General features: G+C 41.2%; 1 protein-coding gene, 2 long non-coding RNA genes and 1 other non-coding gene across 5 annotated transcripts; 3 read left to right on the top strand and 1 right to left on the bottom strand.

Moving 5' to 3' along the window:
• The first annotated feature begins 35,671 nt into the window (after positions 1-35,671).
• LOC127666897 (putative cuticle collagen 80) lies at positions 35,672-49,143 on the top strand. 2 transcript variants are annotated; one of them, XM_052159894.1, is made up of 2 exons: positions 35,672-35,834; positions 48,740-49,143. In XM_052159894.1, exons 1-2 carry the CDS (start codon positions 35,678-35,680, stop codon positions 49,141-49,143), a joined length of 561 nt encoding a protein of 186 aa, XP_052015854.1. In that variant the 5' UTR covers positions 35,672-35,677. The 2 variants fall into 2 exon arrangements, with proteins under 2 accessions (XP_052015854.1, XP_052015853.1); XM_052159893.1 differs by lacking the exon at positions 35,672-35,834 and adding an exon at positions 41,515-41,746.
• Positions 38,157-38,295, top strand: LOC127667130 (small nucleolar RNA SNORA43). The gene has a single exon (XR_007973790.1). It is a non-coding gene; the product is annotated as a small nucleolar RNA SNORA43 (small nucleolar RNA).
• A 201-nt stretch (positions 49,144-49,344) lies between the features above and the next one.
• Positions 49,345-57,312, bottom strand: LOC127666900 (uncharacterized). The gene is made up of 3 exons (XR_007973738.1): positions 55,972-57,312; positions 52,720-54,760; positions 49,345-49,429 (listed from the first exon to the last, which is right to left on the bottom strand). It is a non-coding gene; the product is annotated as an uncharacterized LOC127666900 (long non-coding RNA).
• On the top strand, positions 53,232-69,017 carry LOC127666901 (uncharacterized). The gene is made up of 3 exons (XR_007973739.1): positions 53,232-53,330; positions 63,141-63,268; positions 67,311-69,017. It is a non-coding gene; the product is annotated as an uncharacterized LOC127666901 (long non-coding RNA).
• Positions 69,018-72,089: the final 3,072 nt, after the last annotated feature.

Raw genomic sequence — 72,089 nt, 5'->3', positions numbered from 1 at the left:
TTATTTAAACCGACATACATAAACCGGTGTATTTAAACCAGCGTATTTAAACCGGTTTATTTAAACAGGCTCATTTAAATCGGTTTATTTAAACCGCTGTATTTAAACCGCTGTATTTAAACCGATTTTCATAAACCCGTGTATTTTACGCGATTTTGAAAGAAGGTTTACTTCCTGCCCCCTAGCTGCTCTCTTGGTCTTTGCAAACCCTGGAGCAGCCAGTGTGGGCAGAGCTCCGCCCCCCACCTAGGTGGCTATAAAAGGGGGAGCCCAGTTGCTGAGGCAGGCTCTGCCTCACTGTACCCAGATTGGAAAGCAAGCTCTGTTGTACTGAACTTCCTAAGACTGAAAAACCGACAATAATAAGATATAACAGCTACAGACTGACTGAGGTCGGCTCTGCCTCATTGTACTCAAACTGCTGAACGATTTATTTTGTAAGAATAGAAACCTGTGACCAAGAAAATCTACAATAAGATATTATTACAGCTGCAGGCAGGCCTCTGCTGGCTGTAACTCATTATACTCAAACTGCTGAATGATTTACCTTTGTAAGAATAAAAATCTGTTACCGAGAAACTCTACCACAAGATATTATACCTGCAGTATTGCCGTGGACGGCTCTGCCTCACTGTACCCAAACTAAGAATTAAAAATCTGTTACCAAGAGACTCTACAATCAGATATTAAAGGAGCAGACTGCCCGCTGTCGGCTATACCTCCTTATACCAAAGTGCTGAACAATTTATCTTTGAAGATTCAAAAACTGTTCCCGAGAAACTATAAAATACTACATTACAGCTGCAGACTGGCAGAGGTCAGCTCTGCCTCATTTTACCCAAACTGCTTTGCAACTGACCTTTGTAAGAATGGAAAACTGTCTTCCAGAGACCTCAAGAGACAATGAGATGGGACGCCCGAACTCCTCCATAAATGCTCCTATTGGGACCCCTGTTAGTAGCATGGAGCCAAATATCTGGTGTGTGAGGGCACAGGAGGCTTTTGATGCCTGGGAGAAAGGAGCAGCTGCAGAGCCCCAGCCTAGTGGGGTGGTGACCTGGGGATGGCTGCAGCCTTGGTCAATGCCCTGCTTACTGCCCTTGGGACAGTTGTCCTCAGGTGAACACTGCATTTCCCAGGAGGAAGCGCTCCCCAGGGTGGCTGAGGGCTCTGTGGGCTCTCCCTGGCAGAGGGATTCTAACAGAGTGCAGTGTGAGCCTGGCAGCTGGGCACCTGCCTTCTGTGCTGGGAGCCAGAAGTCAGAGGCTGTGGGTGGAGAGGAGGAACCCCCGGGAGCACCTGGCCAGCCTGTGCTGCAGCAGCCCCCCTGCACCTGGGATCCCAAGCAGGGTACCCCACAACAGGAAGCCCAGACTTCTGACCCAGGCCAGAGTGGTCAGCCCGCAGGCCCTGGGTGGTGGAGAGGATGCCCCCTTTTATCTGCTCTCCTGGAATGGATTCATTGCCCAGTCCTCTTCCCACCTGCCTGCTGCCCTGCACACTTTGGCACCAGGGAGCCTTAGACAGCAGAGTGCTCCCTGGGGTCCCTGCCCCCTGCAAATCATGCCTGCTTTGCTCAATGCCTTCAATTTCCAAATAAAAACGCAATGACCACTGCATTCCTTTCCTGGCCAAGGTGTCCTTAATTTTATGCCTGAAAACAGTATTTACCAAAGAGAGCCTGGTGGGCTGTGAGGGTGCTGACCTGTGAGGGTGCTGACCTGTGAGGGTGCAGGAGGAGGGTGGCTACTCCAACTCTGCCAGGGTCAGGAAAGTAGGGCCACCCAGTCAGCTCTCTAGGTACACATATCTACACATTGAATTGAAATGCAAATGCATTTTAGTCACCTTTCCATGCTGTGAAGTGACAGGTTGGCCAAAGCAAGTGAGCTGTTTAGGGTTCCTATCCTGAGGAAAACCCATGGGCAGAGGCCACTCTGGGAGGAAGGGGCTGAGTTGACTCTCAATTCCCTATACTGTCCTCCCTGAAGGAAGGCAGGGCAGGGACTCTTACCTCATTATACCCAGACTGCTGAACAAGTTACCTCTGTAAGAATAAATATCTGTTACTGATACACCCTACAGTGAGCTAAAGAAGAGGGTGAAATGAGGAGCAATAAAGACATGGAAAAAAAATCATGAAACAAGACGAAATGAAATACAACATCCACTGATCAAAAACTATGTAATGTGCAATTATAAACATTTTCTGAGAAACTTGAAGATTTACAATGAAAATATTTCTGATAAAATTGAAGAAATATATGAGAAAAAATGTTAAAATTAAAGATTATCATGCAAATTATACAGATAAAATGACAGGCATAAAGATAATTCTGCATTGATTGAAGGTGGAATTGTAAACATGTTCAGATCAAATTGGAGATTTACATGGAAAATATTTCTGGTAAAATTTAAGAAATATATAGAAAAACACATTAACATTGACTATTTCATGGAAAATTTTACATATAAAATGGTAGGTATAAGAGCTGTTTCTAAATTAACTGAAGGTGGGATTGTAAACATTTCTGATAAGATCAAAGTTTTACATTGAAAACATTTTCGATGAAATTGAGGAAATATCGAGAAAGACATTAAGATGAAGATTAACATGAAAAAGAAAGCAGCAGACTTTTATACCTACCATTATTGTATCTGTATAACATTTTCCAGGATAATCTTCAATTCTAACATTTAAAATTTTAAAAATATTTCTATTTCATATTTCAATTAACTTAGCAATGTTTTACATGTCTACCACTTTACTGTAGAATTTTCCACGAAAATTGTCAATTTTAACATGTTTTTCTTTGTATCTCTCCTATTTTATCTGAAACATTTTCCATGCATATCTTTAATTTCATCATAAAGTGTTGTTACTTCCATTATCAATAAGAAAATAAAAAAATAAACAAAAACAATGTAATGCATGTAACTAAGTGAAATGAAAGAAAAATAAGGAGGAGATAAGATGAAGTGAGAGGTAGGAAAGTAAGACTGAAAGGACATGAAATGATAAAATATGACACTGATGGAACATAATTTACTGCCATTTAATCTAACAATTCAATACATTGGATTTAATGTAATTGTAATGAATGCAATGTAACTCAATGCCACACAATCAAACATAATGAAATGTAAAGAAAGAAGTATAAAAAAATGTTGAAAAGGCTAAAGAAATGATTGAGTGATATAAGAAAATGGAAGTAAATTGTTTTCACACTGGTTTATTTAAATCGGTATATTTAAACCGGTGTATTTAAACCGGTTTATTTAAACCTGTGTATTTAAACCAGCGTATTTAAACCGGTTTATTTAAACAGGCTCATTTAAACCGGTTTATTTAAACCGCTGTATTTAAACCGCTGTATTTAAACCGATTTTCATAAACCCGTGTATTTTACGCGATTTTGAAAGAAGGTTTACTTCCTGCCCCCTAGCTGCCTGCTTGGTCTTTGCAAGCCCTGGAGCAGCCAGTGTGGGCGGAGCTCCGCCCCCCACCTAGGTGGCTATAAAAGGGGGAGCCCAGTTGCTGAGGCAGGCTCTGCCTCACTGTACCCAGATTGGAAAGCAAGCTCTGTTGTACTGAACTTCCTAAGACTGAAAAACCGACAATAATAAGATATAACAGCTACAGACTGACTGAGGTCGGCTCTGCCTCATTGTACCCAAACTGCTGAACGATTTCTTTTGTAAGAATAGAAACCTGTGACCAAGAAAATCTACAATAAGATATTATTACAGCTGCAGGCAGGCCTCTGCTGGCTGTAACTCATTATACTCAAACTGCTGAATGATTTACCTTTGTAAGAATAAAAATCTGTTACCGAGAAACTCTACCAGAAGATATTATACCTGCAGTATTGCCGTGGACGGCTCTGCCTCACTGTACCCAAACTAAGAATTAAAAATCTGTTACCAAGAGACTCTACAATCAGATATTAAAGGAGCAGACTGCCCGCTGTCGGCTATACCTCCTTATACCAAAGTGCTGAACAATTTATCTTTGAAGATTCAAAAACTGTTCCCGAGAAACTATAAAATACTACATTACAGCTGCAGACTGGCAGAGGTCGGCTCTGCCTCATTTTACCCAAACTGCTTTGCAACTGACCTTTGTAAGAATGGAAAACTGTCTTCCAGAGACCTCAAGAGACAATGAGATGGGACGCCCGAACTCCTCCATAAATGCTCCTATTGGGACCCCTGTTAGTAGCATGGAGCCAAATATCTGGTGTGTGAGGGCACAGGAGGCTTTTGATGCCTGGGAGAAAGGAGCAGCTGCAGAGCCCCAGCCTAGTGGGGTGGTGACCTGGGGATGGCTGCAGCCTTGGTCAATGCCCTGCTTACTGCCCTTGGGACAGTTGCCCTCAGGTGAACACTGCATTTCCCAGGAGGAAGCGCTCCCCAGGGTGGCTGAGGGCTCTGTGGGCTCTCCCTGGCAGAGGGATTCTAATAGAGTGCAGTGTGAGCCTGGCAGCTGGGCACCTGCCTTCTGTGCTGGGAGCCAGAAGTCAGAGGCTGTGGGTGGAGAGGAGGAACCCCCGGGAGCACCTGGCCAGCCTGTGCTGCAGCAGCCCCCCTGCACCTGGGATCCCAAGGAGGGTACCCCACAACAGGAAGCCCAGACTTCTGACCCAGGCCAGAGTGGTCAGCCCGCAGGCCCTGGGTGGTGGAGAGGATGCCCCCTTTTATCTGCTCTCCTGGAATGGATTCATTGCCCAGTCCTCTTCCCACCTGCCTGCTGCCCTGCACACTTTGGCACCAGGGAGCCTTAGACAGCAGAGTGCTCCCTGGGGTCCCTGCCCCCTGCAAATCATGCCTGCTTTGCTCAATGCCTTCAATTTCCAAATAAAAACGCAATGACCACTGCATTCCTTTCCTGGCCAAGGTGTCCTTAATTTTATGCCTGAAAACAGTATTTACCAAAGAGAGCCTGGTGGGCTGTGAGGGTGCTGACCTGTGAGGGTGCTGACCTGTGAGGGTGCAGGAGGAGGGTGGCTACTCCAACTCTGCCAGGGTCAGGAAAGTAGGGCCACCCAGTCAGCTCTCTAGGTACACATATCTACACATTGAATTGAAATGCAAATGCATTTTAGTCACCTTTCCATGCTGTGAAGTGACAGGTTGGCCAAAGCAAGTGAGCTGTTTAGGGTTCCTATCCTGATGAAAACCCATGGGCAGAGGCCACTCTGTGAGGAAGGGGGTGAGTTGACTCTCAATTACCAATACTGTCCTCCCTGAAGGAAGGCAGGGCAGGGACTCTTACCTCATTAAACCCAGACTGTTGAACAATTTACCTCTGTAAGAATAAATATCTGTTACTGATACACCCTACAGTGAGCTAAAGAAGAGGGTGAAATGAGGAGCAATAAAGACAGGGAATAAAATCATGAAACAAGACGAAATGAAATACAACATCCACTGATCAAAAACTATGTAATGTGCAATTATAAACATTTTCTGAGAAACTTGAAGATTTGCAATGAAAATATTTCTGATAAAATTGAAGAAATATATGAGAAAACATGTTAAAATTAAAGATTATCATGCAAATTATACAGACAAAATGACAGGCATAAAGATAATTCTGCATTGATTGAAGGTGGAATTGTAAACATGTTCAGATAAAATTGGACATTTACATGGAAAATATTTCTGGTAAAATTTAAGAAATATATAGAAAAACACGTTAACATTGACTATTTCATGGAAAATTTTACATATAAAATGGTAGGTATAAGAGCTGTTTCTAAATAAACTGAAGGTGGGATTATAAACATTTCTGATAAGATCAAAGTTTTACATTGAAAACATTTTCGATGAAATTGAGGAAATATCTAGAAAGACATTAAGATGAAGATTATCATGAAAAAGAAAGCAGCCGACTTTTATACCTACCATTACTGTATCTGTATAACATTTTCCATGATAATCTTCAATTCTAACATATTTAAAATTTTAAAAATATTTCTACTTCATATTCCAATTAGTTTAGCAATGTTTTACATGTCTACCACTTTACTGTTGAATTTTCCATGAAAATTGTCAATTTTAACGTGTTTTTCTTTGTATCTCTTCTATTTTATCTGAAACATTTTCCATGCATATCTTTAATTTCATCATAAAGTGTTGTTACTTACATTTTCAATAAAAAATAAAAAAATAAACAAAAATTATGTAATGCATGTAATTAAGTGAAATGAAAGAAAAATAAGGAGGAGATAGTATGAAGTGAGAGATAGGATAATAAGACTGAAAAGACATGAAATGATAAAATATGACACTGATGGAACATAATTTACTGCCATTTAATCTAATAATTCAATACAATGGATTTAATAAAATTGTAATGAATGCAATGTAACTCAATGCCACACAATCAAATATACTGAAATGTAAAGAAAGAAGTGTAAAAAAAAATGTTGAAAAGGCTAAAGAAATGGTTGAGTGATATAAGAAAATGGAAGTAAATTTTTTTCACACCGGTTTATTTAAATTGGTATATTTAAACCGGTGTATTTAAACCGGTTTTTATAAACCTGTGTATTTAAACCTGTGTATTTAACCCGGTTTATTTAAACCGGTGCATTTAAACTGATTTATTTAAACCGGTGTATCTAAACCGGTTTATTTAAACCCGGGTATTTAAACCGGTTTATTTAAACCGCTGTATTTAAACCGGTTTATTTAAACCGGTGTATTTAAACCGATTTATTTAAACCGGTGTATTTAAACCTGTGTATTTAAACTGGTTTATTTAAACCGCTGTATTTAAACCGGTTTATTTAAACCTGTGTATTTAAACCTGAGTATTTAAACCGGTTTATTTAAACCTGTGTATTTAACCTGAGTATTTAAACCGATTTATTTAAACCGGTGTATTTAAACCGATTTATTTAAACCGGTGTATTTAAACCGGTTTAATTTAACCTGTGTATTTAAATCGGTTTATTTAAACCGACATACATAAACCGGTGTATTTAAACCAGCGTATTTAAACCGGTTTATTTAAACAGGCTCATTTAAATCGGTTTATTTAAACCGCTGTATTTAAACCGCTGTATTTAAACCGATTTTCATAAACCCGTGTATTTTACGCGATTTTGAAAGAAGGTTTACTTCCTGCCCCCTAGCTGCCTGCTTGGTCTTTGCAAGCCCTGGAGCAGCCAGTGTGGGCAGAGCTCCGCCCCCCACCTAGGTGGCTATAAAAGGGGGAGCCCAGTTGCTGAGGCAGGCTCTGCCTCACTGTACCCAGATTGGAAAGCAAGCTCTGTTGTACTGAACTTCCTAAGACTGAAAAACCGACAATAATAAGATATAACAGCTACAGACTGACTGAGGTCGGCTCTGCCTCATTGTACCCAAACTGCTGAACGATTTCTTTTGTAAGAATAGAAACCTGTGACCAAGAAAATCTACAATAAGATATTATTACAGCTGCAGGCAGGCCTCTGCTGGCTGTAACTCATTATACTCAAACTGCTGAATGATTTACCTTTGTAAGAATAAAAATCTGTTACCGAGAAACTCTACCAGAAGATATTATACCTGCAGTATTGCCGTGGACGGCTCTGCCTCACTGTACCCAAACTAAGAATTAAAAATCTGTTACCAAGAGACTCTACAATCAGATATTAAAGGAGCAGACTGCCCGCTGTCGGCTATACCTCCTTATACCAAAGTGCTGAACAATTTATCTTTGAAGATTCAAAAACTGTTCCCGAGAAACTATAAAATACTACATTACAGCTGCAGACTGGGAGAGGTCGGCTCTGCCTCATTTTACCCAAACTGCTTTGCAACTGACCTTTGTAAGAATGGAAAACTGTCTTCCAGAGACCTCAAGAGACAATGAGATGGGACGCCCGAACTCCTCCATAAATGCTCCTATTGGGACCCCTGTTAGTAGCATGGAGCCAAATATCTGGTGTGTGAGGGCACAGGAGGCTTTTGATGCCTGGGAGAGAGGAGCAGCTGCAGAGCCCCAGCCTAGTGGGGTGGTGACCTGGGGATGGCTGTAGCCTTGGTCAATGCCCTGCTTACTGCCCTTGGGACAGTTGTCCTCAGGTGAACACTGCATTTCCCAGGAGGAAGCGCTCCCCAGGGTGGCTGAGGGCTCTGTGGGCTCTCCCTGGCAGAGGGATTCTAACAGAGTGCAGTGTGAGCCTGGCAGCTGGGCACCTGCCTTCTGTGCTGGGAGCCAGAAGTCAGAGGCTGTGGGTGGAGAGGAGGAACCCCCGGGAGCACCTGGCCAGCCTGTGCTGCAGCAGCCCCCCTGCACCTGGGATCCCAAGCAGGGCACCCCACAACAGGAAGCCCAGACTTCTGACCCAGGCCAGAGTGGTTAGCCCGCAGGCCCTGGGTGGTGGAGAGGATGCCCCCTTTTATCTGCTCTCCTGGAATGGATTCATTGCCCAGTCCTCTTCCCACCTGCCTGCTGCCCTGCACACTTTGGCACCAGGGAGCCTTAGACAGCAGAGTGCTCCCTGGGGTCCCTGCCCCCTGCAAATCATGCCTGCTTTGCTCAATGCCTTCAATTTCCAAATAAAAACGCAATGACCACTGCATTCCTTTCCTGGCCAAGGTGTCCTTAATTTTATGCCTGAAAACAGTATTTACCAAAGAGAGCCTGCTGGGCTGTGAGGGTGCTGAGCTGTGAGGGTGCTGACCTGTGAGGGTGCAGGAGGAGGGTGGCTACTCCAACTCTGCCAGGGTCAGGAAAGTAGGGCCACCCAGTCAGCTCTCTAGGTACACATATCTACACATTGAATTGAAATGCAAATGCGTTTTAGTCACCTTTCCATGCTGTGAAGTGACAGGTTGGCCAAAGCAAGTGAGCTGTTTAGGGTTCCTATCCTGATGAAAACCCATGGGCAGAGGCCACTCTGGGAGGAAGGGGCTGAGTTGACTCTCAATTCCCAATACTGTCCTCCCTGAAGGAAGCAGGGCAGGGACTCTTACCTCATTATACCCAGACTGCTGAACAAGGTACCTCTGTAAGAATAAATATCTGTTACTGATACACCCTACAGTGAGCTAAAGAAGAGGGTGAAATGAGGAGCAATAAAGACATGGAAAAAAAATCATGAAACAAGACGAAATGAAATACAACATCCACTGATCAAAAACTATGTAATGTGCAATTATAAACATTTTCTGAGAAACTTGAAGATTTACAATGAAAATATTTCTGATAAAATTGAAGAAATATATGAGAAAACATGTTAAAATTAAAGATTATCATGCAAATTATACAGATAAAATGACAGGCATAAAGATAATTCTGCATTGATTGAAGGTGGAATTGTAAACATGTTCAGATCAAATTGGAGATTTACATGGAAAATATTTCTGGTAAAATTTAAGAAATATATAGAAAAACGGTTAACATTGACTATTTCATGGAAAATTTTACATATAAAATGGTAGGTATAAGAGCTGTTTCTAAATTAACTGAAGGTGGGATTGTAAACATTTCTGATAAGATCAAAGTTTTACATTGAAAACATTTTCGATGAAATGAGGAAATATCTAGAAAGACATTAAGATGAAGATTAACATGAAAAAGAAAGCAGCAGACTTTTATACCTACCATTATTGTATCTGTATAACATTTTCCAGGATAATCTTCAATTCTAACATTTAAAATTTTTAAAATATTTCTATTTCATATTTCAATTAACTTAGCAATGTTTTACATGTCTACCACTTTACTGTAGAATTTTCCACGAAAATTGTCAATTTTAACATGTTTTTCTTTGTATCTCTTCTATTTTATCTGAAATATTTTCCATGCATATCTTTAATTTCATCATAAAGTGTTGTTACTTCCATTATCAATAAGAAAATAAAAAAATAAACAAAAACAATGTAATGCATGTAACTAAGTGAAATGAAAGAAAAATAAGGAGGAGATAAGATGAAGTGAGAGGTAGGAAAGTAAGACTGAAAGGACATGAAATGATAAAATATGACACTGATGGAACATAATTTACTGCCATTTAATCTAACAATTCAATACATTGGATTTAATAAAATTGTAATGAATGCAATGTAACTCAATGCCACACAATCAAACATAATGAAATGTAAAGAAAGAAGTATAAAAAAATGTTGAAAAGGCTAAAGAAATGATTGAGTGATATAAGAAAATGGAAGTAAATTGTTTTCACACTGGTTTATTTAAATCAGTATATTTAAACCGGTGTATTTAAACCGGTTTATTTAAACCTGTGTATTTAAACCAGCGTATTTAAACCGGTTTATTTAAACAGGCTCATTTAAATCGGTTAATTTAAACCGCTGTATTTAAACCGCTGTATTTAAACCGATTTTCATAAACCCGTGTATTTTACGCGATTTTGAAAGAAGGTTTACTTCCTGCCCCCTAGCTGCCTGCTTGGTCTTTGCAAGCCCCGGAGCAGCCAGTGTGGGCAGAGCTCCGCCCCCCACCTAGGTGGCTATAAAAGGGGGAGCCCAGTTGCTGAGGCAGGCTCTGCCTCACTGTACCCAGATTGGAAAGCAAGCTCTGTTGTACTGAACTTCCTAAGACTGAAAAACCGACAATAATAAGATATAACAGCTACAGACTGACTGAGGTCGGCTCTGCCTCATTGTACCCAAACTGCTGAACGATTTATTTTGTAAGAATAGAAACCTGTGACCAAGAAAATCTACAATAAGATATTATTACAGCTGCAGGCAGGCCTCTGCTGGCTGTAACTCATTATACTCAAACTGCTGAATGATTTACCTTTGTAAGAATAAAAATCTGTTACCGAGAAACTCTACCAGAAGATATTATACCTGCAGTATTGCCGTGGACGGCTCTGCCTCACTGTACCCAAACTAAGAATTAAAAATCTGTTACCAAGAGACTCTACAATCAGATATTAAAGGAGCAGACTGCCCGCTGTCGGCTATACCTCCTTATACCAAAGTGCTGAACAATTTATCTTTGAAGATTCAAAAACTGTTCCCGAGAAACTATAAAATACTACATTACAGCTGCAGACTGGCAGAGGTCGGCTCTGCCTCATTTTACCCAAACTGCTTTGCAACTGACTTTTGTAAGAATGGAAAACTGTCTTCCAGAGACCTCAAGAGACAATGAGATGGGACGCCCGAACTCCTCCATAAATGCTCCTATTGGGACCCCTGTTAGTAGCATGGAGCCAAATATCTGGTGTGTGAGGGCACAGGAGGCTTTTGATGCCTGGGAGAAAGGAGCAGCTGCAGAGCCCCAGCCTAGTGGGGTGGTGACCTGGGGATGGCTGCAGCCTTGGTCAATGCCCTGCTTACTGCCCTTGGGACAGTTGTCCTCAGGTGAACACTGCATTTCCCAGGAGGAAGCGCTCCCCAGGGTGGCTGAGGGCTCTGTGGGCTCTCCCTGGCAGAGGGATTCTAACAGAGTGCAGTGTGAGCCTGGCGGCTGGGCACCTGCCTTCTGTGCTGGGAGCCAGAAGTCAGAGGCTGTGGGTGGAGAGGAGGAACCCCCAGGAGCACCTGGCCAGCCTGTGCTGCAGCAGCCCCCCTGCACCTGGGATCCCAAGGAGGGCACCCCACAACAGGAAGCCCAGACTTCTGACCCAGGCCAGAGTGGTCAGCCCGCTGGCCCCGGGTGGTGGAGAGGATGCCCCCTTTTATCTGCTCTCCTGGAATGGATTCATTGCCCAGTCCTCTTCCCACCTGCCTGCTGCCCTGCACACTTTGGCACCAGGGAGCCTTAGACAGCAGAGTGCTCCCTGGGGTCCCTGCCCCCTGCAAATCATGCCTGCTTTGCTCAATGCCTTCAATTTCAAAATAAAAACGCAATGACCACTGCATTCCTTTCCTGGCCAAGGTGTCCTTAATTTTATGCCTGAAAACAGTATTTACCAAAGAGAGCCTGCTGGGCTGTGAGGGTGCTGAGCTGTGAGGGTGCTGACCTGTGAGGGTGCAGGAGGAGGGTGGCTACTCCAACTCTGCCAGGGTCAGGAAAGTAGGGCCACCCAGTCAGCTCTCTAGGTACACATATCTACACATTGAATTGAAATGCAAATGCATTTTAGTCACCTTTCCATGCTGTGAAGTGACAGGTTGGCCAAAGCAAGTGAGCTGTTTAGGGTTCCTATCCTGATGAAAACCCATGGGCAGAGGCAACTCTGTGAGGAAGGGGCTGAGTTGACTCTCAATTACCAATACTGTCCTCCCTGAAGGAAGGCAGGGCAGGGACTCTTACCTCATTAAACCCAGACTGTTGAACAATTTACCTCTGTAAGAATAAATATCTGTTACTGATACACCCTACAGTGAGCTAAAGAAGAGGGTGAAATGAGGAGCAATAAAGACAGGGAATAAAATCATGAAACAAGACGAAATGAAATACAACATCCACTGATCAAAAACTATGTAATGTGCAATTATAAACATTTTCTGAGAAACTTGAAGATTTGCAATGAAAATATTTCTGATAAAATTGAAGAAATATATGAGAAAAAATGTTAAAATTAAAGATTATCATGCAAATTATACAGATAAAATGACAGGCATAAAGATAATTCTGCATTGATTGAAGGTGGAATCGTAAACATGTTCAGATAAAATTGGACATTTACATGGAAAATATTTCTGGTAAAATTTAAGAAATATATAGAAAACCACGTTAACATTGACTATTTCATGGAAAATTTTACATATAAAATGGTAGGTATAAGAGCTGTTTCTAAATAAACTGAAGGTGGGATTATAAACATTTCTGATAAGATCAAAGTTTTACGTTGAAAACATTTTCGATAAAATTGAGGAAATATCTAGAAAGACATTAAGATGAAGATTAACATGAAAAAGAAAGCAGCCGACTTTTATACCTACCATTACTGTATCTGTATAACATTTTCCATGATAATCTTCAATTCTAACATATTTAAAATTTTAAAAATATTTCTACTTCATATTCCAATTAGTTTAGCAATGTTTTACATGTCTACCACTTTACTGTTGAATTTTCCATGAAAATTGTCAATTTTAACGTGTTTTTCTTTGTATCTCTTCTATTTTATCTGAAACATTTTCCATGCATATCTTTAATTTCATCATAAAGTGTTGTTACTTACATTTTCAATAAAAAATAAAAAAATAAACAAAAATTATGTAATGCATGTAATTAAGTGAAATGAAAGAAAAATAAGGAGGAGATAGTATGAAGTGAGAGATGGGATAATAAGACTGAAAGGACATGAAATGATAAAATATGACACTGATGGAACATAATTTACTGCCATTTAATCTAATAATTCAATACAATGGATTTAATAAAATTGTAATGAATGCAATGTAACTCAATGCCACACAATTAAATATACTGAAATGTAAAGAAAGAAATGTAAAAAAAATGTTGAAAAGGCTAAAGAAATGGTTGAGTGATATAAGAAAATGGAAGTAAATTTTTTTCACACCGGTTTATTTAAATTGGTATATTTAAACCGGTGTATTTAAACCGGTTTTTATAAACCTGTGTATTTAAACCTGTGTATTTAACCCGGTTTATTTAAACCGGTGTATTTAAACTGATTTATTTAAACCGGTGTATCTAAACCGGTTTATTTAAACCCGGGTATTTAAACCGGTTTATTTAAACCGCTGTATTTAAACCGGTTTATTTAAACCGGTGTAGTTAAACCGATTTATTTAAACCGGTGTATTTAAACCTGTGTATTTAAACTGGTTTATTTAAATCGCTGTATTTAAACCGGTTTATTTAAACCTGTGTATTTAAACCTGAGTATTTAAACAGGTTTATTTAAACCTGTGTATTTAACCTGAGTATTTAAACCGATTTATTTAAACCGGTGTATTTAAACCGATTTATTTAAACCGGTGTATTTAAACCGGTTTAATTTAACCTGTGTATTTAAATCGGTTTATTTAAACCGACATACATAAACCGGTGTATTTAAACCAGCGTATTTAAACCGGTTTATTTAAACAGGCTCATTTAAATCGGTTTATTTAAACCGCTGTATTTAAACCGCTGTATTTAAACCGATTTTCATAAACCCGTGTATTTTACGCGATTTTGAAAGAAGGTTTACTTCCTGCCCCCTAGCTGCCTGCTTGGTCTTTGCAAGCCCTGGAGCAGCCAGTGTGGGCAGAGCTCCGCCCCCCACCTAGGTGGCTATAAAAGGGGGAGCCCAGTTGCTGAGGCAGGCTCTGCCTCACTGTACCCAGATTGGAAAGCAAGCTCTGTTGTACTGAACTTCCTAAGACTGAAAAACCGACAATAATAAGATATAACAGCTACAGACTGACTGAGGTCGGCTCTGCCTCATTGTACTCAAACTGCTGAACGATTTATTTTGTAAGAATAGAAACCTGTGACCGAGAAAATCTACAATAAGATATTACAGCTACTTGCAGGCCTCTGCTGGCTGTAACTCATTATACTCAAACTGCTGAATGACTTACCTTTGTAAGAATAAAAATCTGTTACCGAGAAACTCTACCATAAGATATTATACCTGCAGTATTGCTGTGGACTGCTCTGCCTCACTGTACCCAAACTAAGAATTAAAAATCTGTTACCAAGAGACTCTCCAATAAGATATTACAGCAGCAGACTGTCCGCTGTCGGCTATACCTCGTTATACCAAAGTGCTGAACAATTTACCTTTTGAAAGATTCAAAAACTGTTCCCGAGAAACTATAAAATACTACATTACAGCTGCAGACTGGCAGTGGTCTGCTCTGACTCATTTTACCCAAACTGCTTTGCAACTGACCTTTGTAAGAATGGAAAACTGTCTTCCAGAGACCTCAAGAGACAATGAGATGGGACGCCCGAACTCCTCCATAAATGCTCCTATTGGGACCCCTGTTAGTAGCATGGAGCCAAATATCTGGTGTGTGAGGGCTCAGGAGGCTTTTGATGCCTGGGAGAGAGGAGCAGCTGCAGAGCCCCAGCCTAGTGGGGTGGTGACCTGGGGATGCTGCAGCCTTGGTCAATGCCCTGCTTACTGCCCTTGGGACAGTTGTCCTCAGGTGAACACTGCATTTCCCAGGAGGAAGCGCTCCCCAGGGTGGCTGAGTGCTCTGTGGGCTCTCCCTGGCAGAGGGATTCTAGCACAGGGCAGTGTGAGCCTGGCAGCTGGGCGCCTGCCTTCTGTGCTGGGAGCCAGAAACCAGAGGCTGTGGGTGGAGAGGAGGAACCCCCAGGAGCACTTGGCCAGCCTGTGCTGCAGCAGCCCCCTTGCACCTGGGATCCCAAGCAGGGCGCCCCACAACAGGAAGCCCAGACTACTGACCCAGGACAGAGTGGTCAGCCCGCTGGCCCCGGGTGGTGGAGAGGATGCCCCCTTTTATCTGCTCTCCTGGAATGGATTCATTGCCCAGTCCTCTTCCCACCTGCCTGCTGCCCTGCACACTTTGGCACCAGGGAGCCTTAGACAGCAGAGTGCTCCCTCGGATCCCTGCCCCCTGCAAATCATGCCTGCTTTGCTCAATGCCTTCAATTTCCAAATAAAAACGCAATGACCACTGCATTCCTTTCCTGGCCAAGGTGTCCTTAATTTTATGCCTGAAAACAGTATTTACCAAAGAGAGCCTGGTGGGCTGTGAGGGTGCTGACCTGTGAGGGTGCAGGAGGAGGGTGGCTACTCCAACTCTGCCAGGGTCAGGAAAGTAGGGCCACCCAGTCAGCTCTCTAGGTACACATATCTACACATTGAATTGAAATGGAAATGCATTTTAGTCACCTTTCCATGCTGTGAAGTGACAGGTTGGCCAATGCAAGTGAGCTGTTTAGGGTTCCTGTCCTGAGGAAAACCCATGGGCAGAGGCTACTCTGGGAGGAAGGGGCTGAGTTGACTCTCAATTCCCCATACTGTCCTCCCTGAAGGAAGGCAGGGCAGGGACTCTTACCTCATTATACCCAGACTGCTGAACAATTTACCTCTGTAAGAATAAATATCTGTTACTGATACACCCTACAGTGAGCTAAAGAAGAGGGTGAAATGAGGAGCAATAAAGACATGGAAAAAAAAATCATGAAACCAGACGAAATGAAATACAACATCCACTGATCAAAAACTATGTAATGTGCAATTATAAACATTTTCTGAGAAACTTAAAGATTTGCAATGAAAATATTTCTGATAAAATTGAAGAAATATATGAGAAAACATGTTAAAATTAAAGATTATCATGCAAATTATACAGATAAAATGACAGGCATAAAGATAATTCTGCATTGATTGAAGGTGGAATTGTAAACATGTTCAGATAAAATTGGAGATTTACATGGAAAATATTTCTGGTAAAATTTAAGAAATATAGAGAAAACCACGTTAACATTGACTATTTCATGGAAAATTTTACATATAAATTGGTAGGTATAAGAGCTGTTTCTAAATTAACTGAAGGTGGGATTATAAACATTTCTGATAAGATCAAAGTTTTACGTTGAAAACATTTTCGATAAAATTGAGGAAATATCTAGAAAGACATTAAGATGAAGATTATCGTGAAAAAGAAAGCAGTCGACTTTTATACCTACCATTACTGTATCTGTATAACATTTTCCATGATAATCTTCAATTCTAACATATTTAAAATTTTAAAAATATTTCTACTTCATATTCCAATTAGTTTAGCAATGTTTTACATGTCTACCACTTTACTGTAGAATTTTCCATGAAAATTATCAATTTAACATGTTTTTCTTTGTATCTCTTCTATTTTATCTGAAACATTTTCCATGCATATCTTTAATTTCATCATAAAGTGTTGTTACTTCCATTATCAATAAGAAAATAAAAAAATAAACAAAAACAATGTAATGCATGTAACTAAGTGAAATGAAAGAAAAATAAGGAGGAGATAAGATGAAGTGAGAGGTAGGAAAGTAAGACTGAAAGGACATGAAATGATAAAATATGACACTGATGGAACATAATTTACTGCCATTTAATCTAACAATTCAATACATTGGATTTAATAAAATTGTAATGAATGCAATGTAACTCAATGCCACACAATCAAACATAATGAAATGTAAAGAAAGAAGTATAAAAAAATGTTGAAAAGGCTAAAGAAATGATTGAGTGATATAAGAAAATGGAAGTAAATTGTTTTCACACTGGTTTATTTAAATCGGTATATTTAAACCGGTGTATTTAAACCGGTTTATTTAAACCTGTGTATTTAAACCAGCGTATTTAAACCGGTTTATTTAAACAGGCTCATTTAAACCGGTTTATTTAAACCGCTGTATTTAAACCGCTGTATTTAAACCGCTGTATTTAAACCGATTTTCATAAACCCGTGTATTTTACGCGATTTTGAAAGAAGGTTTACTTCCTGCCCCCTAGCTGCCTGCTTGGTCTTTGCAAGCCCCGGAGCAGCCAGTGTGGGCAGAGCTCCGCCCCCCACCTAGGTGGCTATAAAAGGGGGAGCCCAGTTGCTGAGGCAGGCTCTGCCTCACTGTACCCAGATTGGAAAGCAAGCTCTGTTGTACTGAACTTCCTAAGACTGAAAAACCGACAATAATAAGATATAACAGCTACAGACTGACTGAGGTCGGCTCTGCCTCATTGTACCCAAACTGCTGAACGATTTCTTTTGTAAGAATAGAAACCTGTGACCAAGAAAATCTACAATAAGATATTATTACAGCTGCAGGCAGGCCTCTGCTGGCTGTAACTCATTATACTCAAACTGCTGAATGATTTACCTTTGTAAGAATAAAAATCTGTTACCGAGAAACTCTACCAGAAGATATTATACCTGCAGTATTGCCGTGGACGGCTCTGCCTCACTGTACCCAAACTAAGAATTAAAAATCTGTTACCAAGAGACTCTACAATCAGATATTAAAGGAGCAGACTGCCCGCTGTCGGCTATACCTCCTTATACCAAAGTGCTGAACAATTTATCTTTGAAGATTCAAAAACTGTTCCCGAGAAACTATAAAATACTACATTACAGCTGCAGACTGGCAGAGGTCGGCTCTGCCTCATTTTACCCAAACTGCTTTGCAACTGACTTTTGTAAGAATGGAAAACTGTCTTCCAGAGACCTCAAGAGACAATGAGATGGGACGCCCGAACTCCTCCATAAATGCTCCTATTGGGACCCCTGTTAGTAGCATGGAGCCAAATATCTGGTGTGTGAGGGCACAGGAGGCTTTTGATGCCTGGGAGAAAGGAGCAGCTGCAGAGCCCCAGCCTAGTGGGGTGGTGACCTGGGGATGGCTGCAGCCTTGGTCAATGCCCTGCTTACTGCCCTTGGGACAGTTGTCCTCAGGTGAACACTGCATTTCCCAGGAGGAAGCGCTCCCCAGGGTGGCTGAGGGCTCTGTGGGCTCTCCCTGGCAGAGGGATTCTAACAGAGTGCAGTGTGAGCCTGGCGGCTGGGCACCTGCCTTCTGTGCTGGGAGCCAGAAGTCAGAGGCTGTGGGTGGAGAGGAGGAACCCCCGGGAGCACCTGGCCAGCCTGTGCTGCAGCAGCCCCCCTGCACCTGGGATCCCAAGGAGGGCACCCCACAACAGGAAGCCCAGACTTCTGACCCAGGCCAGAGTGGTCAGCCCGCTGGCCCCGGGTGGTGGAGAGGATGCCCCCTTTTCTCTGCTCTCCTGGAATGGATTCATTGCCCAGTCCTCTTCCCACCTGCCTGCTGCCCTGCACACTTTGGCACCAGGGAGCCTTAGACAGCAGAGTGCTCCCTGGGATCCCTGCCCCCTGCAAATCATGCCTGCTTTGCTCAATGCCTTCAATTTCCAAATAAAAACGCAATGACCACTGCATTCCTTTCCTGGCCAAGGTGTCCTTAATTTTATGCCTGAAAACAGTATTTACCAAAGAGAGCCTGGTGGGCTGTGAGGGTGCTGACCTGTGAGGGTGCAGGAGGAGGGTGGCTACTCCAACTCTGCCAGGGTCAGGAAAGTAGGGCCACCCAGTCAGCTCTCTAGGTACACATATCTACACATTGAATTGAAATGCAAATGCATTTTAGTCACCTTTCCATGCTGTGAAGTGACAGGTTGGCCAAACCAAGTGAGCTGTTTAGGGTTCCTATCCTGATGAAAACCCATGGGCAGAGGCAACTCTGTGAGGAAGGGGCTGAGTTGACTCTCAATTACCAATACTGTCCTCCCTGAAGGAAGGCAGGGCAGGGACTCTTACCTCATTAAACCCAGACTGTTGAACAATTTACCTCTGTAAGAATAAATATCTGTTACTGATACACCCTACAGTGAGCTAAAGAAGAGGGTGAAATGAGGAGCAATAAAGACAGGGAATAAAATCATGAAACAAGACGAAATGAAATACAACATCCACTGATCAAAAACTATGTAATGTGCAATATTAAACATTTTCTGAGAAACTTGAAGATTTGCAATGAAAATATTTCTGATAAAATTGAAGAAATATATGAGAAAAAATGTTAAAATTAAAGATTATCATGCAAATTATACAGATAAAATGACAGGCATAAAGATAATTCTGCATTGATTGAAGGTGGAATCGTAAACATGTTCAGATAAAATTGGACATTTACATGGAAAATATTTCTGGTAAAATTTAAGAAATATATAGAAAACCACGTTAACATTGACTATTTCATGGAAAATTTTACATATAAAATGGTAGGTATAAGAGCTGTTTCTAAATTAACTGAAGGTGGGATTATAAACATTTCTGATAAGATCAAAGTTTTACGTTGAAAACATTTTCGATAAAATTGAGGAAATATCTAGAAAGACATTAAGATGAAGATTATCGTGAAAAAGAAAGCAGCCGACTTTTATACCTACCATTACTGTATCTGTATAACATTTTCCATGATAATCTTCAATTCTAACATATTTAAAATTTTAAAAATATTTCTACTTCATATTCCAATTAGTTTAGCAATGTTTTACATGTCTACCACTTTACTGTTGAATTTTCCATGAAAATTGTCAATTTTAACGTGTTTTTCTTTGTATCTCTTCTATTTTATCTGAAAAATTTTCCATGCATATCTTTAATTTCATCATAAAGTGTTGTTACTTACATTTTCAATAAAAAATAAAAAAATAAACAAAAATTATGTAATGCATGTAATTAAGTGAAATGAAAGAAAAATAAGGAGGAGATAGTATGAAGTGAGAGATAGGATAATAAGACTGAAAGGACATGAAATGATAAAATATGACACTGATGGAACATAATTTACTGCCATTTAATCTAATAATTCAATACAATGGATTTAATAAAATTGTAATGAATGCAATGTAACTCAATGCCACACAATCAAATATACTGAAATGTAAAGAAAGAAGTGTAAAAAAAATGTTGAAAAGGCTAAAGAAATGGTTGAGTGATATAAGAAAATGGAAGTAAATTTTTTTCACACCGGTTTATTTAAATTGGTATATTTAAACCGGTGTATTTAAACCGGTTTTTATAAACCTGTGTATTTAAACCTGTGTATTTAACCCGGTTTATTTAAACCGGTGTATTTAAACTGATTTATTTAAACCGGTGTATCTAAACCGGTTTATTTAAACCCGGGTATTTAAACCGGTTTATTTAAACCGCTGTATTTAAACCGGTTTATTTAAACCGGTGTATTTAAACCGATTTATTTAAACCGGTGTATTTAAACCTGTGTATTTAAACTGGTTTATTTAAACCGCTGTATTTAAACCGGTTTATTTAAATCTGTGTATTAAACCTGAGTATTTAAACCGGTTTATTTAAACCTGTGTATTTAACCTGAGTATTTAAACCGATTTATTTAAACCGGTGTATTTAAACCGATTTATTTAAACCGGTGTATTTAAACCGGTTTAATTTAACCTGTGTATTTAAATCGGTTTATTTAAACCGACATACATAAACCGGTGTATTTAAACCAGCGTATTTAAACCGGTTTATTTAAACAGGCTCATTTAAATCGGTTTATTTAAACCGCTGTATTTAAACCGCTGTATTTAAACCGATTTTCATAAACCCGTGTATTTTACGCGATTTTGAAAGAAGGTTTACTTCCTGCCCCCTAGCTGCTCTCTTGGTCTTTGCAAACCCTGGAGCAGCCAGTGTGGGCAGAGCTCCGCCCCCCACCTAGGTGGCTATAAAAGGGGGAGCCCAGTTGCTGAGGCAGGCTCTGCCTCACTGTACCCAGATTGGAAAGCAAGCTCTGTTGTACTGAACTTCCTAAGACTGAAAAACCGACAATAATAAGATATAACAGCTACAGACTGACTGAGGTCGGCTCTGCCTCATTGTACTCAAACTGCTGAACGATTTATTTTGTAAGAATAGAAACCTGTGACCAAGAAAATCTACAATAAGATATTATTACAGCTGCAGGCAGGCCTCTGCTGGCTGTAACTCATTATACTCAAACTGCTGAATGATTTACCTTTGTAAGAATAAAAATCTGTTACCGAGAAACTCTACCACAAGATATTATACCTGCAGTATTGCCGTGGACGGCTCTGCCTCACTGTACCCAAACTAAGAATTAAAAATCTGTTACCAAGAGACTCTACAATCAGATATTAAAGGAGCAGACTGCCCGCTGTCGGCTATACCTCCTTATACCAAAGTGCTGAACAATTTATCTTTGAAGATTCAAAAACTGTTCCCGAGAAACTATAAAATACTACATTACAGCTGCAGACTGGCAGAGGTCAGCTCTGCCTCATTTTACCCAAACTGCTTTGCAACTGACCTTTGTAAGAATGGAAAACTGTCTTCCAGAGACCTCAAGAGACAATGAGATGGGACGCACGAACTCCTCCATAAATGCTCCTATTGGGACCCCTGTTAGTAGCATGGAGCCAAATATCTGGTGTGTGAGGGCACAGGAGGCTTTTGATGCCTGGGAGAAAGGAGCAGCTGCAGAGCCCCAGCCTAGTGGGGTGGTGACCTGGGGATGGCTGCAGCCTTGGTCAATGCCCTGCTTACTGCCCTTGGGACAGTTGTCCTCAGGTGAACACTGCATTTCCCAGGAGGAAGCGCTCCCCAGGGTGGCTGAGGGCTCTGTGGGCTCTCCCTGGCAGAGGGATTCTAACAGAGTGCAGTGTGAGCCTGGCAGCTGGGCACCTGCCTTCTGTGCTGGGAGCCAGAAGTCAGAGGCTGTGGGTGGAGAGGAGGAACCCCCGGGAGCACCTGGCCAGCCTGTGCTGCAGCAGCCCCCCTGCACCTGGGATCCCAAGCAGGGTACCCCACAACAGGAAGCCCAGACTTCTGACCCAGGCCAGAGTGGTCAGCCCGCAGGCCCTGGGTGGTGGAGAGGATGCCCCCTTTTATCTGCTCTCCTGGAATGGATTCATTGCCCAGTCCTCTTCCCACCTGCCTGCTGCCCTGCACACTTTGGCACCAGGGAGCCTTAGACAGCAGAGTGCTCCCTGGGGTCCCTGCCCCCTGCAAATCATGCCTGCTTTGCTCAATGCCTTCAATTTCCAAATAAAAACGCAATGACCACTGCATTCCTTTCCTGGCCAAGGTGTCCTTAATTTTATGCCTGAAAACAGTATTTACCAAAGAGAGCCTGGTGGGCTGTGAGGGTGCTGACCTGTGAGGGTGCTGACCTGTGAGGGTGCAGGAGGAGGGTGGCTACTCCAACTCTGCCAGGGTCAGGAAAGTAGGGCCACCCAGTCAGCTCTCTAGGTACACATATCTACACATTGAATTGAAATGCAAATGCATTTTAGTCACCTTTCCATGCTGTGAAGTGACAGGTTGGCCAAAGCAAGTGAGCTGTTTAGGGTTCCTATCCTGAGGAAAACCCATGGGCAGAGGCCACTCTGGGAGGAAGGGGCTGAGTTGACTCTCAATTCCCTATACTGTCCTCCCTGAAGGAAGGCAGGGCAGGGACTCTTACCTCATTATACCCAGACTGCTGAACAAGTTACCTCTGTAAGAATAAATATCTGTTACTGATACACCCTACAGTGAGCTAAAGAAGAGGGTGAAATGAGGAGCAATAAAGACATGGAAAAAAAATCATGAAACAAGACGAAATGAAATACAACATCCACTGATCAAAAACTATGTAATGTGCAATTATAAACATTTTCTGAGAAACTTGAAGATTTACAATGAAAATATTTCTGATAAAATTGAAGAAATATATGAGAAAAAATGTTAAAATTAAAGATTATCATGCAAATTATACAGATAAAATGACAGGCATAAAGATAATTCTGCATTGATTGAAGGTGGAATTGTAAACATGTTCAGATCAAATTGGAGATTTACATGGAAAATATTTCTGGTAAAATTTAAGAAATATATAGAAAAACACATTAACATTGACTATTTCATGGAAAATTTTACATATAAAATGGTAGGTATAAGAGCTGTTTCTAAATTAACTGAAGGTGGGATTGTAAACATTTCTGATAAGATCAAAGTTTTACATTGAAAACATTTTCGATGAAATTGAGGAAATATCGAGAAAGACATTAAGATGAAGATTAACATGAAAAAGAAAGCAGCAGACTTTTATACCTACCATTATTGTATCTGTATAACATTTTCCAGGATAATCTTCAATTCTAACATTTAAAATTTTAAAAATATTTCTATTTCATATTTCAATTAACTTAGCAATGTTTTACATGTCTACCACTTTACTGTAGAATTTTCCACGAAAATTGTCAATTTTAACATGTTTTTCTTTGTATCTCTCCTATTTTATCTGAAACATTTTCCATGCATATCTTTAATTTCATCATAAAGTGTTGTTACTTCCATTATCAATAAGAAAATAAAAAAATAAACAAAAACAATGTAATGCATGTAACTAAGTGAAATGAAAGAAAAATAAGGAGGAGATAAGATGAAGTGAGAGGTAGGAAAGTAAGACTGAAAGGACATGAAATGATAAAATATGACACTGATGGAACATAATTTACTGCCATTTAATCTAACAATTCAATACATTGGATTTAATATAATTGTAATGAATGCAATGTAACTCAATGCCACACAATCAAACATAATGAAATGTAAAGAAAGAAGTATAAAAAAATGTTGAAAAGGCTAAAGAAATGATTGAGTGATATAAGAAAATGGAAGTAAATTGTTTTCACACTGGTTTATTTAAATCGGTATATTTAAACCGGTGTATTTAAACCGGTTTATTTAAACCTGTGTATTTAAACCAGCGTATTTAAACCGGTTTATTTAAACAGGCTCATTTAAACCGGTTTATTTAAACCGCTGTATTTAAACCGCTGTATTTAAACCGATTTTCATAAACCCGTGTATTTTACGCGATTTTGAAAGAAGGTTTACTTCCTGCCCCCTAGCTGCCTGCTTGGTCTTTGCAAGCCCTGGAGCAGCCAGTGTGGGCGGAGCTCCGCCCCCCACCTAGGTGGCTATAAAAGGGGGAGCCCAGTTGCTGAGGCAGGCTCTGCCTCACTGTACCCAGATTGGAAAGCAAGCTCTGTTGTACTGAACTTCCTAAGACTGAAAAACCGACAATAATAAGATATAACAGCTACAGACTGACTGAGGTCGGCTCTGCCTCATTGTACCCAAACTGCTGAACGATTTCTTTTGTAAGAATAGAAACCTGTGACCAAGAAAATCTACAATAAGATATTATTACAGCTGCAGGCAGGCCTCTGCTGGCTGTAACTCATTATACTCAAACTGCTGAATGATTTACCTTTGTAAGAATAAAAATCTGTTACCGAGAAACTCTACCAGAAGATATTATACCTGCAGTATTGCCGTGGACGGCTCTGCCTCACTGTACCCAAACTAAGAATTAAAAATCTGTTACCAAGAGACTCTACAATCAGATATTAAAGGAGCAGACTGCCCGCTGTCGGCTATACCTCCTTATACCAAAGTGCTGAACAATTTATCTTTGAAGATTCAAAAACTGTTCCCGAGAAACTATAAAATACTACATTACAGCTGCAGACTGGCAGAGGTCGGCTCTGCCTCATTTTACCCAAACTGCTTTGCAACTGACCTTTGTAAGAATGGAAAACTGTCTTCCAGAGACCTCAAGAGACAATGAGATGGGACGCCCGAACTCCTCCATAAATGCTCCTATTGGGACCCCTGTTAGTAGCATGGAGCCAAATATCTGGTGTGTGAGGGCACAGGAGGCTTTTGATGCCTGGGAGAAAGGAGCAGCTGCAGAGCCCCAGCCTAGTGGGGTGGTGACCTGGGGATGGCTGCAGCCTTGGTCAATGCCCTGCTTACTGCCCTTGGGACAGTTGTCCTCAGGTGAACACTGCATTTCCCAGGAGGAAGCGCTCCCCAGGGTGGCTGAGGGCTCTGTGGGCTCTCCCTGGCAGAGGGATTCTAACAGAGTGCAGTGTGAGCCTGGCAGCTGGGCACCTGCCTTCTGTGCTGGGAGCCAGAAGTCAGAGGCTGTGGGTGGAGAGGAGGAACCCCCGGGAGCACCTGGCCAGCCTGTGCTGCAGCAGCCCCCCTGCACCTGGGATCCCAAGCAGGGTACCCCACAACAGGAAGCCCAGACTTCTGACCCAGGCCAGAGTGGTCAGCCCGCAGGCCCTGGGTGGTGGAGAGGATGCCCCCTTTTATCTGCTCTCCTGGAATGGATTCATTGCCCAGTCCTCTTCCCACCTGCCTGCTGCCCTGCACACTTTGGCACCAGGGAGCCTTAGACAGCAGAGTGCTCCCTGGGGTCCCTGCCCCCTGCAAATCATGCCTGCTTTGCTCAATGCCTTCAATTTCCAAATAAAAACGCAATGACCACTGCATTCCTTTCCTGGCCAAGGTGTCCTTAATTTTATGCCTGAAAACAGTATTTACCAAAGAGAGCCTGGTGGGCTGTGAGGGTGCTGACCTGTGAGGGTGCTGACCTGTGAGGGTGCAGGAGGAGGGTGGCTACTCCAACTCTGCCAGGGTCAGGAAAGTAGGGCCACCCAGTCAGCTCTCTAGGTACACATATCTACACATTGAATTGAAATGCAAATGCATTTTAGTCACCTTTCCATGCTGTGAAGTGACAGGTTGGCCAAAGCAAGTGAGCTGTTTAGGGTTCCTATCCTGATGAAAACCCATGGGCAGAGGCCACTCTGTGAGGAAGGGGGTGAGTTGACTCTCAATTACCAATACTGTCCTCCCTGAAGGAAGGCAGGGCAGGGACTCTTACCTCATTAAACCCAGACTGTTGAACAATTTACCTCTGTAAGAATAAATATCTGTTACTGATACACCCTACAGTGAGCTAAAGAAGAGGGTGAAATGAGGAGCAATAAAGACAGGGAATAAAATCATGAAACAAGACGAAATGAAATACAACATCCACTGATCAAAAACTATGTAATGTGCAATTATAAACATTTTCTGAGAAACTTGAAGATTTGCAATGAAAATATTTCTGATAAAATTGAAGAAATATATGAGAAAACATGTTAAAATTAAAGATTATCATGCAAATTATACAGACAAAATGACAGGCATAAAGATAATTCTGCATTGATTGAAGGTGGAATTGTAAACATGTTCAGATAAAATTGGACATTTACATGGAAAATATTTCTGGTAAAATTTAAGAAATATATAGAAAAACACGTTAACATTGACTATTTCATGGAAAATTTTACATATAAAATGGTAGGTATAAGAGCTGTTTCTAAATAAACTGAAGGTGGGATTATAAACATTTCTGATAAGATCAAAGTTTTACATTGAAAACATTTTCGATGAAATTGAGGAAATATCTAGAAAGACATTAAGATGAAGATTATCATGAAAAAGAAAGCAGCCGACTTTTATACCTACCATTACTGTATCTGTATAACATTTTCCATGATAATCTTCAATTCTAACATATTTAAAATTTTAAAAATATTTCTACTTCATATTCCAATTAGTTTAGCAATGTTTTACATGTCTACCACTTTACTGTTGAATTTTCCATGAAAATTGTCAATTTTAACGTGTTTTTCTTTGTATCTCTTCTATTTTATCTGAAACATTTTCCATGCATATCTTTAATTTCATCATAAAGTGTTGTTACTTACATTTTCAATAAAAAATAAAAAAATAAACAAAAATTATGTAATGCATGTAATTAAGTGAAATGAAAGAAAAATAAGGAGGAGATAGTATGAAGTGAGAGATAGGATAATAAGACTGAAAAGACATGAAATGATAAAATATGACACTGATGGAACATAATTTACTGCCATTTAATCTAATAATTCAATACAATGGATTTAATAAAATTGTAATGAATGCAATGTAACTCAATGCCACACAATCAAATATACTGAAATGTAAAGAAAGAAGTGTAAAAAAAAATGTTGAAAAGGCTAAAGAAATGGTTGAGTGATATAAGAAAATGGAAGTAAATTTTTTTCACACCGGTTTATTTAAATTGGTATATTTAAACCGGTGTATTTAAACCGGTTTTTATAAACCTGTGTATTTAAACCTGTGTATTTAACCCGGTTTATTTAAACCGGTGCATTTAAACTGATTTATTTAAACCGGTGTATCTAAACCGGTTTATTTAAACCCGGGTATTTAAACCGGTTTATTTGAACCGCTGTATTTAAACCGGTTTATTTAAACCGGTGTATTTAAACCGATTTATTTAAACCGGTGTATTTAAACCGGTTTATTTAAACCTGTGTATTTAAACTGGTTTATTTAAACCGCTGTATTTAAACCGGTTTATTTAAACCTGTGTATTTAAATCTGAGTATTTAAACTGGTTTATTTAAACCTGTGTATTTAACCTGAGTATTTAAACCGATTTATTTAAACCGGTGTATTTAAACCGATTTATTTAAACCGGTGTATTTAAACCGGTTTAATTTAACCTGTGTATTTAAATCGGTTTATTTAAACCGACATATATAAACCGGTGTATTTAAACCAGCGTATTTAAACCGGTTTATTTAAACAGGCTCATTTAAATCGGTTTATTTAAACCGCTGTATTTAAACCGCTGTATTTAAACCGATTTTCATAAACCCGTGTATTTTACGCGATTTTGAAAGAAGGTTTACTTCCTGCCCCCTAGCTGCTCTCTTGGTCTTTGCAAACCCTGGAGCAGCCAGTGTGGGCAGAGCTCCGCCCCCCACCTAGGTGGCTATAAAAGGGGGAGCCCAGTTGCTGAGGCAGGCTCTGCCTCACTGTACCCAGATTGGAAAGCAAGCTCTGTTGTACTGAACTTCCTAAGACTGAAAAACCGACAATAATAAGATATAACAGCTACAGACTGACTGAGGTCGGCTCTGCCTCATTGTACTCAAACTGCTGAACGATTTATTTTGTAAGAATAGAAACCTGTGACCGAGAAAATCTACAATAAGATATTATTACAGCTGCAGGCAGGCCTCTGCTGGCTGTAACTCATTATACTCAAACTGCTGAATGATTTACCTTTGTAAGAATAAAAATCTGTTACCGAGAAACTCTACCATAAGATATTATACCTGCAGTATTGCTGTGGACTGCTCTGCCTCACTGTACCCAAACTAAGAATTAAAAATCTGTTACCAAGAGACTCTCCAATAAGATATTACAGCAGCAGACTGTCCGCTGTCGGCTATACCTCCTTATACCAAAGTGCTGAACAATTTACCTTTTGAAAGATTCAAAAACTGTTCCCGAGAAACTATAAAATACTACATTACAGCTGCAGACTGGCAGTGGTCTGCTCTGCCTCATTTTACCCAAACTGCTTTGCAACTGACCTTTGTAAGAATGGAAAACTGTCTTCCAGAGACCTCAAGAGACAATGAGATGGGACGCCCGAACTCCTCCATAAATGCTCCTATTGGGACCCCTGTTAGTAGCATGGAGCCAAATATCTGGTGTGTGAGGGCTCAGGAGGCTTTTGATGCCTGGGAGAGAGGAGCAGCTGCAGAGCCCCAGCCTAGTGGGGTGGTGACCTGGGGATGCTGCAGCCTTGGTCAATGCCCTGCTTACTGCCCTTGGGACAGTTGTCCTCAGGTGAACACTGCATTTCCCAGGAGGAAGCGCTCCCCAGGGTGGCTGAGGGCTCTGTGGGCTCTCCCTGGCAGAGGGATTCTAACAGAGTGCAGTGTGAGCCTGGCAGCTGGGCACCTGCCTTCTGTGCTGGGAGCCAGAAGCCAGAGGCTGTGGGTGGAGAGGAAGAACCCCCAGGAGCACTTGGCCAGCCTGTGCTGCAGCAGCCCCCTTGCACCTGGGATCCCAAGCAGGGCGCCCCACAACAGGAAGCCCAGACTACTGACCCAGGCCAGAGTGGTCAGCCCGCTGGCCCCGGGTGGTGGAGAGGATGCCCCCTTTTCTCTGCTCTCCTGGAATGGATTCATTGCCCAGTCCTCTTCCCACCTGCCTGCTGCCCTGCACACTTTGGCACCAGGGAGCCTTAGACAGCAGAGTGCTCCCTGGGATCCCTGCCCCCTGCAAATCATGCCTGCTTTGCTCAATGCCTTCAATTTCCAAATAAAAACGCAATGACCACTGCATTCCTTTCCTGGCCAAGGTGTCCTTAATTTTATGCCTGAAAACAGTATTTACCAAAGAGAGCCTGGTGGGCTGTGAGGGTGCTGACCTGTGAGGGTGCAGGAGGAGGGTGGCTACTCCAACTCTGCCAGGGTCAGGAAAGTAGGGCCACCCAGTCAGCTCTCTAGGTACACATATCTACACATTGAATTGAAATGCAAATGCATTTTAGTCACCTTTCCATGCTGTGAAGAGACAGGTTGGCCAAGGCAAGTGAGCTGTTTAGGGTTCCTGTCCTGAGGAAAACCCATGGGCAGAGGCTACTCTGGGAGGAAGGGGCTGAGTTGACTCTCAATTCCCCATACTGTCCTCCCTGAAGGAAGGCAGGGCAGGGACTCTTACCTCATTATACCCAGACTGCTGAACAATTTACCTCTGTAAGAATAAATATCTGTTACTGATACACCCTACAGTGAGCTAAAGAAGAGGGTGAAATGAGGAGCAATAAAGACATGGAAAAAAATCATGAAACCAGACGAAATGAAATACAACATCCACTGATCAAAAACTATGTAATGTGCAATTATAAACATTTTCTGAGAAACTTGAAGATTTGCAATGAAAATATTTCTGATAAAATTGAAGAAATACATGAGAAAACATGTTAAAATTAAAGATTATCATGCAAATTATACAGATAAAATGACAGGCATAAAGATAATTCTGCATTGATTGAAGGTGGAATTGTAAACATGTTCAGATAAAATTGGAGATTTACATGGAAAATATTTCTGGTAAAATTTAAGAAATATAGAGAAAACCACGTTAACATTGACTATTTCATGGAAAATTTTACATATAAAATGGTAGGTATAAGAGCTGCTTCTAAATTAACTGAAGGTGGGATTATAAACATTTCTGATAAGATCAAAGTTTTACGTTGAAAACATTTTCGATAAAATTGAGGAAATATCTAGAAAGACATTAAGATGAAGATTATCGTGAAAAAGAAAGCAGCCGACTTTTATACCTACCATTACTGTATCTGTATAACATTTTCCATGATAATCTTCAATTCTAACATATTTAAAATTTTAAAAATATTTCTACTTCATATTCCAATTAGTTTAGCAATGTTTTACATGTCTACCACTTTACTGTAGAATTTTCCATGAAAATTGTCAATTTTAACATGTTTTTCTTTGTATCTCTTCTATTTTATCTGAAACATTTTCCATGCATATCTTTAATTTCATCATAAAGTGTTGTTACTTCCATTATCAATAAGAAAATAAAAAAATAAACAAAAACAATGTAATGCATGTAACTAAGTGAAATGAAAGAAAAATAAGGAGGAGATAAGATGAAGTGAGAGGTAGGAAAGTAAGACTGAAAGGACATGAAATGATAAAATATGACACTGATGGAACATAATTTACTGCCATTTAATCTAACAATTCAATACATTGGATTTAATAAAATTGTAATGAATGCAATGTAACTCAATGCCACACAATCAAACATAATGAAATGTAAAGAAAGAAGTATAAAAAAATGTTGAAAAGGCTAAAGAAATGATTGAGTGATATAAGAAAATGGAAGTAAATTGTTTTCACACTGGTTTATTTAAATCGGTATATTTAAACCGGTGTATTTAAACCGGTTTATTTAAACCTGTGTATTTAAACCAGCGTATTTAAACCGGTTTATTTAAACAGGCTCATTTAAACCGGTTTGTATTTAAACCGCTGTATTTAAACCGCTGTATTTAAACCGATTTTCATAAACCCGTGTATTTTACGCGATTTTGAAAGAAGGTTTACTTCCTGCCCCTAGCTGCCTGCTTGGTCTTTGCAAGCCCCGGAGCAGCCAGTGTGGGCGGAGCTCCGCCCCCCACCTAGGTGGCTATAAAAGGGGGAGCCCAGTTGCTGAGGCAGGCTCTGCCTCACTGTACCCAGATTGGAAAGCAAGCTCTGTTGTACTGAACTTCCTAAGACTGAAAAACCGACAATAATAAGATATAACAGCTACAGACTGACTGAGGTCGGCTCTGCCTCATTGTACCCAAACTGCTGAACGATTTCTTTTGTAAGAATAGAAACCTGTGACCAAGAAAATCTACAATAAGATATTATTACAGCTGCAGGCAGGCCTCTGCTGGCTGTAACTCATTATACTCAAACTGCTGAATGATTTACCTTTGTAAGAATAAAAATCTGTTACCGAGAAACTCTACCAGAAGATATTATACCTGCAGTATTGCCGTGGACGGCTCTGCCTCACTGTACCCAAACTAAGAATTAAAAATCTGTTACCAAGAGACTCTACAATCAGATATTAAAGGAGCAGACTGCCCGCTGTCGGCTATACCTCCTTATACCAAAGTGCTGAACAATTTATCTTTGAAGATTCAAAAACTGTTCCCGAGAAACTATAAAATACTACATTACAGCTGCAGACTGGCAGAGGTCGGCTCTGCCTCATTTTACCCAAACTGCTTTGCAACTGACCTTTGTAAGAATGGAAAACTGTCTTCCAGAGACCTCAAGAGACAATGAGATGGGACGCCCGAACTCCTCCATAAATGCTCCTATTGGGACCCCTGTTAGTAGCATGGAGCCAAATATCTGGTGTGTGAGGGCACAGGAGGCTTTTGATGCCTGGGAGAAAGGAGCAGCTGCAGAGCCCCAGCCTAGTGGGGTGGTGACCTGGGGATGGCTGCAGCCTTGGTCAATGCCCTGCTTACTGCCCTTGGGACAGTTGTCCTCAGGTGAACACTGCATTTCCCAGGAGGAAGCGCTCCCCAGGGTGGCTGAGGGCTCTGTGGGCTCTCCCTGGCAGAGGGATTCTAATAGAGTGCAGTGTGAGCCTGGCAGCTGGGCACCTGCCTTCTGTGCTGGGAGCCAGAAGTCAGAGGCTGTGGGTGGAGAGGAGGAACCCCCGGGAGCACCTGGCCAGCCTGTGCTGCAGCAGCCCCCCTGCACCTGGGATCCCAAGGAGGGTACCCCACAACAGGAAGCCCAGACTTCTGACCCAGGCCAGAGTGGTCAGCCCGCAGGCCCTGGGTGGTGGAGAGGATGCCCCCTTTTATCTGCTCTCCTGGAATGGATTCATTGCCCAGTCCTCTTCCCACCTGCCTGCTGCCCTGCACACTTTGGCACCAGGGAGCCTTAGACAGCAGAGTGCTCCCTGGGGTCCCTGCCCCCTGCAAATCATGCCTGCTTTGCTCAATGCCTTCAATTTCCAAATAAAAACGCAATGACCACTGCATTCCTTTCCTGGCCAAGGTGTCCTTAATTTTATGCCTGAAAACAGTATTTACCAAAGAGAGCCTGGTGGGCTGTGAGGGTGCTGACCTGTGAGGGTGCAGGAGGAGGGTGGCTACTCCAACTCTGCCAGGGTCAGGAAAGTAGGGCCACCCAGTCAGCTCTCTAGGTACACATATCTACACATTGAATTGAAATGCAAATGCATTTTAGTCACCTTTCCATGCTGTGAAGTGACAGGTTGGCCAAAGCAAGTGAGCTGTTTAGGGTTCCTATCCTGATGAAAACCCATGGGCAGAGGCCACTCTGTGAGGAAGGGGGTGAGTTGACTCTCAATTACCAATACTGTCCTCCCTGAAGGAAGGCAGGGCAGGGACTCTTACCTCATTAAACCCAGACTGTTGAACAATTTACCTCTGTAAGAATAAATATCTGTTACTGATACACCCTACAGTGAGCTAAAGAAGAGGGTGAAATGAGGAGCAATAAAGACAGGGAATAAAATCATGAAACAAGACGAAATGAAATACAACATCCACTGATCAAAAACTATGTAATGTGCAATTATAAACATTTTCTGAGAAACTTGAAGATTTGCAATGAAAATATTTCTGATAAAATTGAAGAAATATATGAGAAAACATGTTAAAATTAAAGATTATCATGCAAATTATACAGACAAAATGACAGGCATAAAGATAATTCTGCATTGATTGAAGGTGGAATTGTAAACATGTTCAGATAAAATTGGACATTTACATGGAAAATATTTCTGGTAAAATTTAAGAAATATATAGAAAAACACGTTAACATTGACTATTTCATGGAAAATTTTACATATAAAATGGTAGGTATAAGAGCTGTTTCTAAATAAACTGAAGGTGGGATTATAAACATTTCTGATAAGATCAAAGTTTTACGTTGAAAACATTTTCGATGAAATTGAGGAAATATCTAGAAAGACATTAAGATGAAGATTATCGTGAAAAAGAAAGCAGCCGACTTTCATACCTACCATTACTGTATCTGTATAACATTTTCCATGATAATCTTCAATTCCAACATATTTAAAATTTTAAAAATATTTCTACTTCATATTCCAATTAGTTTAGCAATGTTTTACATGTCTACCACTTTACTGTTGAATTTTCCATGAAAATTGTCAATTTTAACGTGTTTTTCTTTGTATCTCTTCTATTTTATCTGAAAAATTTTCCATGCATATCTTTAATTTCATCATAAAGTGTTGTTACTTACATTTTCAATAAAAAATAAAAAAATAAACAAAAATTATGTAATGCATGTAATTAAGTGAAATGAAAGAAAAATAAGGAGGAGATAGTATGAAGTGAGAGATAGGATAATAAGACTGAAAGGACATGAAATGATAAAATATGACACTGATGGAACATAATTTACTGCCATTTAATCTAATAATTCAATACAATGGATTTAATAAAATTGTAATGAATGCAATGTAACTCAATGCCACACAATCAAATATACTGAAATGTAAAGAAAGAAGTGTAAAAAAAATGTTGAAAAGGCTAAAGAAATGGTTGAGTGATATAAGAAAATGGAAGTAAATTTTTTTCACACCGGTTTATTTAAATTGGTATATTTAAACCGGTGTATTTAAACCGGTTTTTATAAACCTGTGTATTTAAACCTGTGTATTTAACCCGGTTTATTTAAACCGGTGTATTTAAACTGATTTATTTAAACCGGTGTATCTAAACCGGTTTATTTAAACGCGGGTATTTAAACCGGTTTATTTAAACCGCTGTATTTAAACCGGTTTATTTAAACCGGTGTATTTAAACCGATTTATTTAAACCGGTGCATTTAAACCGGTTTATTTAAACCTGTGTATTTAAACTGGTTTATTTAAACCGCTGTATTTAAACCGGTTTATTTAAACCTGTGTATTTAAACCTGAGTATTTAAACCGGTTTATTTAAACCTGTGTATTTAACCTGAGTATTTAAACCGATTTATTTAAACCGGTGTATTTAAACCGGTTTAATTTAACCTGTGTATTTAAATCGGTTTATTTAAACCGACATACATAAACCGGTGTATTTAAACCAGCGTATTTAAACCGGTTTATTTAAACAGGCTCATTTAAATCGGTTTATTTAAACCGCTGTATTTAAACCGATTTTCATAAACCCGTGTATTTTACGCGATTTTGAAAGAAGGTTTACTTCCTGCCCCCTAGCTGCTCTCTTGGTCTTTGCAAACCCTGGAGCAGCCAGTGTGGGCAGAGCTCCGCCCCCCACCTAGGTGGCTATAAAAGGGGGAGCCCAGTTGCTGAGGCAGGCTCTGCCTCACTGTACCCAGATTGGAAAGCAAGCTCTGTTGTACTGAACTTCCTAAGACTGAAAAACCGACAATAATAAGATATAACAGCTACAGACTGACTGAGGTCGGCTCTGCCTCATTGTACTCAAACTGCTGAACGATTTATTTTGTAAGAATAGAAACCTGTGACCGAGAAAATCTACAATAAGATATTACAGCTACTTGCAGGCCTCGGCTGGCTGTAACTCATTATACTCAAACTGCTGAATGATTTACCTTTGTAAGAATAAAAATCTGTTACCGAGAAACTCTACCATAAGATATTATACCTGCAGTATTGCTGTGGACTGCTCTGCCTCACTGTACCCAAACTAAGAATTAAAAATCTGTTACCAAGAGACTCTACAATCAGATATTACAGCAGCAGACTGCCCGCTGTCGGCTATACCTCCTTATACCAAAGTGCTGAACAATTTACCTTTTGAAAGATTCAAAAACTGTTCCTGAGAAACTGTACAATAATACATTACAGCTGCAGACTGGCTAGGTTAGCTCTGCCTCATTTTACCGAACCTGCTTTGCAACTGACCTTTGTAAGAATGGAAAACTGTCTTCCAGAGACCTCGAGAGACAATGAGATGGGACGCCCGAACTCCTCCATAAATGCTCCTATTGCGGCTCCTGTTAGTAGCATGGAGCCCAATATCTGGTGTGTGAGGGCTCAGGAGGCTTTTGATGCCTGGGAGAAAGGAGCAGCTGCAGAGCCCCAGCCTAGTGGGGTGGTGACCTGGGGATGGCTGCAGCCTTGGTCAATGCCCTGCTTACTGCCCTTGGGACAGTTGTCCTCAGGTGAACACTGCATTTCCCAGGAGGAAGCGCTCCCCAGGGTGGCTGAGGGCTCTGTGGGCTCTCCCTGGCAGAGGGATTCTAGCACAGGGCAGTGTGAGCCTGGCAGCTGGGCGCCTGCCTTCTGTGCTGGGAGACAGAAGTCAGAGGCTGTGGGTGGAGAGGAGGAACCCCCGGTGCACCTGGCCAGCCTGTGCTGCAGCAGCCCCCCTGCACCTGGGATCCCAAGCAGGGCGCCCCACAACAGGAAGCCCAGACCTCTGACCCAGGCCAGAGTGGTCAGCCTGCTGGCCCCGGGTGGTGGAGAGGATGCCTGCCCCCTTTTCTCTGCTCTCCTGGAATGGATTCATTGCCCAATGAAATAATGAAAAGTACCTAAAAGAATGGTGATCAAATAATGGAGAGAATTGCATAGAAAAAGAGTAACTGTACAAGGAAAACAGGCATTTAACTGAAACTGAGTGAGTAACTGTAATGAAAGGAAATAGACTCAATTATAATCATGAAATAAGATGATGAAATGACATGATTGAGAGACTAGAAATAAAATTCAATGAATGCTGTTATATTTCATGTAATAAAAGAGATTAAAAAAGATCAAAATTTGCTCAAAGAAAATAAATATTAAAAGTATATGATGATATTCTGAAATGAAAGTAGAAAAACAAAACATGAAGAGGAAAATGTATAAATACATAAATGAAAAAGTAAAACTGAATGGAAATGTAATGAAATGAAAAAAAGGATGGAATAAAATTAAATAGAAATATGAAGTAAAATTTACTCAAGGCAATTAAATTTCATGTGGTGAACATATGAAGTCAGTTAAAATAATATATTTTAATGTGGTGAAATGACAAATGATCAGGACATGGATTTAAAATTATGAAACAAGTCAAGTGAAATCTAAAGTCCTGTCATCAAACACGATGTAATGTAACTAAGTGAAATGATAGAAAAAAAGAAAGGAGGAGACAATATGAAGTGAGATATAGGAAAATGAACTGATGGGACATGAAATGATAACTGGAAGACATGACAGGCATGGAGTCAGGGGCATCAGGTGAAATAAAATGTCATAGTGAAACAAAATAACGACATAAAGTGAGAGGGTATCAACAAAATAGGAGTGGAAACTCCGTGATAAAGCCCTAGAAGGATGAAAAGAAATATAATTTAATGCAATGGAAGCAAATGTAATGACAAAGAAAAGGTAGAAGGGAAACGATGAAGAGGGCTACATGAAATGACAGCAAAATGAGATACTAAACAGAATTCACGTAAAATGAAAATATTTTATACATGAAAGGAAATTCTGTCCAGAAAGCCTTTTAATGAAAGAAAGTGGACTGAAATATAGCTGATATACAAAATAAGTATGAGATAAAATGATTGAAAGAAATTATTTAGTGAAATTTAATGAAGAAGGTTAAATGTAACATAATGAAATAAATGAAACTCCACGAATCAAAATAAAGAACTGATGTTGAAATGAGAATGAAAAATCGTCAGAAAAGCAGATGGCCAACGTTATAGCCACAGAACATATTTTGGTACTGCAGGGTAAAGAGTATTTGTAGATGAAAACTGATAATGTTTCTTCAAAAGTAGGTCCTAAGGCCAATAATTGTTGCAATAGGTAAGGACACAATAAAAATGTTATGAGCGTCCCCAAAAGTTTATGGAAGTTAAAACTTACCTATGCTGCTGCATGGTTTATCAGGCGAGTGAAATCTGGTTTCTAGTGCTGGTCAGGCTCCCCAGTGTGAAACTGGGTCTTTACAGGATTTGATGCTGTTGCTGTTTAAACTGCATCATTGTCAGCAGCTTCCATGATAAAGCTCAGTGTCTTACTGGATAGTGGAGCAACTGCCCTGCTGGGTGCAGAGCAGCCAGGCTTATCCTGAAGTGAGTTTGTACAAGTTCTGAGCCCCTTCTTGCAGGCTAACCCCACTCTCAGTGCGGATCTGTGTCGCCTTTCTGGTTCCTTTTAGAATGTTTGGCCTTCGGTTAATTTTTCTGCCGGATGTGTGGTTCACCCTTTTCTATCCGGTGGCACAGTCTGCTTTCCGTTTTTCACAACGATATAATTTAAACCGTTTTTAAAAGAAAGTTTACTATCCTCCTTCTCCACAGCCTGCTTGGGCTGTGCTTGCCCTGTGCCAGCCAATGAGGACAGAGACCCGCCCCTCCTCCCTCCCCCCCTCCCCCCCAGCTCCCACCTGGCTACAAAAAAGGACAGTCCAGTTGGTGAGGGAGGTTCTGCCTCACTGTTTCCAAACAGATAACTTTGAAATAAAAGAAAGTGATGGCTGCCCTCAGGGTGCTGTCCTAGATCAGCACCACAGGCATGGCCCAGCTGCTTAGCTGTGCCTGCGACCTTGGGGCAAAGAACAAGTGGCTATTTCTATGCTCAGTGTTCAGAAGCCAGTGAGCACTAAGAATGGTTTGTAGCCTGACATTTTGCAGACCCATGGTGGGATGGCACTGGGGTTTGGCCAGACCCCAATATCAGATAATTTCTAGGGCTCACCAAAGGGTTGCATGGTCACCACTTTAGGGAGGTAGAGCTTTGGAGGTGAAGGGGTATAAAAACTAGGTTTTCCAGGAGACTTTCTGAGGGGCTGGAAAAATACAAGAAACTATGCATCCTTTTCCATCTTCCAGATCCAGAACCCAGGAAGAAGGGGGCCTGCTTGGCCAACGTGGCTGATCGGGATGGGGGCAGATGTGATTTTAGACCATGGGCCTGAGGTATGTCCTCTGACCTCACCAGGGTAATACAGGCTTTGGGCAGCTCTAAATTTACCCTGGTAGCTAGCCCACGTCCTAAGTTATGAACTGGATTTGGGTTGGCTTGGGTTTGGCTCTATTTCCAAGACTGAAGTAAGGTCTATGGTGGTGACACTGGAGTGGAGGACCCTCTTAAGACTCCGCATCTCTGTCTAAATGTACATGGCCTTAAAAGATAAGTATGGGGCTGGAGAGATGGCTCAGAGGTTAAGAGCACTGACTGCTCTTTTGAAGATCGTAAGTTCAAATGCCAGCAACCACATGGTGGCTCACAACCATCCCTAATGCGATCTTCTGGGGTGTCTGAAGACAGCTACAGTGTATTTAACATATAATAAATAAATATTTTTTTTTAAAAAAGAAAGTGATGAAACATCTTGTAATCAAATACATGCAGTTAAATGATATTTTCAAAATGAAATTATACTGAGACAGTGATGATGTGATTTAATGAGTGACAAAAAGAAATGACACGGGACATTGAAACAATATGAAACTGGAAATGAAATAAATCGTCTCAGATCATTAACAATTAAAACGGGATAAAAACTGAAATGGTAAAACAAACTCTAATGTAAAACAATGAAATTTAATGAAATAATAAAGGAATACAACGAAATGATGGAAACGGCATAAACAGTATGGAGATCAAGTCAGACTCTTAAATACAATAGAATTTAAAATAAAACCATCCTGTGAAAAAATGAAAGGAAAGGAAATAGATGAACGCTAGTGAGTGTAATGAAAGACAGTGTGCTGAATGCAATGAAATATGAAAATTACATGAAATATGATGGAATGAAATGCAATGGAAAGACAGAAGTATATTTAATGCTGTGCCGTTTGGTGATATGTGATGAGGTGAATTGAAATAATAAAATCACAATTGTATATGAAAGACATTCATGAAGTGAAATGACTTGGATTTAAAGGAATAAAATGAGTTGAAATGAAAGCTATGGTCAGGTGTTGACCATGAATGACAGGTAAGCAAAACCGGTGAGATAGAATTGAGGTGAAAGAAATAATGAATTAAAAACAAGTGATCACGTGAAAGGAGAGAATACACTAACATGAGCTGAGACCACATGAACTAACGATGTGATGACAGCTAATGATGTGACATAGGACAAAAGAACACAAATTCAGAGAAAATCTACAAGGAAATGACACAAACAAAAGGACATGGTATAACAAAGTAACATAGCAGGCACTCAGTGCAGTGAAGGACTGAAATAATGGAAGGTTACTGCTGCAATCAATGTTAAGTAATTTATTTTTATTTACCATAATTTTTACATATTTGCATTTATTTATTACCATATACATTATACATTTTCTATAATTACCTATTTTCATGTTAATTAATTGGTTAACATTAATTCTATTGATTTTAAAATGCAGTGAAAAAATAGTGAAACGATATAATGAAAATATCAATGAAATGATCCAATGATGTACTAAGTTGAATCAAACAATAAAAGAGTAATTTTATAATGAAATGGAAAGGATTTCTGAGTTCAAGGACATCCTGGTCTACAGAGTGAGGTCCAGGACAAAGAAACCCTGTCTTGAAAAACCAAAAAAAAAAAAAAAAAAAAAAAAAAAAAGAAAAGAAAAGAAAAGAAAAAGAAAAAGAAAGAAAAAGAAAAAGAAAGAAAAGAGAAAAGCAAAAAAGGAATGTAAAAATGAGAAACATAAAAACATAGCTGTAATTAATTTAAAATGACTAGATTGTAATAATGAAATACAAGAAAAAGCAAAATCTATAAGAATACATGAAATGAAATCTAGAAATAAAATTTAATGGATGTTATTGTATTTGCAGTGATGAAAGAAGCTTAAAAAAAGTACAAATTTTACTCAAATAAAAGTTAAAAATACTTGATGAAATTTTGAATGAAAATAAAGCATGAAAATAAAATATAAAAATAAAATTAAACAAAGAGATGAAAACTAATTATCAATTAATTGAAATAAAAGTACTGTAAATAAAAATGAAATGAAGTAAATAGAATTAAATGGAAATAAGAAACATTTAATGGAGACAAATAAATTCCCTGTAGTAAAAGAAGTACGGAATAACAATTAAAATAATGAGATGATGATGAAAAGGGGGTAAAATGAGGAGCAACAGAGACGTGGAATTAAAATCATGTACCGAGTCTAAATGAAAACAACAACTTGTAATCAAAAACTATGTAATGAAACCAAGTAAAATGAAAGAAAAAAAGAATGTGATAATGTGATGTGAGACATAGTAAAATGGATTGATAGGACGTGAAATAATAGAACAAAATATGAAAGTGATGGAACATAATTTATTGCAATTTAATTTAACCTAAAATTCAGTATAATAGAGTTGATGTAATTGTAATGAATGCAATGTAACTTATTGCCACACAATCTAATATAATGAAAGGTAAAGAAAGAAGAGTAAAAGAAATGTTATAGAAGGGGAAAGAAATGATGGAGCGATAAAAGAAAATGGAAGTAAATCGTTTTCAGAACGGTTTATTTAAACCGATTTATTTAAACCGATTTTAATAAACTGGTTTATTTAAACCGATTTTGAAAGAAGGTTTACTATCTGCCTCCTAGCTGCCTGCTTAGTCTTTGCAAGCCCTGGAGCAGCCAGTGTGGGCAGAGCTCCGCCCCCCACCTAGGTGGCTATAAAAAGGGGGAGCCCAGTTGCTGAGGCAGGCTCTGCCTCACTGTATCCAAATTGGAAAGCAAGCTCTGTTGTACTGAAATTCCTAAGATTGAAAAACCTTTGCTGAGAACCTCAATAATAAGATAAGACAGCTGCAGACTGGCAGCGGTCGGCTCTGCCTCATTTTACCCAAACTGCTTTGCAACTGACCTTTGTAAGAATGGAAAATGTCTTCCAGAGACCTCTAGAGACAATGAGATGGGACGCCCGAACTCCTCCATAAATGCTCCTATTGGGACCCCTGTTAGTAGCATGGAGCCAAATATCTGGTGTGTGAGGGCACAGGAGGCTTTTGATGCCTGGGAGAGAGGAGCAGCTGCAGAGCCCCAGCCTAGTGGGGTGGTGACCTGGGGATGGCTGCAGCCTTGGTCAATGCCCTGCTTACTGCCCTTGGGACAGTTGTCCTCAGGTGAACACTGCATTTCCCAGGAGGAAGCGCTCTCCAGGGTGGCTGAGGGCTCTGTGGGCTCTCCCTGGCAGAGGGATTCTAACAGAGTGCAGTGTGAGCCTGGCAGCTGGGCTCCTGCCTTCTGTTTTGGGAGCCAGAAGTCAGAGGCTGTGGGTGGAGAGGAGGAATCCCCAGGTGCATCTGGCCAGCCTGTGCTGCAGCAGCCCCCCTGCACCTGGGATCCCAAGCAGGGCGCCCCACAACAGGAAGCCCAGACCTCTGACCCAGGCCAGAGTGGTCAGCCCGCTGGCCCAAGGTGGTGGAGAGGATGCCCCCTTTTCTCTGCTCTCCTGGAATGAATTCATTACCCAGTCATCTTCCCACATGCTTGCTGCCCTGCAGTCTTTGGCACCAGGGAGCCTTAGAGAGCAGAGGGCTCCCTGGGGTCCCTGACCTCTGCAAATCATGCCTGCTTTGCTTTATGCCATCAATTTCAAAATAAAAACCGCACTGACCACTGCATTAATTTCCTGGCCAAGGTGTCTTTAATTGTATGCCTGAAAACAGTATTTACCTAACAAAGAGAGCCTGGTGGGCTATGAGGGTGCTGACCTGTCCCCCCAGCATTTTGCCTGCTGATACAGGAGAAGGGAGGCTGCAAATCCAGGCCAGCCACTCCAACCCAGCCAGGGTCAGGAGGGTGTGGCCTCCCAGTCAGCTCTCTTGGTATACATACACATAAAATTGAAATACATATGCATTTTAGTCACCTTTCCATGCTGTGAAGAGACAGCTTGGCCAAGGCAAGTGAACTATTTAGGGTTCCTATCCCGATGAAAAGCCATGGGCAGAGGCCACTCTGGGAGGAAGGGGGTGAGTTGACTCTCAGTTCCCCAAACTGTCCTCCCTGAAGGGAGGCAGGGCAGGCACAATAACAATGGGGCAGGAGTCTGGAGGCAGGAGCTGAAGCAAAGGCCTCAGCTCCTACCTCAGTATACCCAGACTGCTGAGCAATTTACCTCTATAAGAATAAATATCTGTTACTGATACACCCTACAGTGAGCTAAAGAAGAGGGTGAAATGAGGAGCAGTAAAGACATGGAATAAAATCATGAAACCAGACGAAATGAAATACAACATCCACTGATCAAAAACTATGTAATGTGCAATTATAAACATTTTCTGAGAAACTTGAAGATTTACAATGAAAATATTTCTGATAAAATTGAAGAAATATATGAGAAAACATGTTAAAATTAAAGATTATCATGCACATTATACAGATAAAATGACAGACATAAAGATAATTCTAAGTTGATTGAAGGTGGAATGGTAAACATCTTCAGATAAAATTGGAGATTTACATGGAAAATATTTCTGGTAAAATTTAAGAAATATATAGGAAAACACGTTAAATTTGACTATTTCATGGAAAAATTTACATATAAAATGGTAGGTATAAGAGCTGTTTCTAAATTAATTGAAGGTGGAATTATAAATGTTTGTGATAAGATCAAAGTTTTACATTGAAAACATTTTTGATAAAATTGAGGAAATATCTACAAAGATATTAAGATGAAGATTATCATGAAAAATAAAGCAGCCGACTTTTATACCTACCATTATTGTATCTATATAACATTTCCATGATAATCTTCAATTCTAACATATTTAAACTTTTAAAAATATTTCTACTTCATATTTCAATTAGTTTAGCAATGTTTTACATGTCTACCACTTTACTGTTGAATTTTCCATGAAAATTGTCAATTTTAATGTGTTTTTCTATGTATCTCTTCTATTTTATCTGATATAGTTTCCATGTAAATCTTTAATTTCATCATAAACTGTTGTTACTTACATTTTCAATAAAAAAATAAAAAAACAAACAAAAACTATGTAATGCATGTAACTAAATGAAATGAAAGAAAAATAAGGAGGAGATAATATGAAGTGAGAGGTAGGAAAATTAAGACGGAGAGGACATGAAATGATAAAACAGAATATGACAGTGATGGAACATAATTTACTGCCATTTAATTTAATCTAATAATTTAATACAATAGCCTTAATTAAATTGTAATGAATGCAATGTAACTCAATGCCACACAATCAAATATAATGAAATGTAAAGAAAGAAGTGTGAAAGAAATGTTGAAAAGGCTAAAGAAATGATTGAGTGATATAAGAAAATGGAAGTAAATTGTTTTCATACCAGTTTATTTAAATCGGTATATTTAAACCCGTGTATTTAAACCGGAGTATTTAAACCGGTTTATTTAAACCGCTGTATTTAAACCGGTTTTCATAAACCCGTTTATTTTACGCGATTTTGAAAGAAGGTTTACTTCCTTCCTGCCTCCTAGCTGCCTGCTTGGTCTTTGCAAGCCCTGGAGCAGCCAGTGTGGGCAGAGCTCCGCCCCCCACCTAGGTGGCTATAAAAAGGGAGAGCCCAGTTGCTGAGGCGGGCTCTGCCTCACTGTATCCAAATTGGAAAGCAAGCTCTGTTGTACTGAACTTCCTAAGACTGAAAAACCGATAATAATAAGATATGACAGCTGCAGACTGACCGAGGTCGGCTCTGCCTCATTGTACCCAAACTGCTGAATGATTTATTTTGTAAGAATAGAAACCTGTGACCGAGAAAATCTACAATAAGATATTACAGCTACACGCCGGCCTCGGCTGGCTGTAACTCATTATACTCAAACTGCTGAATGATTTACCTTGTAAGAAAGTCTACAATAAGATATTACAGCTGCAGACCGGCGTCGGCTGGATGTACCTAATTATACTCAAACTACTGAATGATTTACCTTTGTAAGAATAAAAATCTGTTACCGAGAAAGTCTACCATAAGATATTATACCTGCAGTATTGCCGTGGACGGCTCCGCCTCACTGTACCCAAACTAAGAATTAAAAATCTGTTACCAAGAGACTACAATCAGATATTACAGCAGTAGACTGTCCGCTGTCGACTGTACCTCGTTATACCAAAGTGCTGAAATATTTACCTCTGAAAGATTCAGAAACTGTTCTTGAGAAATTGTACAATAATACATTACAGCTGCAGACTGGTAGCGGTCAGCTCTGCCTCATTTTACCGAAACTGCTTTGCAATTGACCTTTGTAAGAATGGAAAACTGTCTTCCAGAAACTTCGACAGACAATGAGATGGGACGCCCGAACTCCTCCATAAATGCTCCTATTGGGACCCCTGTAAGTAGCATGGAACCAAATATCCGGTGTGTGAGGGCTCAGGAGGCTTTTGATGCCCGGGAGAGAAGAGCAGCTGCAGAGCCCCAGCCTAGTGGGGTGGTGATCTGGGGATGGCTGCAGCCTTGGTCAATGCCCTTCTTACTGCCCTTGGGACAGTTGTCCTCAGGTGAACACTGCATTTCCAGGGAGGAAGTGCTCCCCAGGGTGGCTGAGGGCTCTGTGGGCTCTCCCTGGCAGAGGGATTCTAACAGAGTGCAGTGTGAGCCTGGCAGCTGGGCGCCTGCCTTCTGTGCTGGGAGCCAGAAGTCAGAGGCTGTGGGTGGAGAGGAGGAACCCCCGGGTGTACCTGGCCAGCCTGTGCTGCAGCAGCCCCCCTGCACCTGGGATCCCAAGCAGGGCGCCCCACAACAGGAAGTGCAGACCTCTGACCCAGGCCAGAGTGGTCAGCCCGCTGGCCCCGGGTGGTGGAGAGGATGCCCCTTTTCTCTCCTCTCCTAGAATGGATTCATTGACCTCTTTATCTTCCCACCTGCCTGCTGCCCTGCAGTCTTTGGCACCAGGGAGCCTTAGACAGCAGTGGGCTTCCTGGGGTCCCTGCCCCCTGCAAATCATGCCTGCTTCGCTCAATGCCTTTAATTTCAAAATAAAAACGCAGTGACCACTTCATTCCTTTCTCGGCCAAGGTGTCTTTTATTTTATGCCTAAAAACAATATTTACCAAAGACAGCCTGGTGGGCTATGAGGGTGCTGACCTGTCCCCCCAGCATTCTATCTGCTGAGACAGCAGGGGGGTGGCTGTAAATCCAGGCTAGTCACTCCAACTCAGCCAGAGTCAGGAGGGTGGGGCCTCCCAGTCAGCTCTCTTGGTACATGTATCTACACATCGAATTGAAATGCAAATGCATTTTAGTCACCTTTAAGTTCTGTGAAGAACTTGGCCAAGGCAAGTGAGCTGTTTAGGGCTCCTTTCCTGATGAAAAGCCATGGGCAGAGGCCACTCTGGGAGGAAGAGGGTGAGTTGACTCTCAGTTCCCCAAACTCTCCTCCCTGAAGGGAGGCAGGGCAGGGACACTAACAACAGGGCAGGAGCCTGGAGGCAGGAGCTGAAGCAAAGGCCTCAGCTCCTACCTCATTATACCCAGACTGCTGAACAAGTTACCTCTGTGAGAATAAAAGTCTGTTACTGATACACCCTACAGTGAGCTAAAGAAGAGGGTGAAATGAGGAGCAATAAAGACATGGAATTAAAATCATGAAACCAGACGAAATGAAATACAACATCCACTGAACAAAAACTATGTAATGCATGTAACTAAGTGAAATGAATGAAAAAAAGGAGGAGATTATATGAAGAGAGATAAGGAAAATAGGACTGAAAGGACGTGAAATGATAAAGCAAAATATGAAAGTGATAAAACATAACTTACTGCATTTTAATTTAATGTAATAATTTAAAACAATAGATTTAATTTAATTTTAATGAATATAATGTAACTTAATGCCATACAATTTAATACAATGGCATGTAATGAAAGAAGTGTAAAGGAAATGTTGAGGAAGGCTAAAGAAATGATTGAGTGATATAAGAAAAGGGAAGTAAATCGTTTTCAGAACGGTTTGTTTATTTAAGGAGAGTTTGAAATTAAGTTTACTCTCTGTCTCCAAGCTGCCAGCTTGGTCTTTGTAAGCCCTGGTGCAGCCAGTGGGACACAGCTCAGTCCCCCACCTCGGTGGCTGAGTCTGGGAGAGCCCAGTTGCTGAAGCAGGCTCTGCCTCACTCTATCCAAATTGGAAAGCAAGCTCTGTTGTACTGAACTTCCTGAGGTTGAAAAACCGATTCTGAGAACATCAATAATAAGATATGATAGCTGCAGACTGGCCGAGGTCGGTTCTGCCTCATCATAGCCAAACTGCTGAATGATTTTACTGTGCTGCACAGATTCCCTGACCAGCAGGGAAGAAAGACTAGCACACCAGTTCCTTCCAGAGAGAGATTACTCAGAATGAATGTTTAGTTACAGCTTGCTGGGTGTGCCCCTGAATCTCCCTAGAGCGTGACTGACATACCCTTGCTAGGAAGGCCCATGGTCCGAGATGATGCTTCGCTCTACCACTGGCCAAGCAACATGGCGTGAGATCACGCCACTGAGTGATCCAAGCCTCAAGCCTTATAAGGACTTGTTTACTCTGGACGGCCAGGTTCCGGCAGCGCCATCTTTAAGGTGTGGTCAGCTCTGCACATTTACTTTTAAAGAATAAAAACTGGTTACTGAGAAACTCTGCAATAAGATATTACAGCAGCACACTGGACTTGGATGGCTGTACCTCATTGTACCCAAACTGTTGAACAATTTACCTTTGTAGGAATAAAAGCCTGTTACTGAGAAACTCTATCATGACAAGAAGATGTGTGTGATGTGAGGAGCAATAAAGACATGGAATTAATATGACACCAGTTGAAATGAACTACAACATTCTGTAATCAAAAACCATATAATGCACGTAACTAAGTGAAATGAAAGAAAAAGAAAGGAGTAGGTAATACAAAGTGAGACATCAGAAAATGGACTGCTAGGACACGAAGTGATGAATCGAAATATGAAAGTGATGGACCATAATTTAATGCAATTTAATTAAATCTCATAATTGAATATAATAGATTTAATTTAATTGTAATAAATGCAATGTAACCTACTGCCACACATTCTGATACAAGGAAATGTAAAGAAAGAAGTGTAAAAAAATGTTGATGAAGGCTAAGGAAATGATTGAGTGATATAAGAAAATGGAAGTAAGTCGTTTTCCGATGCGTTTATTTAAACCTATTATGAAACAAAGTTTATTCTCTGCCTCCTTAGCTGCCTGCTTGGTCTTTGCAAGCCCTGGAGCAGTCAGTGTGGGCAGAGCTCCGCCCCCCACCTAGGTGGCTATAAAAAGGGGGGGAGCCCAGTTGCTGAGGCAGGCTCTGCCTCACTGTATCCAAACTGGAAAGCAAGCTCTGTTGTACTGAACTTCCTAAGACTGAAAAACTGCCAATAGTAAGATATAACAGCTACAGACTGACAGAGGTCGGCTCTGCCTCATTGTACCCAAACTGCTGAATGATTTATTTTGTAAGAATAGAAACCTGTGACTGAGAAAATCTATAATAAGATATTATTACAGCTGCAGGCCGGCCTCTGCTGGATGTACCTAATTATACTCAAACTACTGAATGATTTACATTTGTAGGAATAAAAATCTGTTACCGAGAAACTCTACCATAAGATATTATACCTGCAGTATTGCCGTGGACGGCTCTACCTCACTGTACCCAAACTAAGAATTAAAAATCTGTTACCAAGACTCTACAATCAGATATTACAGCAGCAGACTGCCCGCTGTCGGCTATACCTCCTTATACCAAAGTGCTGAACAATTTATCTTTGAAGATTCAAAAACTGTTCCCGAGAAACTATAAAATACTACATTACAGCTGCAGACTGGCAGAGGTCGGCTCTGCCTCATTTTACCTAAAGTGCTTTGCAACTGACCTTTGTAAGAATGGAAAACTGTCTTCCAGAGACCTCAAGAGACAATGAGATGAGATGTCCGAACTCCTCCATAAATGCTCCTATTGGGACCCCTGTTAGTAGCATGGAGCCAAATATCTGGTGTGTGAGGGCACAGGAGGCTTTAGATGGCTGGGAGAGAGGAGCAGCTGCAGAGCCCCAGCCTAGTGGGGTGGTGACCTGGGGATGGCTGCAGCCTTGGTCAATGCCCTGCTTACTGCCCTTGGGACAGTTCTTCTCAGGTGAACACTGCATTTCCCAGGAGGAAGCGCTCCCCAGGGTGGCTGAGGGCTCTGTGGGCTCTCCCTGGCAGAGGGATTCTAACAGAGTGCAGTGTGAGCCTGGCAGCTGGGCGGCTGCCTTCTGTGCTGGGAGCCAGAAGTCAGAGGCTGTGGGTGGAGAGGAGGAACCCCCAGGAGCACCTGGCCAGCCTGTGCTGCAGCAGCCCCCCTGCACCTGGGATCCCAAGCAGGGTACCCCACAACAGGAAGCCCAGACTTCTGACCCAGGCCAGAGTGGTCAACCCGCTGGCCCCGGGTGGTGGAGAGGATGCCCCCTTTTATCTGCTCTCCTGGAATGGATTCACTGCCCAGTCCTCTTCCCACCTGCCTGCTGCCCTGCAATCTTTGTCACCAGGGAGCCTTAGAGAGCAGAGGGCTCCCTGGGGTCCCTGACCTCTGCAAATCATGCCTGATTGCTTTATGCCATCAATTTCAAAATAAAAACGCAGTGACCACTGCATTAATTTCCTGGCCAAGGTGTCTTTTATTTTATGCTTAAGAACAGTATTTACCAAAGAGAGCCTGGTGGGCTGTGAGGGTGCTGACCTGTGAGGGCGCTCACCTGTGAGGGTGCAGGAGGAGGGTGGCTGCAAATCCAGGCCAGTCCAACCCAGCCCAGGGTCAGGAGAGTGTGGCCTCCCAGTCAGCTCTCTGGATATATATCATATTAGTTTTATTCTAGAATGTACATATATATATATAATTGAAATGTAAATACGTTTAGTCACCTTTCCATTCTGTGAAGAGACAGCTTGACCAAGGCAAGTGAGCTATTTAGGCCTCCTATCTTGATGAAAAGCCATGGGCAGAGGCCCCTCTGGGAGGAAGGGGCTGAGTTGACTCTCAGTTCCCCAAATTGTCCTCCCTGAAGGGAGGCATGGCCTGGAGCCTGGAGCTGAAGCAAAGGCCCTGTCTGGCTGCTACTGCCAGCTTTTTCAGCCTGCTTTTTTGGAGAACTCATGACCACCATCCTAGTTTGGCCCTACCCACAATAGGCCTGGCCCTACACCTCAGATCCATGAAATAAGAAACAGTTTGCCTGCAGCCTTTTCTCCTGGATGCGTTTTCCCACTTGATGTTCCCCTTCCTCAATTTCTATTTCAAGTTCCCCCCCTTTCTTTCAATATTTAACCACATTTCATAGTTTAATTATTTCATTTTATGTTTCCTTTGTTTCATTTCACACAGTCATTTCATTGTTTCTGCTCACTTGATATTTATGGGATTCTATTATTATTTTTAATCATTTATTATCCTTGTAATTTATTCATTGTATTATACATATTAATTTTACATTTAATTTTCTATTATTTTGATGTTTATCATATTAGTTTTATTCTAGAATGTACATATCACCCTTTGAAAACTTGTTTTTTTCATGTTTTCTCATGTTATTTTGGTTTATTATTTCTTTTCTGATCATGTCATGTAGGCAGATGCAATGATATGTAATTAAATTTGATGAATGCAATAATGAATCTAAGTAAAGTGAATGTATGAAATAAATTAATATACTGAGATGAGCTGATACAATGGAAATAGTTATATGATAAAAGTTTGATGCCTTTATTTAATAAATGAGACAAATTGAAGTTATACTTGCTAATGAAATCACAGAAAATAAAATGATATTTTTAATAAAATGAAATACAATGAAACACATAAGAGAAGTAATGAATGGCAGTATAATGTATCCACATAAAATATGAGGAAATAACAGAATCGTGATGAACTGTGGTGGATCACTCAGTGTAACAAAATGGGTTGAAATGGAATCAAAAGAAACCAACAAATGCAGTAAAATGGTAGAAGGAAGTGACTTCAAATAATGAAAAAAAATTAAATAATTAGTTCTACTAAATACAATGTAATTAAAATTAAGTGTAATAAACAGAAATAATGACAAGATGATAAAAAGAAATAATGAAATAAAAAGCCTCTGGAGCTAGGCATGGTGGCACACGCCATTAGTCCCAGCGCTGGGGCGGCGGAGGCAGTGAGATCTATGACTCGGGTCAACCTGTACTACACAGGACAGGACGGCATCAATTTGAAACCAGTAAATAAAATAAATCATCTCATTATAATAATTAAAATGCAATGTGACAAAGTGAAATGATGAAACAAACTCTAATAGAAAAAAATGACATTAATGAAATAAAAAATGATATAGTGAAATGATATAAACAATCTAGACAGTATGAAGATCAAGTAAGACACTTAAGGATAAAGTAAAACCATTCTGTGAAATAATGACAGAAAACGGAAATACTGCAATGAAATTTAATTAATGCATTTTAATTTATATTTTATGTTTATATGTATGGGTCTATTAATACATTTGTTGCATGTTTTATATATTTATTATTTCTCTATATATTAATTAACCAAGTAATTAAAATTAATGAAATTAATTTTAAAATGTAGGGGATAAGTAAAACGATGAAATGAAATAATGAAAAGAAGGTAAATAACATGGCGAGCCAATGAGTTAGTGCACTGAAACAAAAAATAAAATAGTTTTGTAAAGCAACATAAGGAAAAGAGGCATTGAAGCAAAACTTAGAGAGCTAATCTAATGAAAGTAACAGACTAAATTATAACAATGGGATGAAATAAAATGATGATTTGAAATACAATAGAAAGTAGAAATAAAATTTAATGAATGTAATTGAGTTTTTGTGGTGAAAAAAGGCTAAAAAATCAAATTCTGCTCAAAGAAAATGAGAAGTAAATTACATGATGATATTATAAAATGAAGTTAAAAATTAAAAATATATATAAAAATAACTACATAAATAAAAATAATACAATAAATTGGTAAAAGACAAATATATAAATAAATAACTGAATCAGAAATGAAAAAGTAAAATAAAAAATAAAATAAAGAAGTAAAAATAAATAAAAACTCAAAAAAGAAATTATTGTGAACAAAAATGAAACAAAAATGAAGAAGATGGAATTAAATTAAATGGAAAAATGAAGTAAAATTCGATGGACACAATTAATTTTCATGTGATGACATACTTACCTATCAATTAAATCAATTAAAGGATGAGATGACAATAAATAAGGTAGTGAAATGAGGAACATTTAGGACATGGTTTTAAAATAGAGAAACAAGTCCAAATGAAATAGAACATCCTGTAATCAAACACAATGTAATTAAGTGAAATGAAAGAAACAATGAGATTAGGAGAAGATGCAAAGTTGGATATTTGAAAATGAGCTGATAGGATGCGAACTGACAATAGGAAGAGATGAAAGCGATGGACTAAAGGACATCCGATGACATGAAATATAGCGAAAACACAAAATAACAACATAAAGTGAGATGGTATCAACGAAATTGGAGGAAAAGGTCGTTGATAAAGCCTCGGAAGGATGAAAGGAAATATAAATTAATACAATGGAACCAAATGTAATGAAAGAAAAGGAAGAAACAAAATAATGAAGAAGGCTAAACAAAATGACGACCAACTGAGACGCCAAATTCAATTCAAGTTAAATGAAACGATTTTTATGACATTATGAAAGGAAATGAAATTCTGGCCTGAAATCTAGTGAATGACTTTTAAAGAAAGAAAGTGGACTGAAGTGTATATGATATAAAAATAAATGAAATAAAATGATGTATTGCAATAAAAACCATAAAGAAATTTAATGAATGAAGTTAAAAGTAATATAATAAAATATTGAAGCTTAATGAATTGAAATAAAGAACTGATGTTGAAATGAGAATGAAAAATCATCAGAGAAGGAGATGGCCAACGTTATAGTCACAGAACATATTTTGGTACTGCAGGGTAAAGAGTATTTGTAGATGAAAACCAATGATGTTTCTTCAAAAACTGATCCTAAGCTCAAGAATTGTTGCAATAGGTAAGGACACAATGAAAATATTATGAGTGTCCCCAAAAGTTTATGGAAGTTAAACTTACCGATGCTGCTGCATGGTTTATCAGGCGAGTGAAGTCCGGTTTCTAGTGCGCGTCAGGCTCCCCAGTGTGAAACTGGGTCTTTACAGGATTTGATGCTGTTGCTGTTTAAACTGCATCATTGTCAGCAGCTTCCATGATAAAGCTCAGTGTCTTACTGGATAGTGGAGCAACTGCCTGCTGGGTGCAGAGCAGCCGGCCTGGTAAACTGGGAAAGGCCATGTGAGTGGGTCCCCTTGTCAGAAGATACCATGAAGTGTGATTTTTGTAGTTCTGACTCCCCACTTCCCTTGCAAGTAGGACCCCCCCTGGTCCCCACCCCACACTCCCAGGGTAGACCCCTGATGCATTGCTGGATCTTACAGAGTGGATGGCTTTCTGCTGTTTTTTTTTTGTTTTGTTTGTTTTGTTTTGTTTTTTTTTTTTGCCAGATGTGTGGTTTGCCCTTTTCTATCTGGTAACAGAGCCTGGTTTCCATTTTTTAAAGAACGATTTAATTTAAACCGTTTTCTTCAGAAAATTTGCTTATCTGCCTCCTCCACAGCCTGTTTGGTGTTTGCAAGCAGGGACAGCCTACTTGGTGAAGCCGGCTCTGCCTCACTGTATCCAAACAGGTAATTTTGAAATGGAAGAAAATAATGAAATGTCTTGTAATCAAATATATGTAATTAAATGAGGTTTTCAAAGTGAAATTAAGTCGTGAATGGATGATGATGTGATTCAATGAGTGACAAAAAGAGTGACATGGGACAATGAAACAGTATGATATTTGGAAATAAAGTAAATCCTCTCATAATAATAACATTTGAAATTTGATAAAAAGTGAAACGATGAAAGAAACTAATATAACACAATGAAACTTAATAAAATAATAAAAGGATATAGTGACATGAGGGGGAAAGACTAAACAGTGTGAAGACAGTGTCATACACTTAAATATAATCAAATTTAAATTTAAATGATTTTATTTCATCATTTAATTTATCTTGTTTGACCATTGTTCTGTTCAACTTCTCTTGGTTTAGGTTTATTATGCTTCCCTGCAGCATCCTGTATTCCCTTTCTTAATTTCCCTTATCACGCTTTCATCCTATATTTTATAACAGTTTCCTTTTATTTCCTGTCACTTTAATACTAAGATTCACATCATCTCTGACCCTCATTATGTCATCACATATCACCATTTTATCACTCCATGCTGTATCAGCTCATTTTGGTATATTTGTTTTCATAGCCACTGCATTTCATTTCACTGTATCTTTCATGTCATTGATTATCTTTCATTGTTCTTAAGTAAATAACATTTCACATGATTAGATGACATTACATTTCATTTCAACTCATCTCATGATTTAAAATCCATTTCACAATAGTTTTTATTTTATTATTTCCTTTCACCATCTCATTATTCTAAATAATTTTATTTCATTCTATCATATTTAATTGAATTAATTGAATTTATTTTCAATTTTAATTTTATCTATTTTCTTTCACTCCATCATTTTTGTCATTTTATTGTTTTTACATTTCATTACATTTCAACCTATTTTCTCTCCTTACCGTCCGTCTTTCATTAGCTTTCGGTTCACAGTTTCATTTCCTTACTTGTCATAAAATCCTCATGTCATATTTAATGTTTCTTATTAGCTCATTTGATCATTCTCTTTAGATTTTTTTGATCAATTCATTTCATCATTTTATTTTTTCATTATAGCTGGTTATGTTACATTTCATTGTATTATATTATGGTGTACATATATATAATGAAGGCTATGTAATTTGTGTGTGCTCATGCTTATTTGGGTAAAAGAGCCAGCCAAATATATAAAAGAAAAAAATGATAATTTGAAAATTTTTCAAAAGTTCACTATGTATTTCTGCTGCCCCATAGGGGTAAATAAAAATGTTCAACCTTTTCATAAGATATCAGCCTTTGCAATGAAGAATTAATTCTTTCAAGTCAATGCCACTTTCAAATAGCGCATCGTTTTCACAAAAAGTCAGCTTTACTATAAAGACACATTCTGTTTTGTAAAAGTACAACCTGTAAAAAAACAAAAAAACCAAATTAAGTTCAATTTAATTTACATTAAGTAAATTAAATTAAATTAAAAAAATTTTCATAACTTGTAGTTTTTTAAGCAAAGATTCCATCCTGTTGATAAAAGTTCACAGTGTGAACAAGAAGTGGGTCATTTAAAAATTGCATACAGAGTCATTCTTTCAAATAACAGGACAATTTTAAATAAAAAGGTATCGTTTCCATAAGAGTCAATAGTTTTAATAAAAAGTCAACCCTTTCAATGAAATTCTAACCCATAAATAAAAAGTTGAACATTTACGAAAAAGCTGTTAGGATAGTCCAAATTTTAAATAAAAGTCGGCCCTTTCCATTTTTTAATTAGAGGCCAACCTTTGAATAAAAGTTTAATTTTCATGAATTTTGGTCACTTTATTTTTTATTTTTTATTTTTTCATCACTTTATTTTTTAGAGGAGAAGTCGGTCCTCTAAATATAAAGTCCACTCTTTGAAGAAAAGCAGTTTCTAGGCACTTGGCAGATTAGGACTCAAAAGCTTAACAAATTCTTCAGTGTCAGTCTGGCAAACAAACTTCTCTAAGCCTCTGAAGGGTCTGATCATTTTTTTAGACCAAGCCCCCTGTGTTTTCACGGAAATGCGGCTATCTTGGTAGAAATAAATTGCTTTCTATATTGTAAAAGAGAGAAGAAAAAAAAAAAAGAAAAGAAAAACGAAAAGAAAAAACCCAAACAGTAAAAACCATTACACAAGGGCAGAAACCACACAAAAAAGTATGACTTCTGATCGTATTGTGGTATTGAAGGGTTAATAGTTTAGTCAAAAATTAGTCCATTACTCCAAAAGATAAGCATAGAAGAAAAAGTTTAGCTATGTCACTTAAAGTTTATTAAAGTTAAGGCTAACAACAGCTGAGATCGGGTTATGGACACACACTGAATGGCAAAATGGATGCTTTATCAGGAGAGTTACTTATTTTCTACTTGGGATCAGGCTTCACAGAGATTTGATGCTGTTGCTGTTCAAATCGACTCGCAGCCAGCAGCTGCCCTTTTTATGCTCAGTCTAGTCTTACAGACCTAAGCAAAGAGCACTGCAGGGAGTCGAGCCGCCCTGCTTGGTGAACCGGGAAGGACGTGCTGAATCTGGCCTGCCAGGTTGTCACTGCCTCCGGGACCAGTTGCAGCCTCGAACCCGACTCAAAGGCTCAAACTACCTGGATTTTGCTGCACCTTAGATGATCTCCGAGCCCGCCGCTCACTCCTTTCAGTGTCCTACCCTAAGGATGACGGCAGTCTGGAGGTCAAGTTCACCGGCAGGAGATGTGCAGCTCCGGGGATGCAAAGACGCCGCGGCGGTTCTGATCCTGGGGTTCTGGGACGAGAAGGCAGCAGAGTCAGGATTTCTCTCTGCGAAAGGCCGCAGGTGGCTCTTGGGCTGTGCCTGAGAGTTGTTGAGGGTTTTATTTTATTTTTTTTCCCAGCCTAGTGGATACACTCCCCCTTTGCTGAAGGCAAGACTGGGGACAGAGGGCGAGGGACTTGGCCACAAAATTCAAGTCGTCTGCTCCAGCGCGAGCCTGGCTCCGCGGGGCAGGGAACTCAGTGCTTTCTGCAGCAGTCCCCCTAGAACAGCCTGCCTTAAATCGGATCCTTCTAGGTGCTCCTGGATCGGCTCAGCATGGTCCGGCTTCGGTTTGCTTTTTTGGCTTTTTGAATGAGGTGTTCACCTTTTCTTTTGGCCGCAACGTTGGTTTCTGTTTTCAAGAACGAAGTGATTTTAAAAGATTTCTTCTCGCCCTTGTCATCCCCTTCCCTTCCCTTCCTGGGTTTGGCGAATACTGGCACAGCAAGCTCCACGCCCGACTGGGACCGGGTAGACTACAAAAGACCCCCCCCCAAACAAAACAAAACAAACAAACAAACAAAAGAGCTGGGAACCCACTGCCTGAGGCAGACTCTGCCTCCTGCTATCCAAGTTTTAAGCAACCTATTGTATTAACATTGTAAGACTGAAACACTGTCACAAAGAAAGTGCAAGACTCCAATATAAATCCAGGTAGCTACATTAAGTCCTCCTCCTGTGAATGAGTTGTTTGGAGCCAAATGTCTGGTTTGTGCACGCGATGGAGGCTTCAGGTGCTAAGGAGGATCAGAGACTGGGGACTGGGCCCCAGCTTCATGATGTACTGACTTGGGAAAAACTGCTGTCTTGCTTCCTGCCCTCGGGAGAGTCTTCATGAGGTGGTAACTGATCATCTCTGAGGGAAATGCTTCTCAGGTTGGCTGTGGGGGCTGGGCAGGCTCTCCAGGCAGATAGGCTTGTCTGGGGAAGACAGACAATAGAGCCTTGGTCCTATAGTAGTGTGCCTCAGATGTGCCTTGCAGGTTCACCACTACAGCAACCCTGGAACACTCCCCAAACCCTGACGAATGGGGCGCCTAGATCAGCGTAGGTAACTGCCTCCTTCCATCTGCCAGCTGCCCTTCAGTGGTTGGAGCCAGGAGAACAGCACTACTGCTCCACACAAGCATGCTTCCTTATCTGCTGCCTTCACTGAAAGGAAAACTGCACTGGCAACTGTCTTGTGATCTTGGCCTAGGTTTCCATTATTTTACTCTTTAAGATGTTATTTACAGAGGCGATCTGGGTGAGGTGGGGCAGACCTGTAATCCCAGCGCTCTACCTGCTTAGTTAAGGGAGGTCGCTGCAAATTCCAGGCCAGTCACTTCAGCCCACCCACAGTCACCTAGTCAGACTCTTTGTCAGCTTTCTTAAACATTAGGATAGCAAAACATCCAGGAGAGTCACATTATTCCAAAAGGAAACAATACAGGAACTGCTACTGATGGGTTTGTTCCAGGGTTTCAGCACCAATGAAGAGTCATAAAAGGAGAGAGAGAGGGGTTTAGGGAATGTGGCAGGGCAGTGTGGGGAAGGGGGTGCCCAGGCAGGCCCATGCCCAGGCACCTCTTCCCCCTGAGGGACCAGACACACATACAGACATGGTATAGAATAGAGTTTATTCAGGGCAGAGTATGGGTGTTGGGGTTTTGTCTAAGCTCCACCCCACACCTACCTGGCAATAGCCAGGTATGCCCCGCCCCAGAGATCTGGCCCACTATAAGAGGGGCTACTTGCTCCTCCTCTCCCCTTTTTGCTCTCCTGCTCTCCCACACTCTCTCACCTCTCTGCCCCTGGGGTCTTCCCCCCTCCACGTGGTCATGGCCGGCCTCCACTCCACTCTCTCTATTCTCTCTCTCTCTCTCTCTCTCTCTCCCTCTCTCTCTCTCTCTTTCTCTCTCTCTCCCTCTCTCTCTACCTCTCTCTACCACTAACTCCCATCCCCTACTCTGAATAAACTCTATTCTATACCATGTCTGTGTGTGTGTGTGGTCCCTCAGGGGCAGAGGTGCCCAGGCAAGGGCCCGCCTGGACACCTTCCCCCACACCTCCTAGCCACACTCACCTAACCCCCTATACTCCCCCCTTTAAGCCCTTTCATCCTTTCAATGGGAGTTAGAGAGGCAGAGAGAGAGAGAGAGAGAGAGAGAGAGAGAGAGAGAGAGAGGAGAAGAGAGAGAGAAGAGAGAGAGAGTAGAGAGTAGAGAAGTGGAGGCCAGCCATGACCACGTGGAGGGGGGGAGGGGAGGAGAGCCCAAGAGGGGCAGAGAGGTGAGAGTGCCAAGAGGCTAGAGCGATGAGAGAGAGAGAAGGGGCAAGTAGCCAGGTCTATGGGGCAGGGCATACCTGGCTATTGCCAGGTAAGTGTGGGGTGGAGCTTAGACAGAATACTAACAGCTACCACACCTGATTTCTGGGAGTCTCATAGAGCCATAGTAGTAGAAACAGGCCCCAGGATGCTGACAGTCAGACAGTTGGCTAGATGGATCAGACCTGAGCTTCTATAAGACAAACCCGGGCCAGAAGCAACACCTGAGTTTTTACCAAGATGCAGAAAATAAACTTTTAAGAAGTGACCGTACCTTGAACAAACTGTCCTTGGAAAACTGGATGGCTACTATGATGTATTTATAAAAAGATAAAGAGAGAAGGGGTATGTTTGGTGGAGGTGTGGTGAGGTGTGGAGGAAGGGGGTGCCTCCATGGGCCATTGCTGGGGCATCCCTTCCCCTGAGGGACCAGTCACATGACTTCACATGGCATCATATAGAATAGAGTTTATTCAGGGCATGGGGAGTGAGTCAAGACGGTAGTAGGATAGTAGAGGCAGAGAAAGGGGGAGAGAGAGAGACAGAGACAGAGAGGGAGAAGGTCGGGGAGCGAGGGAGTGAGAGACAGACAGAAAAGGAGGAGGGGGAAGGAGGAAGGGAGACAGAGGGGGAGGGAGACAGGAAGGAAGACACACACACACACAGAGACAGAGAGAGATAGAGACAGAGAGAGACACACAGAGAGAGAAGTAGAGGAGTAGAGATAGAGGGAGGCAGGGAATGAGGAAGGAACAGGATGGCAAGCCAACAGCAAGAGGAGGGGCTAGCAGCCCCTTTTAAAGTGAGTAGGGACCTGGCTGTTGCCAGGTAACTGTGGGGTGGAGCTTAGAGCGAATGCTAACACACTAGAAGAACTCCTTTCTCTGTCACCCTCTATGGACACCTGTTCACAGGAATCCATTCTTCCTGTGATACCCGAAGTTCCAAAAGCTGACAGACAAAACAAACAAAACATCAACCCCTCCAAATGACAATAACAACAAAACCAAAGCAACAACAACAACCAACCTCCCCAACCAACCAACCAAACAAAATCTCATAGCCAAGCACTTCCTGAAGGAAATAATTTCATCAGCTAGGAAGTGGAGCATCATGAAACTGAAAACCTTAGACCCTGCAGCAAAGGGAATGCTCAAATGCTGCAGTGGGAGAAACTTGCCCATCACGATAGATAGCTTCTCATCTGGCAGAGGATTCCTTTCCAAAAGACACTAAGAACCCAGGGTTTTAAAGAAGAGAGAGAAGAAAACACCAACACTGAACCAACAACATGCCTGACAGTGAACAAGTCTGTTCTCAGAGGCTGAAGTGTAAATGCTGATCTGTTTGGGGGAGGTGTTCATCCTCTGGTCAGCTGAGGAAGGCCCTAACTCTTCTCTGAGATTCCTTCTCATCCCGGCCAGAATGGCAATGGTGGTCCTCAAGAGAGCAAAGGAGAGCCAGTGCTGGAGAGGCTGTGAGGAGGGGCCAGAGGGAAGAGGGAACTCTTGCAGACTGTTGATGGGGAAGTAAACCACTCTGGCCTCTGTGAAGGATAAGATGGAGGATCCCAAAAAACAAACAAAGAAAACCCCCAAACCCTCAACAACATAGCCTTTCATGGATCCCAGCCTTACCTGTTCTTGGTGTTTACCTCAGAGACTGCAAGTCAACATGCCCTAGAGACACTTGCACATCAGTGTTCCTTATAGCCCTGTCAACAGCAGTTGAGTGAGGAAACCAACCGAGATATTCCTCCCACCTGGATCAGAAATTCTTTATCTCTTACCCTTCAAACACTGACATTTTTACCTGAAGAAAGCTGAGACAAGATAACAGATGATGGGGACAGCGTCTCTGGGTTCTTGTATTCTCAAAGGAAGAAGCATTGCTTTTTCATGGGCCGTGTTCCTCCCTGTTTTGAGCCAGGGGACACGGGTTGATGCCACCGTTTCTGGAGTTGATTTTGTTTTGGCAATGGCCACAGTTCTGGCTGAAGGACCCCTGCCTGGTGTGACTAGGGAACCAGAGCCTGGAGTTTCTTTGCACAATTTCACTTGAGGATTCCCGGAGCCAGACACTTCCAGGATCTCTAGTGCAGGCAGAGTTTCTCTGGTAGCTGCTGGCTTGGTGGGCACATTTCTCTTTGGGAACCACACAAAAGAAGGGACCCAAACCAACTGTCTAACTTGCACTTTCGGTGCAGCCAGGGTGAAGGCACTCTGGCCAGCCAGACATGACAAACAGGGCCTCTGCCAGGCCTTGCCCCTTTCCCTCTTTCCCTCTGCCTTGCTAAAAACTTTTCGATTAGATTCGCAAAGCTAGCTATCAATGTATTCCCTTATTTGGCCATTGCTTCCTCTTGAGGCTGACTACCAAGATTCAGCTATCAAAGTATTGATGCCCACCAACCAAAAGCTCCTTCGGGCTCACCTAATTCATATGCCCAACTAAAGTTAAACACTTCATCCTAACATAGGGTTGCCCCCTTTCTCTTTAAAATCTGCTATTTTCCTGTTGGTCACTTCTGTCTCCCCTCTCTCCAGAGGCAGTCCTTTGTCACCTCTGTCCCCTGAATACATACCTTGTTCCCTTCTCTCTTGTCCCTTTCCCCTTCTCCTTTATCCTCTATGTTCTATCTTTGTCACTTATTCAGTCACGATAGAAGTCAGAAGAACTGCTTGCTATAGTTACCCACAGTAAGCTTGGACCTGATCCAATGGCCCAACAGCACTTCCTACACCTGTGTATACGTGTTTATGGTATTTGCCTTTATAAGCTATCTCTGGATGGACCCCAACATAAGAGAGATACCTGCATCTATTTAGAATAAGATTTCCATTTTAATTAGGGGTCAAGTAAAATTTAAGTTCCTAAGACCTCCCTGGGAACTGACATCCTACTTGGCAGAAAGAGATATGTACTGTATGTAACTGAAATCCTGGTTGGCAAGTTAAGACATGAATGTGAGACAGGTGCCATCTTGGTTGACAAATTAAGACGTGAATGTTGGAGAAGGCAGTCCCCTGCTGCAGTTGAATACTGCAGCCAATGACAACAGGATAAATGTCCAACAAAGACATACATCTAAGGAAATCCCCCATCCCTAAATCCTGATCGGTGAAATAACTTGGCACAGATGTTCATAAATCTCAGACTTATAAAGCCTCATAGGACCTTAACTTGGGGTCATAGTTCAGCTCTTGAGCCTGGAATGTGGCCCTGATTGATGAGTCTTGGGGTATGGTGATCAATAAACCATTCCTATTTTACCGAGATTAATGTTCGGGTGGTTCATGTGGTGATTCTCAGACACCAACAATTAAATAACTGGTAACTTCTGAATCAGAAGGTCCCTCAGCATTACATTGGTGAAGCCAAGGTGATGGAGCAGTCCTGTCCCTGTTTCATGAAAAAACAAACAAACAAACAAACAAACAAACAACCCAGCAGATTCTGCTGAGCAGGCACTGCCAAATCCACACATCTTGTCCTGAATTTATGATATTTCAAGTTCTGGCTACTTTGTTTCTGCACAAATCCAAGTCACTGTTTTGAGAAAGGTTGGTCTATTGAGTGGGAACCATACTCCCTTCCCTGTGTATTTGAGAGCTGGGACTGCCAGCTCAGATTGAATTGTGCCATGAAGAAGGACACAGAGATCTTCCAGAGTGAAAGTGGGAGGGAGCCACACGTGTCCCCAGGAGATGTGGACAACAACAAAGATATGGAGGAGCCAGACCAACCCTCGCCAAGCTTGCTGAAGGAGAAAGGGCTGGAACTTGAGACCTGTGATGGTGGAGACTGCCCTGACCAGGATCCTGCTTCTGACAGTCCCAGGAACCTAGGATGCTGGGCGTGGCTTCAAAGGGCTTTGGGCCAGAAGAAGAAGTGCAAAAGCTGCCCAGAACTCTGTTTGGAGCCCAGGAACGCCCAGGCCTGCTAAGAACGCCTTAAAGGGATCCTCTGTCAGCTTCTCTATTACAGAAATGCCCCTGCCTCTCACATGCAAAGGTAGTTTTGTCATCTATATTTACTTCTTTCAGCTTTCTTAAAAGTATTAAACACCTGGAAATTTGTATATCATATTCATTCCTAGGATGGTCAAGTTATGGAATCCAACACAACTCAAACACCAGGACAATGCATGTGACAAAAAGTTATTGAAATAAAGCCACTACTGCTTGATCAGAGCAGATAACAGACTTGGGAGCTGAACTGTGACTCTGCTCCCACACCCAGTGCGGGTGTTACAGAGCTTTTTAAGCTTGTAAACCACAAACGTCAGTGCCAGGTTACAGTTACATTTTCCCACCAATCAAGATTTAGGGTTAGGGCCTTATGTGGTTGAGCTGTGCCAACTGATATAGAATGTAGGTTTTATAGTCCAACCAATCAAATCCATTTGTTCTTTTTGTGGTTAGGAACAGTTACTATGTTTTACGGAAGAAAAGATGAGTATCAGAAGCTAGTCAGCTACTGAGAAGTCTCCAGCTGCCTTAGGATCAGGGAACTTGAATTTAGTTTCACTCTATGATTAAAATGGAGTCCGAAAACAAAATGGCAGTACTTGGGACAAGTTTCTTTTGCTTGTTCCCATCAGCCCTAGGGAAAAGATGAGGGGTGGAGTGGACATATTGGTCATAGGGCTAATTGTGGTTTTCTCTCTTCAGAAGGAGTCCTCATGGGGACCTTGGTGGGCATTCTGATGCTCACGTGTGCTGGGACATAGATTGTACATGAGCAGCAACTTTGAGAATTTGGGAACACTCTTTTTGGATCAACGTGAACTTCTATTGAGGTACCCAGACCCTTCTTTTCAGATCAATCTAGGGGCTCCCCTCCCATTTCCATCTTTCCTTGCTTCCTCCAGTTTGGATTTACCAGGCAGAACAAAGGCCTTGTGCATGCCCGGCAAGATCATTAATGCCATACTAAGTCCCCAGCCCTCTAAATTCAAATGTAGCCTCTGTCCAGGGGAACCCTCCCTTTCTACCTCCTTCAGGTGCATACAATATGCTGAGGGTATCTTTTATGTTTTGGTTTGAGACAGATTTCTGTGCAGCCCCCATTATTCTGGAGCTCTATGTAGATAGCTTAGGCTAGTCTTGGCTTCAGATTTGTTTTTCTTTACCTCCTTAGAGTAGGGGTTTCAAGTACGAACGGGCATACCTCGCTGAGGGAATCTTTTTATTTTTTTTAGCAGTTTCCAGATCCCAAACATGTGCTATACAACTTACCTTACCTGGGGTGGTTCAACAACCAGTGGGGTGGATGATCATGGTAGTGCTGGCCCAGACACTGAAAACCCAGCCACCTGGCTTCGAGAGTGTGGCCTTTATGCAATTCGAATCTTGGAAGAGCTTTGTATTTTCCAATCCTTACTTCAACTCTTGGTCTTCCACTAAGTCTAGCCTCTGCAGGACATGGATCTGAGCTACACATGTCCACTCAGGCAGGTAGATCCCTGTGAGTTCCAGGCCTCCTGATTAACACGGTGAGTTCTGGGACAGACTGGAGTATTTAGTGAGATAAAGGAATAAGGAAGGAAAGAAGAAAAGAAGGACAGAAGGAAAGAAGGAACCTGAATGACAGGTCTCACTCTAGTGTGAAGAGGATCCTATGTAGGCAGGGATAGATGGAGGGAGGGAGAAAACGAGGAGTGATGGATCAATTGGAATGACAGGCTTTGCTGCGTTTGTGGAGAATAAAAGGAAGCAGCTGTGTAAAACAGTGCTCAGGAACCGGGAGAGTCAGCTGTGATCTTTCTCGTGGGATTTCACCTGCTCAGGACAATGCCTGGGAAGTTAGTAGCTCTCACTCTGCAGCCCACCCTTTCCCTCCAGTGCCAACTGTGTTCTCTACACCATGCTGAGGATGTGGGTGCTAGTGCTCAAGCATGGTCTACACCTGCTGTGATTCCAAGATAGTGTTTTTGTATTTTGTTGGACTGTGTGTCGTAGTTTCACCTTTTCAGTATTCCCAGGAATTTTATTTGATCTTTTATGCCCATATGATCTAATCTGTGAGGTAGATCATGTACCAGGCTAGAGAATGATCACACTGATGTCAGTATGAAGAGGACACTTAAGTATCATTGTTTACAGTCTTTAGGTTTGCTCTCTGAACTTCAATTTTCAGGAGATCATGTAGGAAATAAACACTGTAAAGAAATACTGTCCAATATCCTTTTTGTTTGGATTTTTAACATTTTCCTTAGTTCACATCATCTGAACCTATGCACAGAGGTGGGAAGACTCAGATAATATATCCAGAATTCACTAAGAGAATGACAGCTTTCTATGATTTCTTCTGTAAAGAACAGATCTGGGAGCAGAGTTCTACAACTCTTCATCAACAGTAAAAATAATACAAGAAATTCTTGAAGAACTTCTGTTTCAAATACAAATTTGACAAAAAAAACAAAAACAAAAACAAAAACAAAAAACAACCCAATAATTTGGCAGCAAAGTTTAATGGGAATTAATTTGAAACTCACAGTTCAGTGCTCTTTAAATAAGACTTGATTAGTCTGTAGACATTGCAATATTTCACTCAGATGAAATTTAAGCATGTAGAATCTTTTTAGTTTGAATTCCATGGACATGAAATACATAATAAATAAATCTGAGCTACTTTTCATTGCTTTGTAACTGTGGATACCCGACCTGTAAGAATGTTGTGTTAGAGTCACATTGAAGTTGTTTGACTTAGATATTGCTTGAGTATCTTCAGGTCAGAAGGACAGCCACCCTAGTGACCAGGACTGATTGGGTGGATCCAGGACAATTAATCTCAGGACTCTTCCAGCCATGAGCCATGGCCATGCTAAGACAGGCCCTGCTACATTGTCCTTGTGGAATTCTGGTAGGACTGTGGGGACAAAGAGAAGGTCTCAAGGGGAGTAAAAGCTGGATTCCCTGCCTGCTCCCCCTTGATCCCTAGGTGAACTTTAAACACATCTTGAGAAGAATTGAACACAAACATCCTAATTTAAATAGGTTCCTTGGGCACAAGGAGTCAAAGGACTAGTTCACAGACTGGTCTCCTAGATCTCTCAGGGAACGGAGTCTGGATTTGGGTGCTAATTCCACCAAAGGAGAATGAAAACCATTATATAAATTAAACAAGCTTTACTTTCTATCATATAGGGCAATCCTCCTAAATCAGGGTTTGAAAAAAAATAGCATTGAACATAGGGGAAAGTGAAGTTGATATTGCTCCCCAAAACTGCATGGCCGGGGGTAGGTTCCAAGGGTTTTGGTTACATAGGAACTTGGTAGAACGTCTCAAAATTATCTGACAGAACATCTTATCTAATCAGGGCTGAGGGCAACATTTGGGACAAGAACAAGTCAAATTACAGAAAATGAGTCAAGACAGTCAAATAGGAACAAGCTTATTTTGACCTTATGACAAACTTGAAGATGGAGTCTTGCTGGTCCATCATAGGGGAAGGTTATTTAACTTGGAATGCCCATTCTTCCTACCCTGTTTGTAAGTAAAGTCATCATTGTGTGTTCTTTAAGACATTGACGTACATTGTACTCTTGCATGAAAATGGCTGTATGTTTTCCAGTTTAATACAATTTTGGTTAAACAAAAATAAAGTGGAAATCAGGAGATTCCGGTGATCATAAGCCAGTCTCACATCAGCATGTTCAGTTTTCTCTTCTAACTCAGGACTGCAGGAAGAGGATCCCCACTCAGTACTAGACTCAAAATTAAGACTCCTATTGGACTAGCCGGGCGGTGGTGGCACACGCCTTTAATCCCAGCACTTGGGAGGCAGAGGCAGAGGCAGGTGGATTTCTGAGTTTGAGGCAAGCCTGGTCTACAGAGTGAGTCCCAGGACAGCCAGGACTATATAGAGAAACCCTGTCTCAAACAAACAAACAAACAAACAAACAAACAAACAAACAGACTCCTACTGGAAACAACTCAAGAATAGAGAGTAAAATGGGCAAGAAGCGTTACCTACTAGGCAGGAACTTTTATGGGCAAGCAGCCGTGCTTGCAGGGAAGCAAGCTGCTGCCCCTTGAATGACTGGTTATGGCCTTTGCCCATACAGACTTAAAGATGCTAAACAAGAAGGAAGGGTCAAGCAAGGATGCTTGAATCTCACTTAGAAGGGGGAGTAAAATAATTACAGGAAGCAGATGGAGGGAGGGAACTGGGTGGGAGAAGGGATGGGGAGAGGACTGGGAGGTTGAGGGTCAGGTGTGGAAGGGACAGGAGAGATTGATAGATGACGTGAGAATGAATGTGAATCTGCAACTGGTTTGGGGTGGGGGGGTGGGAGGCATCATGAGGATGTGCCAGAGACCTGGGTGGGGGACATAACAGAGACCCACGGGAGGTACCCAAGAATTAATGGGGATGATCTTAGCTGTGACAGCATTAATGATATGGAACTCAAAGAGGCCACCTCCTGTAGCCAGGCTGGAACCTCAGTGGAGTGATAAGGACACCAAGTCACCCACAGAACTTTCAACCCAAAATTTATCCTGCTTACAAGAAATTCAGGCCGGGCATTGGTGGCACATGCCTTTAATACCAGCATATGGGAGGCAAAGGCAAGTCGATTTCTGCGTTTGAGGCCAGCCTGGTCTACAGAGTGAGTTCCAGGACAGCCAGGGCTATACAGAGAAACCCTGTCTCAAAAGAAAAACAAACCAAACAAACAAAACGAAACAACAAGAAGAACAGCAACAAAAGAAATTCAGGGACAGGGGATGGAACTGACTGAGGGAATGGCCAAGCAAAACTGGTTCACCTAGAGCCTCGTCCTATAGGTAGGTACCAATCCCCGACACTATTGCTGATACTCTTTTGCTTGCAGACAGGAATCTAGCATGGCTGTATTCTGAGAGGCTCCACACAGCAGCTGACTCAGAGGGATGCAGATACCCACCACCAAACAGAGGATGGACCTTGGGGACTTGTATGGAAGGGCTGGGGAAAGGATTGAGGGCCCTGAAGGGGATAGGAACCCCACAGGAAGACCAACAGTCAACTGGCTGGGACCCTTGGGACTCTCAGAGACTGACCCACGAATCAAATAGCATACCTGGACTGGACTTATGGCCTCCTGCACATATGTAGCAGATATGAAGCTCTGTCTTCATGTGGGTCCCAAATAACTGGAGTGGGGGCTTGAGAAATTGAACCACCATCTACTTTCTTTCTTCCTGTTCACAGACCTCTGACTCAGGCTCTTGTTCTACTGCCATAGTAAAGCACTTGGTTGCCAACACAGGACAGGGCTTAGTTCTAAGAACTTTGGCTGGTGGTCCAGTGTGGCAGCCATCCCAACACGGCCAAGCTACACTTCTTACCTGGCTACATACAGAAATAGTAGTTTTGGCCCTTCTTAGATTCTTAGGATCTTCTGACTACATATTGTGGAAAAGCCTTCATGTACTAAGACCCATTTGTCAAAATATTTATTTGAAAATGTATTTACCTATTATTTCTCTTTGGGGAAACCTTAAATGTTTGTTTTAGGTGTTGATGAAGGTAAACTACAGTAAGTAAAAGTTGATAATACTGATAGGTTTTTCTTAAATATGGAGACTTAAAATATACTAAAGATCTAGTGTTATTTCAGAAGAAAGGGTTGAACGATTATGGGAACCAAAAGAGGAGGAATTTTGCTGAGAGACTATGTTTTCTAGAACTGTAAAAGAAGGTACATTCAGGGAGTCTCCCAACATGACTGCCTAAATATGACCTTAATAAGATCATATTTGGCTCCACTAGTTATGCTAAATGGACAGGGAGAGCTCATGAGGCCTCACTCTTGATAAAACACCACAGGAAACCAAGGAATGCTGAGAATGGGAGACATAGTCTTTCTCAGGGGAATCACATCAATTGGTTATCTAATAATAAATAGCCCTGAAAACACTTATACTGTAAGACCCCCCAAAAAACCGAGGTGTCCCAGCACCCCATGCCCCGGAAGGTGACACCCAAATCACTTGCAAGAAACGGTCTAGATGAAACAACATGAGGATTTCTTTATTCTCGAATTCTGGGTTCCACAGCCGTATACCATGCAGGGCTAGAGGACTGTGGACCACGAGTGCCAAATTGCGACAGCTTTTATAAATTTACGACAAAGCCTGCGAATCACAAACCAATCATTTCTTAGCATGATGAGCCCGCGAAATGTGAGCCAATCGATTTGTATCACTCCATAGTTTTAAGGCCAATCAGTTTAAATTATCGGAACCCGCGCTCAGTGGACCAATTAGTTTCCTATTTTCTTGAATGTCTATAGCTGCGTGAACTCCTGCATAGGGGCAATGGTGTAAGTTTACAGAAGCAAGATAAGTTTAGCCCATTTCCAGTTACCTTGTGGGGCCAGGATCACCTATTCAAGGCCTTTCTACTAGCTCTAAACAAAGGGCAGGTTCTGGAATGTGACCTTTTACCTAGTTTCTAACAAAGCAAGATAGCATTTTAAACTTCTAACTTCTTGGGGTCATTAGAGTTAGGCTGTATTATTTTTTATCCTTTTAATACAATATATATTATAAGGACTAAGCAGATGTATTTATATTTTTATGAGCATGTGTTTATACACACATGCACATATATATAGCAACAATAAAACAAAAAGAGGCTATGAATTTGAAAGTAAGCAAGAGGTTGGAGGGAGGAAAAGAAAGTTAAAAATCAGTTAATTTTATTATAATCTAAACAAAATAATTACAATTAAAGTATATATATATATTCTTTATAAAATTTTCCTTTGTCATATACATGAACTATATTTCCTTGAGGAATAGTGTCAAGTTTAGCTTATTTATGACCTTCCACCAACAGGTGTAGTTGTTAGCTAGATTTATATAGATAAACTTATCAAAGTTTCAAAATAATATCTGCCTCATGATAGCTGCTTCCTATAGTTTGACTGAATTCAATGACATAATGACATTTTAGTGACCGTGGATGTAGTTCAGGGGTGGAGCATTTTCCTGCCTTAGGTCGGTCCTCAGCACTGCAAGAGAAAACAGAGAAAGTAAGAGTCTGTATCGTAGCTGGATATTTTAGTTTTTATGTTTAGGTCTTTATCTGTGGTATATATTTATGTTGCATATGAAGTAGCCATGTAAAATCCTATCTCCATGTGAGAATAACATTGCCATAGCACCATTTTGGCTTATTCACATGAAATGCTTTATCATATGCAAAACATACATATATACTTGCAACTGTTTTCATCTGTGTTTCTCCAATTCACTGTTATTCTCAAGAGACGTGGCGTATGAAGCCTGAGGAGAGGGGAATGGATTGGCGATGACTGTATTTGTTTCTGTCCCATGGTGGAGACTCCTAAGACCTCACATGCCATTTCTGATGCAGTTTGCCTACCTCTCCCTCCATGATCAGAGTGTGGACTGCAGGGCAGAGGGACCACTGCCAACTTCCTGACAAATGCCTGGTGTGTTAATAGAACCCAACATGTGTGTGAGAGAACAGAACAGTGGTCACAATGACAAAGGAAGAGACTCATCATCCAAAGTCCACTGTGGTGTGTGTGGGGTTGTGAGTTGTTGGGTCCTCTCCCACTGTGTCTCCAGCCATGGCCTTTGTGCTGAGTACAAACTCCTCCCCTCCCCGTCCTGACTCAGCTCTCAGGCTCCAGCCGACCCTGCAGTGGAGGTCCTGAGTCTGTCTCCAGCCCTAGGGTCCCCATGTCTATTTAGTCCTGCTTCCTCTTTGCTCACCACAGCTCGAACTTCCTGTCTTTGTTCACCCACACTGGCTCTGTAACAGAAAGAGCTGGGGGTTTCCTGCTCACTGCAACAAACAACAGTTTGAAGTCATTACTCGAATATCACAGTATCTCTGTCACAGCAAGGTCCAAGTGCTTTAGAGGGACATGGATGTTGAGCACTGAACCTGAGGCATCTTCAAGAGCCGAGGCTCCTTAACCATTGAACTACCTGCCCATCTCACTATCATTTCTTTTTATTTTATTTTTTATTTTTTTATTGGATATTTTCTTTATTTACATTTCAAATGTTATCCATTTTCCCATCCTTCCACCTCTTGGAAGCCCCCTATCCTATCTTCCCCCCCCCCCCCCCCGCTTCTATGAGGGTGTTCCTCCATCCACTCCACTCCCTACCTGCCCTCCCTCGATGCCCCTACACTGGGGCGACTATTGAGCCTTCATAGGACCAAGGACCTCTCCTCTCATCGATGCCTGTCAAAGCAATCCTCTTGCTACCATTTCTTAACAGTTTCTTAAAAGAACTGAATTCTAGAGTTATTGACCAACAACGCAGGTACTTATTTTGCCTCTGCAGAATCTCTGCTTTTGTCTCTCTCTTCCCTTAACAGCTTTCTCCACCAGTAAGTTGCTCTACAGTCTGCCAAATATCTGGTCTGCAGGTGAGAGCGGCTTAGCATGCCTTAGGAGGAACAGCTGGAGAGCCCCACCCCATAGGGTCTGACCTAGGAAGAACTGCAGGCCTAGCCTCTGCCTTGTTTTACGGCGTTGCTTTCTTTGGGCTACTGCTCCCTGCAAGCTTTCATTTTAAAAATAGAAACAAATTGACAACTGGCTAAAACTCCTGGCAAATGTTTCATTTACTTTATGCTTAAAAATGTTATTTATAAGATGGAGCTTTGGTGTGGTGCTGCAGATTGAATGAGAAGGAGGAGGGGGAGGGAAGGGGGAGAAGAGACAGGAGGAGGAGGAGGAGGAGGAGGAGGAAGAGGAAGAGGAGGAGGAGGAACCAGACTAATTCTAAGGGGTTGAGGATTTTATTATGGATTTAAGAGAGAGAGAGAGAGAGAGAGAGAGAGAGAGAGAGAGAGAGAGAGAGAGAGAGAGAGAGATTATTCTAAACTTTGCTAGACTGAAGAACTTGTCACGGGGGAGTTAGGGGGAGTTGGGGGTGGGACCCCACAGTGGTCTGAAGCCCTGCAGCGCTGGCCTTAGTCTTGCTGAAGGATTTTGAGGTTAGGTGAGGACTTTCGGCAGCAGGATGATGAAGGGGTTTAAAGGGGGGAGTATAGGGGGTTAGGTGAGTGTGGCTAGGCGGCGTGGGGGAAGGTGTCCGGGTGGGCCATTGCCTGGGCACCTCTGCCCCTGAGGGACCACACACACACAGACATGGTATAGAATAGAGTTTATTCAGAATAGGGGATGGGAGTTAGTGGTAGAGAGAGAGAGGGAGAGAGAGAGAGAGAGAGAGAGAGAAAGAGAGAGTGTGGAGGCCGGCCATGACCACGTGGATGGGGTGGGGGGGAAGAGCCCCAGGGGCAGAGAGGTGAGAGAGTGTGGGAGGGCGGAGAGCAAGAGAGAGAGAGGAGGGGCAAGTAGCCCCTCTTATAGTGGGCCAGATCTCTGGGGCGGGGCATACCTGGCTATTGCCAGGTAGGTGTGGGGTGGAGCTTAGACAAAACCCCAACACTTGCTACCCGATTTTAGGAGAATTCTCGTTGGGTCAAGGCTGCCCATCACGTAGAGGAAGAGCTTCCTCAGGTGGTGGTGGGCTTGGAAGGTTAGTCAGTTCTGCGGCTGCTTTCTGTGGCAGAAACCAGAAACAAGAGGCTCTGGTGGTAGACAGGGACCAGGCCCAAGCACCACCGAGCAGGA

The sequence above is a fragment of the Apodemus sylvaticus genome, chromosome 16, assembly GCF_947179515.1.
Source record: "Apodemus sylvaticus chromosome 16, mApoSyl1.1, whole genome shotgun sequence".
Classification (NCBI taxonomy): Eukaryota; Metazoa; Chordata; class Mammalia; order Rodentia; family Muridae; genus Apodemus; species Apodemus sylvaticus.
This window is presented reverse-complemented; position numbering and strand designations above follow the sequence as displayed.

What these genes read in the sequence shown, in the direction of transcription:
- LOC127666897 (XM_052159893.1), top strand. Translation starts at nt 41,536, where the DNA reads ATGGGACGCCCGAACTCCTCCATAAATGCTCCTATTGGGACCCCTGTT. An exon ending in CTTGGGACAGTTGTCCTCAG is followed by an intron (nt 41,747 to 48,739) that starts GTGAACACTGCA and finishes AGTTCTTCTCAG; the next exon opens with GTGAACACTGCATTTCCCAG.